Genomic DNA, 72089 nt, shown 5'->3' with positions numbered 1-72089 from the left:
GGGTCAATTGCAGTCTGTTGATACATATTAGAGCATAATATGGCCAGAAATGACAGAAAAACACCATATTTTGGGATTTCCAAAATGACCTCCCCAAAAAAAAAGTAACACCCCCCCTTGTCGATTTTGGTCAAAATTGGTGAAATCTTAAAATGCCTAAAAATGCTAAAAATGGGTCAATTGCAGTCTGTTCATACATATTAGAGCATAATATGGCCAGAAATGACAGAAAAACACCATATTTTGGGATTTCCAAAATGACCTCCCCAAAAAAAAAGTAACACCCCCCCCTTGTCGATTTTGGTCAAAATTGGTGAAATCTTAAGATGCCTAAAAATGCTAAAAATGGGTCAATTGCAGTCTGTTGATACATATTAGAGCATAATATGGCCAGAAATGACAGAAAAACACCATATTTTGGGATTTCCAAAATGACCTCCCCCCAAAAAAAGTCACACCCCCCCCTTGTCGATTTTGGTCAAAATTGGTGAAATCTTAAAATGCCTAAAAATGCTAAAAATGGGTCAATTGCAGTCTGTTGATACATATTAGAGCATAATATGGCCAGAAATGACAGAAAAACACCATATTTTGGGATTTCCAAAATGACCTCCCCAAAAAAAAAGTAACACCCCCCCCCTTGTCGATTTTGGTCAAAATTGGTGAAATCTTAAAATGCCTAAAAATGCTAAAAATGGGTCAATTGCAGTCTGTTCATACATATTAGAGCATAATATGGCCAGAAATGACAGAAAAACACCATATTTTGGGATTTCCAAAATGACCTCCCCAAAAAAAAAGTCCCTTGTCGATTTTGGTCAAAATTGGTGAAATCTTAAAATGCCTAAAAATGCTAAAAATGGGTCAATTGCAGTCTGTTGATACATATTAGAGCATAATATGGCCAGAAATGACAGAAAAACACCATATTTTGGGATTTCCAAAATGACCTCCCCAAAAAAAAAGTAACACCCCCCCCTTGTCGATTTTGGTCAAAATTGGTGAAATCTGAAAATGCCTAAAAATGCTAAAAATGGGTCAATTGCAGTCTGTTGATACATATTGGAGCATAATATGGCCAGAAATGACAGAAAAACACCATATTTTGGGATTTCCAAAATGACCTCCCCAAAAAAAAAGTAACACCCCCCCCTTGTCGATTTTGGTCAAAATTGGTGAAATCTTAAAATGCCTAAAAATGCTAAAAATGGGTCAATTGCAGTCTGTTGATACATATTAGAGCATAATATGGCCAGAAATGACAGAAAAACACCATATTTTGGGATTTCCAAAATGACCTCCCCAAAAAAAAAGTAACACCCCCCCCTTGTCGATTTTGGTCAAAATTGGTGAAATCTTAAAATGCCTAAAAATGCTAAAAATGGGTCAATTGCAGTCTGTTCATACATATTAGAGCATAATATGGCCAGAAATGACAGAAAAACACCATATTTTGGGATTTCCAAAATGACCTCCCCAAAAAAAAAGTCCCTTGTCGATTTTGGTCAAAATTGGTGAAATCTTAAAATGCCTAAAAATGCTAAAAATGGGTCAATTGCAGTCTGTTGATACATATTAGAGCATAATATGGCCAGAAATGACAGAAAAACACCATATTTTGGGATTTCCAAAATGACCTCCCCAAAAAAAAAGTAACACCCCCCCCTTGTCAATTTTGGTCAAAATTGGTGAAATCTTAAAATGCCTAAAAATGCTAAAAATGGGTCAATTGCAGTCTGTTGATACATATTAGAGCATAATATGGCCAGAAATGACAGAAAAACACCATATTTTGGGATTTCCAAAATGACCTCCCCAAAAAAAAAGTAACACCCCCCCCTTGTCGATTTTGGTCAAAATTGGTGAAATCTTAAAATGCCTAAAAATGCTAAAAATGGGTCAATTGCAGTCTGTTGATACATATTAGAGCATAATATGGCCAGAAATGACAGAAAAACACCATATTTTGGGATTTCCAAAATGACCTCCCCAAAAAAAAAGTAACACCCCCCCCTTGTCGATTTTGGTCAAAATTGGTGAAATCTGAAAATGCCTAAAAATGCTAAAAATGGGTCAACTGCAGTCTGTTGATACATATTAGAGCATAATATGGCCAGAAATGACAGAAAAACACCATATTTTGGGATTTCCAAAATGACCTCCCCAAAAAAAAAGTAACACCCCCCCCTTGTCGATTTTGGTCAAAATTGGTGAAATCTTAAAATGCCTAGAAATGCTAAAAATGGGTCAATTACAGTCTGTTGATACATATAGAAAACTAACATTGCACATGGTAATAAAGGTAATACTGCACGTTATTCATATTTTTGTGCTCAGTGTTTGATGTTTGAGCTGTTCTGAAACTTTACTGTTGCTGCTCTATAAATAAAATACCTTTATCTCTAAAATATGAATAAGTTCTAATGTCTTAATATATTGTGTTTTTCATAAAACATATTTGCAATAATATAGACCCCAACAATAGCCCCAGACCTTTTTCAGCAAATTACAATGAGAATTACGGGAAATTATCATTTTAATTTATAATTTAATTTAAACATAGGTGGCCCAATGCAAAGTAGAATTTTTCTCATTTTCTTTCCAATGTGTTTGTGATTTTAAGTTCCTTTAACCCCTGGAATAGCTTGAAAGCGACAGCAGGTCCAAACTTTCTACATCTCAAAAACCGGTGCAAAACTAGTGCAACTTCTTATAAAAATCATGTTGTCACTCACTTTAAGCTTCACTTCAACTGGAAGGGGAAAATAGTTTTCATAAAAGGTTCTTACCTTCATGTCTGAGTCCCACAGCCGGAGGAAGGTCAGGCAGCTTTGTGCACCCACTGATGAGGAGAAATTGTGTGAAAAACTCTTTGTTGGCTCTCTTCCTTCAGCAAGGTCACGCTGTTGCATGCTCATTTTATGTCACCCATTTGTTTCCTTTTAGCTTCATGGTGTGGACATAGAAATGGCGCTCAGAAATACACATCATAATAAGGCCTTGCATTTCTTTCAATAGGTCCTGCCATAAATGCTTCATAAAGACAGCCGGTCATAAGCGTACTTACTTTTAGTCCTTTTTTACCGCGACCCTCTTTCACTTTGCTTTTATGTGTGTGAAGCTGAAGGTGAAGGCGCTCCGCTGCGCTTTAGAGACATCATGAACTGCACACACCTCGCAATCTGGCTGCAATCGCTTCAACAGCTGCAGGAAGGTCTCCTCTGTTGTTCTGCAGGTCAGGCCGAGGCTGCAGCTTCAGTTTGGGCCGCCGTGTGACAATGACGAGGTGAAGAGCACAAAAGTTCCACCTCAAACAGTTCAAATACTGTGTCAACAGATCAGTCTGGTGGAGCCTCAGCTTCTCCATCGATCGTCCATTTTCATTTGCAGGAGATTATTCTCTCTCAGAGCTGACAGGAGAGCAGTGAATTATACTGAACCTTCAAGAAAGCTCTTTTCATTTGGCATGTCAGTCATTTTTTTTTTTTTTTTTGTGCATTTTGAAGTATTGCATTATAGAAGCTGAATGCAAACAGCAAAATTCTGTGAAATTTCCCAGTTTTTGCAAAAAAAAAAAAAAAAAAACACATTTGTGGTGTTTTTTCTCACATTTCTGCACTAAATTGGATCGCAAAATTTGTTCTAATGTAACAAATATTTTTAAATTATTAAATATAATCCTTATTTTTTATAAACTTAAATGATCAGTTGTTTCTACTGTCAGCATTTTCCTGGATAGTACATTAGTTTTTCCAGTTGTTTTATATACTTTATTTTTCATTTTTCATGTACATAAAAGGAGAAAACACAGTACAAAATACAAATTACGAAATGCATGTCAACATAACCGCCTACTGACCCATCCCAGCCCAAGGCGAGAAGAATAAAAAATAAGAAAAAATCAAAACACGGTGAACCAGACAGAGACATCTCATTCATTCATTCATTTATTATCCTTAACCGGTTATCTTGAGCTGATCCCAACTGACACTGGGTGAGAGGCAGAGTGTAGCGCCCTCTAGACGTTAGGTCTATTTAATGAGGTGCGCTCCCCAAGTTCTTTTACGTTCAAGAAATCGCTTTCTTTTTTAGGTTAATTAACTATAATAGGTCAGTAAGCTGTAATACCTTATTTATGAACTGTTCTATTTATTCTCTACTAACCCTTTAAGTTGTTTAAAATGTCCTAACAAAAACACTCACAAATTCTCCTAAACCCAGACACAGTAGTCAATATGCAAATAAACAAATGAATACCAACTGGTAAGTATTAATTATTTACTTTAGCAAATATTAATCACCTTTTGATAATGAAAATAAAAAATACAAAAAATAATTACATTCAATTCTTCCTTTTATATTTACTTTCAGTCAATAAATTCAACAAATAAATGGTTTCTGTGACATTCAAAACGTCTTTTCAATGTTCAAAAATCAACAGACATCAAACAGTCACTTATTAAACACTACTGACCTAAAGCCGGCACTCTTTTCTAATGAATAAAAATAAAATGGGTACCCTTTAATCAGTAAATCGTTGCAGGCCTGAGACGTGGCTTGTGTACGTGGGAGCCTCAAACCCACATGGCTACTCCGCGCCTGGCGCCGAAATAAACAAACACCGATGATATTGAACTCACTGCACTGGAATCCTCCCGGTCCGTCCGGTTCAACAGCGGTCTGCTCGAACGTGGGCCTCCGACGACGAGTCACTCCAGCTCCAGGTGTCCTGCTCCAAGTGTTGTCTGTGCTAGACTCACACACACCTGCACGGCATCTCCTGCAGCTCCATTTGCGGCAAAAGTCGTCTTCACCGATGGGATTGCTGTGTTAGCTTCTCAGTGGTGATGGGCTTCAGGCTAGTTAGCATGAGCTAGGCTAACTTTAGCTGTGCTGTGCTACTCGGCAACACTTCCCTCCGGAATCCGTCTCATGTCGATTCTCGACAACAGGTTAAGTTCACTGCGCACTTACTCCGAGATGCTCTGTCCGATGTCTCTGTTATGCACCTTCTTTAACCCTTTTTCTTTTAAATGTCTTTTCTGGCCGTCGCCTTGTCCCGCCATGCAGCTTCCCCTTTTCTCTGCTCTTCCCTCGCTCCTCCTCCTCCTCCGGTCGACCTGTAACCTCCGGCACTGATTGGATTTTTCCCCACGGTACATAAACTCAACAAAACATATATTTTTACTTTGAGATATTATTTTTTACATTCTTTCCTACAAAAAAAATTATTTCTTACTTGAAATAAGAAATAAATAAAATAAATAAATAAAATGAGTGCTTTATTTATTTCAACTTATTTATTTCTCTCTATTTTTCTTTTTTTTTTTTTTAACAGGGTTACAAGAGTACACTCTGAACAGGTCGCCAGATTATCACAGGGCACATAGTGACAGACAATCACGCTCTCATTCACTCCTAAGGGCAATTTAGAGTCACCAATTAAACGTAAGTGCATGTTTTTGGACTGTGGGAGAAAGCCGGAGTACCCGGAGAGAACCCACGCTGACACAGGGAGAACATGCAAACTCCACACAGAAGAGCCGCAGCCAGGTAAACCGTACCATCAACAAAAACTCTTGAACAAAATCTATGAAAGGTTTAAACCAAATATTAGTTTGTATTTGTCTCTGGACAAACCAGTACCAGCTGACATGAAAGAACAATTTCAACTTGACTTCTCTCCATTTTGTGATGCATGGTCAAGGCGATTAGCTTTGTTAGCAACCTCTAGTTCTTCTACTCTCTTTACATGTGGATTACAATAAGATCTCCAACCTAAAGGACAGCATAGACCATTTGTCAGCACCACCCATAAAGAGTCATCGTTAGCGTTTGGCGGCTCATGGTCCAGAGCGGAGCGTTCTTAAAATAGCACACACGTCATTATACATACAGGTACGGTTCATGGTTGTAAAAAAAAAGCTGCAGTTTCTGTTAATTTAGGGCTACAAAACCACTGACCCACGTTCCCACAAAAACCTTCCTGGTTAGATGTTATAAAGGACAGCTTAAACAGTAAATAAATTATGTAAATGCTGGAAGGGAAGTAGTTACGAGGGTGACGTGAGCCATGGAAGGTATGTAAAAAGTAATTTTTTTTCACATGGGAAACAAACCCTGTTCTCCTGTTGAATGTCGTACTTTGAAACTCAGTATTATCGTCAAGCATACCAGCATATCAGCAAACTGAGAACAGTAATTTCAAATGCTGAACTTGAGATGCTTCTACATGTCTTCATCTCATCCCGTATCGACTACTGTAACTCACTTTTCTCCTCACTCAGTATGTCTGTTTTAAACTGTCTACAGTCAATTCAAAATGCTGCAGCAAGGCTCCTCACTAGGACAAACAGACGATCTCACATCACCCCGTACTCAGATCTCGTTGCATACAGGATCCAGTTTAAGATTCTCACTCTGACCTACAGAGCACTGCACAATCTGGCCGCGGCATATGTAACTGAGCTACTTCACCCATATCCTTCTGCTCGCTCCCTCCAATCAAACACCTTTAATTTACTGTCTGTCCCACGGACCTTAAGACTCGGGGTGATGGAGTCTTTGAATCGATACCTCCCAAACTCTGCGGACCGTAAGGGTGCAGGCAGAGCGTTCCAGTATCTGTGGATTCTTTTTCAATGTCAACTTAATACATATCTGTTTAGACTGGCGTTTAGTTTACTACATGTACCTGGTCAACTAGACGTCCAGGCTTTAATTATGTGTGCAATACATCATATTCTTGATGTATTGTGTTTTTCTGTGTTTGCCTGTATGTTGTTTTATACCCTTGTAAGGCACTTTGTGCTTTTTTTCCACCTGTGAAAAGCGCTTTATAAATAAAATTGACTTACTTACTTACTTAAAACTTTCGCAAGATGGCGGCGGAGGACACAGGGTTCATACGGGTGCTTGAAATCCTTGAAAATGCTTGAATTTAAATGTTGTATTTTCAAGGTTTAAAAAGTGCTTGGATTTAGGATAAAGTGCTTGTAAATGCTTGAAATTCTTACTGCATTCTTCTTGCAATCTGACTATATCCATCTATAGACTATAGATAATCACATGTTCAATGCAAAAAATAATGAGTAGCCTATCTGAAATGAAGACGGTTCCTCCTAAAAGTGTAGCACCATCGCTGTTGGTATGGTTAAGTGAAATCTCCCCCTTTTAGTATGTAAGTACTCATCTAAAACATGCAATTTACAACAGGTGTAATATACTGGAAAAGCTTGAAAATTTACCCTGAAAGTCCTTGAAAAATGCTTAAATTTGAGTGTTTTTTTGCTGCCTGTACAGACGTCTTATATTGACATTTTTGAAGGGAGACCAGTCTCCAAGTAAACTACACTGTAGTCTAGTTTATTTACTCCAAACCAGTTCACAGAAACATATTCATCACTTAAAATTCACTTGACAAGTAAATGAAGCACGGCTGACTACTCTGCTGCTTTAACAAACTGTTGTGAAGATTTCAAACCAGGACTAACCTCATGAAGAAACCGGGGAAAAAAAGAATCTGTGTAGTGCATATTCTATAGGAAATGGTCTGAATAAACTCATTAATTCAAATTATGATTCTTTTCTCTCTTCTGAGGATCCTGAACTTCTTCTTCACCTTCTCAGAGAAAGGTAGATTTGTGGTTGATCATGTGTTTGTTTTGTGTTGGGTAGGTGGATGGGTTGGGGACAAGGGTGAGTGTTTTTGTCTCGGTACACTTTTTTCAAATTAATTTTAATTAATAAAAAGACCTTAGAGAGTGAGAGAAAATAATTACTGTTGGCCTTGGTCCACTTGTTAAAGGTGCTACCAGACGTACTGGATCAAAATCAACACAAAATGTTTTGATCTCAAGGTCTCAAAGATGCAGTTATGTAGAATATTTGTATTCACAATTTGTGCAATTTGCAAGCATATTTCCAGCTCAAGATGACAGTTTATATTTGTATTGACAAAGCATTTAAAAACTGCAGTTAATCAGAATAATGCTGCCCACATAAAGGACGAAGATATAAAAGTTATGGTTAAGGTGCCTAAAAAGAAGGAAATGTGTGACAAAAAGACACATTTATATCTTTAAATTAATATTTAAGTGATAGAAAATGTGGCTAAACAAGCAATAAACTGCAGAATTCCCCTTTAATGTAAGGCTCAATGGAGAGAGCAGAAGCAACAACAGCAGGACGCTCTCATAAAAACATGTGTCTGCTCCAAGAAACACACTCAGCATCTTCGGATTAAACCAAAGTGATTGCAGACCCACCGAGGTTATTTGAACCTTTATTACTTTTTCCCGTGTGAGTCTCTTGTCAGAGCTGGTTAGCTTCCACTCCCACCTACATCGTTGCTGGAGGATTTGAATAATTCATGCTATCTGCGTTATTTATGTATTCGCTTATTCATGAAGGCACAAATCTGTATGTGCCGTGTCGCCTGCCGGAGAGGTAAATGAAGGCATCCGCTGAGTCCGCGGCGGCCGAGGAGAAGCTCGGATTTATTTATTTATTTTTATTGTAATGGTGTCATGAAATTGGATTTTGTTCAAGTCGTCGTTTCACAAAGAGAGCATGACCGATGTGTGTTGTATGGCGGCCGGGCGGACAGAGGGAGGCTTGTTCTGCCTTTTGTGTTTCCTCCCTGACTGACTAAATGTCACTCTCACTCCGTCACTTCACCCGAAAAACAAAAAAAAACGTCTGGAAAGCCCGCAGAGCCTCAGGCCAGGGGCTTCCCTCAGCCACCATCACTAATCTCATTTACTGCCTGGTCCTCTGACAGCAGGCAGAAACAGACGGAGAGTTATCTGGAAAAAATGAGGGAAGTGGAAGAGTCACGGCAAAAAGACGAGGATAGAGTCAGGAGATAAAGGGGGCAAAGTCAGGAAGCCGGCAGCAGATAACAGCTACATCACAGAGCTGATCAGCAGCTGCACTGTTAGCACTGATGTAGTGATCTGAGAGCGTTAACGTGACAGAGAAAATCCCCGAGTACAGCTGCTCAAATCCAGTTTAGCGCCATAATCCTCACATACAAACTGTTGCTGCAACAATGCAACCCGACCACAATGCTGAGAAATTCAATGCATCATCAAAAATCTCACTCTGCACACAGTGTCGTTCCATTTAATTTGAGCAATTTTCTTTCCAAAAACCTCCGAGAAGTACAAACGCTCAGCAGAAATGTCTCAATTTTAACAATCGACAAAACAAGATCTGAAGAGCTCAGAAGCAGCGTGTCCTCCCAGACACACGGTCCCAATTCTCAGCAAGATCCACGGACTTAACTGCCAACAGTTTCCATTTGTACTCTCTATCAAAGGAAGGACTCTGCCCCCTCACTGTGTGTGTAGGTGCACAGATATGCAACAGGCTAAACGCTGAATGAAGACTCAAGGCAGGAGTCGCTCTTTAAAGATCTTAATAGAAGTCCCCATAGGAAGCAGAAGAACACAGCTAATGGAGTACACAAGAGTAAAAGCAGCCCATTATTTCATGGTAAACATTGAATAATACCTGCATTTCAACTGCTAATGAACCATCATGCAGCGTTTTCAGTTCATTTAACGGTGCAGTCTAACCTCTTACCTTTCTTACATAAAAAATGTGAAGTCACTGTCGCTGAATAACACAGTGGTGGTTAAACCTATGGCCCACTGTTGCATTTGCAGTATTATAAACTGGGTGTCTGTGGTGACATTCCTGCAAAAAAAATAACAAGTGGTGCACGGTTAGTAACTGTTTTCCATCATCCAGACTCGGCCTTAAACTCACTTGTGTGTGAGCTGGTGTACTATTTTTCCCCGTCTTGGCTTTAGTTGCGAGTACTTGGTGACCACGGCTGACCCCTGGATTCCATATAATCTAATATAATTCCATATAATTCCTATAATCAATGTGTGAGATTCCACCGACTGCAGATCCGCTGCGTAATGAGTCCGACGACGCATGGCCATCCGACAGCCCTCGCAACACTTGCGCAGAGCTTCTATTTTTGTCGGACGACGGAGCACGACGCATAAATTCAGCACAGAACAGATCGTTCGGGACAGGAAGTCGTGCACAGACACAAAATAAAACATCCGGTATATTTTCAAAATAAAGTACCTCGGGTTCACGGCGGATCGTATTTCATAACTTGAAGACCTGAAATCAACAGGTTAGAGGTTTACACTCGTCTTTTCACCCCACTGACACCGCTCACTCCGGTGCTTGCTGTAAACAAACAGAGATCACTAAGGCTTGTTAACAAGAGGCTCTTGTTAACAAGCCGGCCGACCTCGTTAGCGCTCGTTAAGACGGAGTCGCTGGATTTGTCTCCAGTCATTAACGAGGAGATGTTGATTATCTTCCAGTTATATCAATTGATTAGGCGTGAATTCGCGAGATCTCGTGCGTCCTCGGGACTCTGCTGTCCGCAACAGCTCCGACACAGAGGGATCCAGTGGGTGTTGACGGACTGCGGAGATACGCAGCCGTTGCGGACGGACCCTTTCGGAGTCGTTACGCATCCAGTGGAATCCCGGCATGAGAAACAGATAAAAGACTAATAACTACAGACAATGAAACTTAAAAAAACAAGTGAAATGTGAAGTGAGATCCAAAAACACAACTGCAGGTACTGCTGATAGCCATGGGTGCCACAAAGGCAACGAAACAGATCTTCAAGATTGTGACTACAACTTAAGATAGAAAATAAGGACCCAACCTGTCCTTCCATTGTTAAAAATAGTAAAAAACCAGCAGGATCTCCAACATAAAAGACAGAATAGGTCATGTGTCAGTACCATTCATTACGACAAGTATGTATAGCACACGTCAAAAATAGCACACACGTCATTGTACTGTTCATCAGGGATGGGCAACTTAAATGCTGGAGGGGGCCACAATTTCTCATCGCCACTACCACAGGGCCACATATAGGACCGTACACTTAACCAGATATGATGAAACTGCAATTTTAAATGTGTTTACAGTGCAGTAACTTAACATATTTCATGCTCAAATGCATGTTTAACAGTATTATATGTGGCCCTGTGGTAGTGTCCATGAAAAATTGTGGCCCCCTCCAGCATTTAAGCATTTAAGTTGCCCATTCCTGATCTAGTGCTTGTTTTTAATCTGGATGATTTGTTGTTGATCACTTGTGGGAGTGAGGAATAAGCAGTTAATGATGGTATAAAACAGAGCAGTCAAAAATAATAAGTTCAGTTATGAAGAGCAGAAGTCACAAAGTGCTTCACAACGTAAATAATAACAGCAATTTAAAAAAAAAAAAAACAAGCATCCAGTTATAAACTAATAATCAGCAAAGCTTTTTAAGAAAATGTGAATCATTGCAACCATGAGAGGTCTTTAAACACAGTCAGAAATGTACTCAAAAAATATGAGGTTGCATGCACACACACATGAGCAAACACATGAGGCCCTGCAGGCTCACACCTGCCAGAGATAATTTCTCAGAAAACATGTTTTGTGACGTGATTATGTGCTGTTTACTTTAACTGTAATACACTTTTGAAGTCTATAGTTGATAAAATCACTTTGTTTGACACTAAATCTAACACAAAGAGACATGAACGGCTTGAAAAATGTAATTTTTTTGTCTTGATTCAGGACCTCTGGTGGAAGAGAACATCTGTGCAGCCAGATGTGTTTTAAGAAGTCTTGTCAGGTGAAATTTACTTACTGAGCTGGAAGGCAAACGAGTACAACGTGCCTCATAATGTGGACGGAGCTTTGGTCTGAGTGTTGGTCGTTCCTCTTTAGCAATGATTGGTTTGGTTTCTGCACAAAGAGGGACTGACTCTGCTGTTTGCACTTAATTATCCTGTAAGTGACTCAGGATGAAGCTGTTAGCTAAATACCAATGAAATGTGAAGGCTGAGGCTGAGAAACGAAGGGAAGTGGTTCCATTTGGGCTAAAATATTCCAATATTCAGTTTGTGGTTTTAAGGTTTAGCGGTCACAGCAGAGTGCCGGAGTCGTTTCCCCGGAGAAGGAATCTGATTCGCTGCTACCTTCTTAATATTTCGGCTCCTCCAAAGCGAGGAGAGGCTGCGGGGAAATCTAACGGTGTGACTGATGGAATTAACCGCAGGGAATCTCCCCGGAAAACACTCGGCTAAATGACGCCTCAGTCATCAGTGACAGACGATGATTATACGGAGGACCGAGGGGAGTCCGACAGCTGAGAGAGAAGGGAGGGAGGAAGAAAGAGAGAAGATGATCCAACAACAAACGCACACTGCAGGAAACGTTCTTCTTTACAAGTTGTTTAGTCTCACAGACGAGAGAATCGTCCCTTAAAAGTAGAAAACAATTGAGTCGACGGGGGGCAGATCAGGTACAGTCGTGGTCTCGCTTCACATCAGACGAGCTCGTGTCAGTCGGAACAGAAGTGATATTACAAGAGGAGAGATGCACACTCACGATGCTGCTGTATGTAAAGGAATAGTTCAACATTTTTAGAAGATACACCAATAGTTACTGTGTCTTTACGACATTTGCAGCGTAAATGTACTCTGATTATATCTGCATTTAAATGGCCAGTGATGCAAATAGATGCAAAATTTGTGCCAGGTGACACAAATTATGCAATAGTCACAACTTAAAGCAGAACTATGCAACATTTTCAACTTAATAAAACAGTTTAGAAATCGTTGTGATGGTAAAATGACCTGTTTGGCTGCAAATTTAGGCCTTCCCCTTATAGTAATGTTTGTAAATGTGTTCAATCCTTTTGTTTTCAGTAGCAGCTGGATTGCTGTCGACTGTTGCATTGGGTTGATATCAGGCGGCAATGGAGGGAGGCAAACCAGGAAGTGCCTTAAGCTGCATTTTACCGAAAATTCTAGCAGGGGGCACTAAGTTTGGCTGCAAAAACATTTCTGTTCATTCATTTCAGTGCAAAATGAGAAAACTTCTCACTTGATTTATTACCTCAGAATTTTTTTTTAGGACAACACTCACTAGTAAAAATATTCTTCAAGACAATTTGATGTTAATAGTTCTAATGATGGCCCCATTTAGAAGAAAATAGAAGATAAAGAATCGTATGATTTGGGGCGGGGCTACCTTTGATTGACAGGTCACTAACAAGGTGAGCCGTCATCAGGAGAGAAGCAGAGCAATGCGTATCCACGGCAACGTGTCAATAAAGTTATATATAACGTTATATAGACATAAAAAAGGACGTTTACCGATTTGGTCTCATAACTTTGACCCTTTCACTGTATTTTCACTTAATGACAGTTTATTTGAACGTTTTGTTCAGTAAAAATGTCTTGTTCAGCGTTTGGTTGGACTAACAGACACTCCAAGGAGTCGCTGCTCATTTTTCTTTGGTAAGTAACATACATTTTGTTTTTGTTTTTGCTAGCCAAATTGAACATCCCAGTTAATGCTCCAGTTGATGCTAACATGAATTAGCAGCAGCTTCTCTCAGTCAGGTTGAGGTGTAGAGAGGCTGTAGTCAGTGATCAGATCCCTCTCCTCCTCCACAGTCCAAATATGGTCTGCTTCCCGTATCAGAAACAAGATGGCGACGAGTGTAACGCTGAACTTGATGCTTCCAACAGGCAGTCCACAAACCAATGGGTGACGTCACGGTGACTCCGTCCATTATTTATACAGTCTATGGTTGATATGTGTTCAGCAGTATAAAGAGGGAGGGTTGCCATATGTTTTTTTATGACTGTGTTGTGAAATATACCCCCCAAACCTGGAGGGGGAGCTCCGGAAGCTCCAAACTACCAAGTAGACCTTTAAGAATTGAAAATTTAAACTTGAGTGAGAAATTTACATGACTCTGTGTTGCTAAGGCAACTCAATTACCCTGTTGAGCCCGAGCCTCTAATTTTGGGTCCCTGCTCGAAAATTACATGTCCATAATTAATTGAGTATATCTCTGCTACTGCAAGGTCTATTTGAATAATCAAGGTATAATAATAAAGGGGACACTTGTGAGATTTGTTCAGAGGTGTAAGTATAGGTAAATATGTCACAGAGTCAGAGGAAAGTTGGATCACAGCACAACAAATTTAAGTTCCACCTTAAAAAATAAATCATATATATAATGATTATCCCTTATAGGAAATATGCAGTTACTTTCTCGAATCTCTAGAAAACCATAACAAAACATCTGAACATTACAAATGCCACCTTTTATGCTAATAAAGTGAAGCAGAGATGAATTAGAGAGATTTTAGTACAGTAGTATTCAGACGGAAACTCAAAATTCACCTTTTTGGGCACATTTTGACATCATCTGACCTCCATTGCATCTAAATAAAACAACAGTTTTGGCTGTTGTTGTTGTTGTTGTTGTTGTTGTTGTTTTTTTAAATAGAACATAATTCTCTCCATTCTGTGCATTCTGTGTGTATTAGAGTTGAGTTGCATGTCCCATCCTTATGGAGAAGTGGTGGGAATTAATATGTTTGTACTTTTTTCTAACAGGTAAACCAAGGCATGGTTGACAATTTCTTTTGCTTTATGCTTTTCACTTTCTGTACATATTATTTCTTTGTATGATCATTTCTATTTTTTCGCTCTTATGTTCAATCTCAACAATCTCCTGCACAGCACAGATCTGATCAATCCAAGCTCCATTCAGAAATCAATCATTTTCACAGTTGTTTCCTTGTCGTCCTGCAGTCAGACCTGACAAAGCATAGATTGAGACTTTTTTTACACATCAACATTATGTTTTAGTTATTTCAGAATACTTGTTATTTATTTATTTATTCCTGCTCAATTACAGATAAATCTGTGTGCGTTCATATTGAAGCAGCAGTCTGCACAGCCGTAATCGATCCAAACTCAAAAGAAAAAAAAAACATTTTAAAAATTGTTTACTTGTCGTCCTGCAGACAGACCTGACAATTCATGAATTCAAACTTTTGACTCATCAACTTCATGTTGTAGTTGATTCTGCATACTTATTATCCATTTATTACTATTCAATTACAGCTGAATCTGTTTATTTTTATACATAGGGAAGCAGCAGCCAGCACAACCATTTGAAAGGTTTTAGCTATTACAGCATATTTTTTATCAATGTATTGCAATTAAATAACAGCTAAATCTATTTATTTTGCTTTCATAGTGCTGTAGAATGACAGAATACAGTAATTTGGACACAGTTCCTGTAGTATTTGGTTAAAATTCATCGTGCTGCGTGCATCTCTGAATTATATGTTATTTTTAGGGGGAAATATGTATAAAATTTGAGACATAGGATACAAAATGTGTATGTGATGGGAGGCTTGCGTGGGTTTGATTATTTCACTCAAAATAAACGTTAAAATAATGTCACAAGAGATGTAACAAGCAGGTACAGAGTACTGTACATGATGCAGTTGTAGGGGTATCTGGTTCAGATACACATTGCCTCCATTAGGGGTACCAAAATATTTAGAGGTAAAGCTAATTTAGGTCAATTTTGCTATCGGAAATTGACTAAATTAATATTTAATACTTTAAATGAATTAAAGTTACTCGATGGGGCACCACCTATTCACTTAGGAATAGGAAAAGATAGCAAATCATAGTTAATCAGTCTCATAAAGTTAACAAATTATCAATTTGGAACATTGATTATTAATTATGAATATAATTATAATCGAATTACCTTATTAATATTTAGTAACGGTTGAAGGAATTTTGAGTTCTTTCCATAGCAGAGGTTAGCAAATCACTCATTCATGTGCAACATTAAAGGGAGAAGCATATTAATCCAAAAACATATTTATTCTAAATAAAGCAAAGCAAACAGAACACACAATAACTAATCTAAAAGACTATTTACAGTGGAAATGTGGATGAGAAAGATTGTGTAACAAAATGGCTGCCGAAAGGCGGTCATTTAAATGAATCAAAATGGCGGAAGCCCTTTTGTTCTTGAAGAACAATAGACCATGCGGTCTTGAAGGTCTATGTGTTGTGGGAAGCCAAATTAAAGTATATTTCATGTGGATTAGTGTGTTAGCAAATCAAAGGAGTTATAGTTAATTTACATGTACAACTTGAGATATGTAGAGCAATATTAATCATACAACTTCAAGTGATCTAGCTACACAAAATATCCCAACAAATATACTTAAACACACAACAGATCAACACCATTGATTAAAGCTTAACAAACTTGTTCTTGCTTACTAACTGCCCAGTACTATACCACAGAGTCCAGAGTTGAAAGGGAAAGCAGCACTCCTTTTGAGGAAGAATCTGGTTCCTGGTTGGGTTTTGGTGGTTGTAGCGTTGTTTGCTGTTGGCTCCAGAAGCTGGGTGAGGGTCTCTGGGATTATGTCCAGTATAGATCACAGGCAGGAAACTTAGAAGCATCGGGGGGGGCCCACTTGGTTTGGGTCCTCACCGGCCTTCCCTTAGAGCTGGAGACAGAGGGGAAAGTGTCTGATCTTCCTCCTGGAAGATCAGACCAGGACAGCAGGCATGCTGTTCCTCAGGGAGTCGAGAAGAGAAGGGCAGAGAAGGGGTGGCTGCAGGACACTTTTGTGTCTCAACCTGGAAGTTGTATTTCCTGTTGGTATCAGCCAATGAGACGCCTTTAGGTATCTCCAGATACCTGTGGGGGTGGGGGTCGTTTGTCTTTGTTTGGAGGGGGACAAAGAACGACCTCCATCTTGAAGCATGGAGAGAATTTGTTGATAATTCTCACTGCATTCAGTCTTTAATCCAAATGAAACTTGTGGAATAGCTGTGAGCCCTACACAGTTCAGCCCATTCTCTTGAATCTGCATACAAAAAAACAATTTAATTTAATAATTTTGCATGGATATGATAGTCCGTCCTTATGTTATTACACTTGAGTGTGAGTGATGTCCTCTATCGGCTGTAGTTAGTCTCAGGGGTTTGAAGCACAAAAGTTCCATGTAGGGAAGGCTTGGTCAAACAAATCCAGGACTTTCATCCAGGAGATGTGAAAACAGTATGTAAAATGACCATAAAGAAGACATAAAATGACAAAAAATACATAAAATGACCAAAGAAGACAAAAATAAAACTTTAAATGACACAAAATATACTTAAAATGAACAAAAAAGTCCAAGAAAGACACAAAATGGCCAAAAAAAGACACAAAAAAGACAAAATGATGAAAACTAAGACATAAAAGACCAACAAATGGCACAAACTGAGAACAGCAGAACAGTGTTGGTGTCCCATGTGAAAACAAAAGTAAAGCATATGATTCAAACATCTCTTAACATAAACTTAAAGTGTAAAGTTGTGTTACTTGCAAGCAGATTTGTGAGAGCAGGTTGTTCAGTGACACAAATTTAGTCTCACCCATACATTCATAAAGAACATTTCAAAGGGAAATAAAAGGTCCGATATGTCTTCTCTAGGTCCAAGTATACCGCCAACAAACTGGTTTGTATAATGTGTTGTTTGATAAAGTTATGTGAGTAGTAATATAGAGTTATATGTGTTTTGTTTGTTTGTTCTAAATGACCCCGTTTGGCTGCATGCCTCATCTTCCTCCAAGAAATCTTCTGGGATCCAAAGTTTTCATGAGACTGAGCACAAACACAAGAAAGCAGAAGAACTGAAAGTATAAAAACCTGACACAAATGAACTTAAGTCTTTATTTCCTCAAACTACTTCAGTTAAATGATTTTACCCCTTTAAGATCATCACTTCTTTGACAATTTGCCACATTCATAGGCATCAGATAAGAACCCAGCAAAGAAGAGCTAGAGGGAGATTGTTTAGTTATCAGTTTAGTTTATCAGTGTTTTATTGTTGACACTAATATTGGTAACACTTTACTCTAAGGTGTCTACATAAGAGTGACATGAGCGTGTCATAAACATGACATGGGATGTGTCATGAACATTAATGACACTTTGAAGTAACATTAATGCTCATGATACTTGTCATGTCATGTTTCTGACAGGCTTGTGTCACTCTTATGTAGACACCTTCAAAATAAAGTGTTACCATATCTTGTTTAAGTCACAAAGGCATGTTCAAAAAAATGCCTAAGTCATTTATTCCTCTTAAGTTACATAATTTACACACAGTGTTATTACTATGCCAATAGCCATCCTTTGTTACATCCTTTTTGAGTGAAATTATCAATAAATGTCATATGTTACACTTTTGGTGAAGTTTTTTGTGTTTATGCAAAACTTGAAAAAAAAAAAAAGAGTTAGGCGATTATTTTAACAGGGTGACGACATGTGTCAGTGAGTGTGTTTACAGTATCTCTCCCTCATCACACAACCCATGAATAAATTAATGTTCTGAATAGGGAGCTCCTGTTCAGGGACTTCCTGCTCGAGGCAGGAAGGGAGTCTCAGTTTTGTTTTTTCCAGTCCTAATGTCTCGACTTCTTGGTCGGCGAGCAGTTGACCCGGCGGCGTCTTCATCTCTGCGGTGACTGATGGGAGAAGCTGCCCACGGCTGACCTGAATCTTTGATGGGACCCCGAGGCCCCGTAAGCAGAGCCAATAACCGAGAGACGACCGTTCGCTGCTGCCGTCCATGAAAAAAACATTCGGCTCAAACAGCCGTTGCGGGCGATTCGTCCATATGTATGAATGTGTTTATGACACTGCTGAATTATTGGCTCGGTTGGTTTCTTTCCTTGAAAAGTGAATTTATACGTGTGGACTGTTGGTCCGCTTCACTGCCTCTGCTTGTGATATGAAATCTGAGCAGCCTGAAGGCAGCACGGCGGTGCGTTCACAGACACCAGAGTTCACGACTTTTTTCAGACCAAATATGAAGAAATTTAAGAGCATTTGTAGGAGAAATCATGCGGGAAGATCTCAGCCGACAGGAGGCGAAAACACAAGCAGCTGGAGGAGAATCTGTGTACAACTATGTGTAGTTTTTACAGCCATGATCACACACAAATAAGCCTTATTGTATTAGAAAACAAAGCACGTTTTATTAAAAACAGGTTGTTTAACAAACCTTAAAACATTGAACACTGAGAATGAATGATTCAGTAAGAAATATGAATTAGACATCAAAAACAATGTTTTTTATTATAATTATTATTTTAACTTTTCCTTGGTTTATTCATATTTTATTAATTAAGTAAGCAGTTTAATTATATTTTCTTTTATTTTTTTTATGCAGCAGCTCTTTCAGGCAAATTACCATGAAATAACCAAATTAAATTCACTTAATTCCAAACTAAAATTATATAATTATCTCACAAAATATTATAAAGATGCATTTCAATCCTGTTTACAAGGCTTCTAGGGATTTAACTCTTTAGGAAATATACAAAATGCTTTGTTTTTCTTATTTTGAAGACATAAAATGATTCTAAAAACATTGTAGTTTACTGTAGACTGCTGGCATGTTTTAACATTTCCAGCTCACCTTTCAAAGTTTTACTTTTATGTCCTCACTATAACCTTTTATTTTCCTGCTGCTGTTCTGATTATTCTTGTCTGAGCTGAAGGAGCTGCAGGTTCAGGTGATTCTTCACAACCAGGGAGACCCAACATATTGTTCTTTGATGCATTATTATCATAAAAATTGAAATTATAGCCACTTTAAGTAACCGCAGCGAGTGATTTACGGAGTCTCCTACCTCAGAAGTTCTCCCACCTCAGCACTCCCACGTCCTCTGCATGATTTTTCTTGAGAGATAACATTTGATCTGTGCTTTTATTTACCGTTAATATTATTCCTCTAAGACGCTTGACGTGAAAATCAATCAAAGTGCAGGGAAAAGGACGGAGCTGTTTGTAGTAAAGATGCAAAAACTTTCAGGTCTCAAGTATCAAGTAAACCAAAAGTGATTTAAATACATGAATAATGCAGCTTTCTACAGCATCTCCATTTCTCATCATAAGACCCTGATCTGAGTGGTTTTCAGCAGCCTGCAATGGCTTTTTGTAATTCTTTCCAATGAGAGTAAAACATTTGCTCACTGCGGTTACTACATTGCTTAGTGTTAGCTTAGCAGTTTAGCAAGCGTACCCAGAACGCCTTGAGAGCCGGACATAATTTTGTTTCCTTTTCCTTCTGTAGTGGTGACTAGACAAATTCATGATTGACAAACCATGAAGATATTTTCTATCAAGGTAAAGTAACTCGTAGGCCAGTTATTAAAGTCAACCACACTGCCAACGATCAGGACTAAAACAATGAGCACCACACACTGTCCATGGCATTATTGGAAAAGAGTTAGGCTAAATAAGGATAGATAGATATACAGTATACTTTATCAGAATCAGAATTACCTTTATTGTCATTGTTCAGAGTAACAAGTACCGTTACAACGAAATTAGCCACCATCCCGTCCAAAGGTATACAACACACACAAACAATATGACAGAGGTGAACAGGACAGGAAGACAGGGAGAGAAGAGAAAGAAATACAGCACATGTAAGGAGAGGAAAGGAGGAAAAAAAACTCAGCAACATGAGCATAATACTTTCATAACATGATTATTGTCCTTTTCAGTTAAATTGTTTGTTAAAGAGACCAAAAGTTCACACAAACTGTGTTTCTCTGCATCCATCACATGTAAACGGTGTATAGTGTATTTTTGGTGATCATTTAAAGAAAACTTAGGCTATGTTTCTATACCCTGGTGGGATGGTGAGGTTCAAAAACTCACTTTCTTTCCTGTTTACTTATTTTCTTTCATGACATAGTGGCCCTATGTGAAAGGCTATTATGTTTTAGTTTTTGTCTGCACTGTGTAGAAAAGAATGGAGTCCACCGTTTCAGGATTTTACCTTTTCCGAGCACTTTGAGGACACCAGCTGAGCTGGAGGCACGGTCACTGGATGCGTAACATGGATGGTGGGCTACTGTGTGCATTGTTAGAAATAACTTGTTTTGAAAGCTGAAGAGCAGTTCTTTACCACTTTTTTTTTGTGCCCCACCAAAACCTGCGACCGTTTCCTGGCAAACTTGCCTGACCAGTCGTCGGTACATCCCTGATGGGTAGCAATTTATGAGCTAACTCACAATTTAAAAAGATAAAAGTCACAGATTTGTGTTTACTTCACAGCAATAACCTGATCTGGTGGTTGCCCTCCAACAATTAAGACAAATTTAAAATATCCGGCTTGGACTGAAAAGGCAGTGCAGTGCACCTCACGATTTTCAGCATACAAAAAGAGTTCAGGGCCTAATGTGTTATTTCCTAAATTAAAATAAATAAACAAATAAAACTGTGTTCCTCTCAATTTTAAAACCAAACATCCACCTGTGTCAGAGTCACAGGAAATGACTTTGGTTTGGAGCTTGCAGCTACTAAGAAACAGTTTCTTGTTTTGATTTTGTTGCAAATTGCATTTCCTTCCCAGCACCATTCGTGTTTTCAGTGACATCTTTGGTGAAATGTGTCATTTTCCAGGACTTTTCCGTGACTGGAAAAGCTGCTTTGTAGAACACATAACCTCATGAGTTAATCTGCTTCAGACTGCAGAGCTTTGAGTGGTGTGTACGTGTGTGTTTGTGTCTGTGTGTGTGTGTGTGTACAGTTTGTAGGATAAAACAGACACAAACAGCCTCTCACGCTGAAGTAATTAACTTATTGTGAAACAAGAAGAAAAAAGGAGCAGATGTTTATGGTGAACTGAGACCTGACAAATAAAAATGTAAGATAATCTAATGGCTTGTAATGAGGAACTGAATGTATCTGCAGACACCCTGTGAAGCTCACACAGAGAGACGGACAGAAAGTGTGTAAAAAAAAAAAAGAGGAATATTAGGAGATGAGAGGCGGAGAGAGGAGCTTTGTTTTGTCTCATTATTCGTAGGCGTATCAGCTTCCTAACACAGCGGCTCCACGCTGCCAAGCCTTTTCTGGAGGCAGAGGCTAAGTAAGCACGCCACCGCTGCCAGCAGTTTGTTGGCAAACGCTAACCGCCACCTGCTGCTGCTGTCGAGGTGGCGTCGCCGCGACCTGGCAGAGCATCTGGCAACCAGAGAACCGGAGACGTCCCCCGAGGGCCCGGCTCACTCACCGGCAGCCAGCTCCCATCTCTGACTGTGGAGGACTTCAAGGGTGTAACGTACAATGTAAACTAGATTTTTTTTTAGTTTTTCCCCCCTCGCTGCAGAACACAAGTCACATGTTCTGAGTAGGAGAGAGTGGGAGGAAAGAGGAGCATTTACAAAAAAGAAAGGGCAATAAAAATAGAAAAATAAATCAAAGTGACAACAAAATCGTTGAATGTCTTTTACAGGTGGAGATGTTGATTTTTTAAATAACTTTTATATTTTCAGACTCAATAACAACCATTACAAGTACCACATGAAAAATATTACAATATTTATTAATTTATTTTATATCTTTAAATGCAGTTAACTTACAGATTAAAATAACATACTTTCCAGACTTTTATTTCAGGTTAACTTTCTGTTATCATACAGCAGCTTTTGAATGAATCTGTTTCTGATTGTTCTCTGCCTCTGAGTTAGAAACAAACACAACATGATGGCAATTGTTATAATGATGATCTACATGCTGAAACAAATAGAACAGAAAATCTGGCTGCAGAAAAATGCAAAAAATTGATGGTAATAGTTGCAATTACTGAAGTTCAGATAGAGAATGAAACATGCTGCCAGGAACTAAACTGCTGAGTTACCCAGTCAGACTGTTTTTTCCACCAAATTATCTCAAACTAGTCCCAAACTATGGTGTTTTCTGATGAACCAGCCCATGTTTCCGCCAGAACCCTTATAATCAAGGATGTGTCATCAATGAACAACTGAGTAAACAGTAATAAAAATGGAATGATTATCCTATCTTTATTCAAGAGCGTAGATTTTCAGTTTGAGAGCATGATTGTATTCCTTTTCAGTGACACAGCTCCTTCTCATGCTCAGATTTATTCTCCTCATGCTCACATTTTGTGCTCAGATTTCTGCTTCTTTCTTTCAAAACGTGTGCTTAAACTAAAAAATCAAATGCTTGTGCTCACATTTCTACTTCTTGGACTCAAACATTTTGCTCTCATTCAAATGTGTCCTGTGCGCGCTCAGATCTAAAGTCAACGCGCTCAAATCTAATGTGCGCGCATTCAGAACAAGCACGCCCTCTCAGGTTGAGGTATCTGCTAATAGGATGTCCCTCCCTACGCTTAAAATAATGTGTTTCACCAGCCAATAGGGAGACAGCTAGAGTGTGGACCAATCAAATGATGGATGCCGTCTTGGGTGTGTTCCTTCGAACTTTTTGAACGCTCCGTAGTCGCGGGGATATGGTCTGTTTGTAAGCGCCCAATAAACAGTTCTGGAGGATCGTAAACCACGCCTCCTCTACGGAAAAATGAATGGCTGGTTTCCAGACTAATCTCATTTGTGATTAGTCTGGCATTAGCCAGGCTAGCATGTAGCAACAATTAATAATAAAAAAGACACAGAAGACTGTTACATGCAGGACACGCCCACTTTGGTTTGCATGAAAACCTGCAAATTTATTTTGGTTACAGGTACAAACCAACTTTCCCCTACTCCATGTCATATTTTTATTTTGGTTGAAACGCTTAAAATGGTTCACAATTAGGTGCAAAAGCCTGAACAGAATCCATGTTTCCATATTGGTGGTAAAAGGGGCAAAACATATTTGCAGGAAAAAGACTTGTTTTATTTGCATTTTCAAGAGGTTAATTTCTAGTGGAAACACTAGAAGTTGATTAAAATAAAATGTGCCAAAGTTCTTGTGAAATAGACGTGTGAAGAACGTCCACAAAAACAGAGAAATAAAAAAAAAACATCTGTGTGTTCCGACGAGGCGACCGTGTCCTTCCTCGAATGAAATCATATAAACAAAGTAAAGTTATGTTTATGTTGAGGGTTTTTCACCAACAATGTGAATCCTTGAGGTCTAACAAATCTTATGAATGTGACTGCTTCCTCTGCAAACATTTTGAAAAGCTGATTTTCTTCCTAGAAAGTGAACATCATGCTGCATTAACTTTCAAGACTTACAAGTAGCAATTAAAACTCATTATGAGATTCATAAAACAACGAAGAAGTAGGCTCATTTTCTCATAGACTTCTATAGAATCTGACTTCTTTTTTGCACCCAGTGGAGTTGCCCCCTGCTGAACATTAGAAAGAATGCAACTTTAATGCACTTCACTTTTCAGTAGTTTGCTGCTTGTTAACAGGTTTATTTTTGTCCTGAACATAACCTGACTGAACTGAACTGAAGCGCATTCAAACTGCAGTTAGAGAAAACTACACAGAACGAAACTATTCATAAGCGATGTCATTTCCAGCCCTATCGGGGTCTGACATATGCACACGGTGATTTCGAAAGAGTGAAACGCAGCGCCTTCACTCTGCTTGAGACTGCAGCTCTCTGAGTAATAATGGCAGGAACACGTTCAGCTGTGTGCCACCGCCACTTATTTTTTCTCGCTCTTCTGACTGGAGGATGATGGAGGCAGCTGAGGAAATTATAAATGTGAGTCCTGAGAGCATTTTCAGCACAGGTTCAGAGGGTTCATCAAGCTTGTTCACACACAGAGAAGGAGAAAGCTCAGAGGCCGGCGAGATAACAGTACACTGTTTGTCGAAGGCTCTATATGAAGTTCTCGGCGCAAAATTTGACATTTTCTTGATTTTATCTCATCTGGAGGCGACTTTTGGAAGTGAAGTGGACTTCATGCTGTGGAAAAGAGTTTTATAAACCCTTGCATCATGTAACAATCTGGAAAAAGTTGTATAAAATGTTTTAAGTGAATTGACAGCAGTAAAATAGCTGTAGCTGGGTGACTAAGACAAACAAAACAGAGCCTCAGCTGCAAGTCATCACTAACAGTTCACCCACACTTTAACGACTCATTAATTAGTCTTATCAATTAATCAAAGCAGCGTGGGGAGAAAATACACAGCAAACAACAGCCAGTTTTATTAGTTTCATTCAGCCAGCAAAAAATCTGAAAATAACAAAAAATATAAAACTTGAGTAATATGTGGTATTAGTTCTAGTAGCAGTTAGGGTGAAACAACAGGGTTGGGCCCTGCCCTGTGCAGACTGTTATTATTTATATTACGTAATTTAATCTAAGTTTCTAGTATTAACATAAAGGGATTTACATTACATTCAACTGATTCACACAGTAATGGTTGCCCTGTACGTTGGTTAAAATGTGACAAAGTGACGGTATTTGATGAATACATTTTGTGTTTGGCTGTTGTTTATGGTTGTAATATAATTGTTGCAACTCCCACTGGGCTACAGGTGGTGTGGTGGTTAGCACTTTAATTTGGTGACTCCAAAGGTGTGAATGTGAGCGTGATCCTAGTTTGGATAAGCACTGACATCACTGGAATATAAACATCACTTTCTACATTTACTACAAACCCCAGTCATCAAAAACAATTTGAATCTTCAGAGAAAAAAAAATTTACATCATAAATACATAAATAGCAGATTGCAGAACATGTAACACAGGATAACAGGATAAAAGCTTTTTTTTTTCCAGTATAACAAAAAATTTGAGTATTTAGTTTGAAAGAAAATGTAAAAGTGTTGAGAAGCTGCACAGGTCAAAAGGTGAACACCTCCTGAAGACAGCGACAGGTTTTTCATCAGCTCCTTCTTCACCACGATGGTCCGGTACAACGCCTGCATCACTGCTGACGTCGCACCAAACTGCCTGTCCGAGATACTTGAACTCCTTTGCTTGAGGCAGTACCTCTCTCCACCCAGAGGGGGCAGTCCACCGTTTTCCGGCAGAGAACCATGGCCTCAGACTTGGAGGTGCTGACTCATCCCAACCGCTTCGCACTCGACTGCAAACCGCCCCAACGAGTGCTGGAGGTCCCGGTCTGATGAGGCCAAAAGAACCACATCATCTGCAAAAAGCAGAGATGCAATTCTAAGGTCACCAAACCAGACCCCTTCCTCCCCCCGGCTGCGTCTTGAGATCCTGTCCATGAAAACCACGAACAGAATCGGAGACAAAGGGCAACCCTGGCGGTCATAAGCCTTCTCCAAGTCCACAAAGCACATGTAGCCTGGAGGGGTCATGGGAGTTTGCTCAGAAGCCCAGAAGTTGTTCCACGGCCAGGACGGAAGCCACATTGCTCCTCCTGAATCTGAGGTTCGACAATCGGCCGGAGCCTCCTTTCCAGCACCCTGGAGGAGGCTGAGAAGTTTGATTCCACAGTAATTGGAACACAACCTCCGGTCCCTTTTTAAAAATGGGAACCACCAAACCTTCCTGCCACTCCACTGGCACTGTCCCAGACCTCCAGTTTAGGAGGAAGATGAGGCACTTTGATTTTCCAGAAACATAAAACCATAGAATGGTCACTGAAAGATTCAGGTAAAACTCTGACAGGATGGGAAACTAAAATCTAGTCAAGCAAAGAAGAAAAACTGGGACCGATTCTAGTGGGTTCAGTTATGAGTTGAGTAAAATTTATGCTGTTTAAGAGATTGCGATCTTTTTGAGAGGATCAATCCAGCCAATTAGAATTGATTTCACCTAAATTATTTTTTTCATTGATGCAGTCCAATGAATTAATGGTAGACAGAATACACTCAGTAGTTTCTGCAGGAGCAGATGGAGGTTTATGAATATTTCCAATGATTAGTCGTTTATTTTCATGAAAACTAATTTTAACGAAAAGGCCTTCAAAATGCCGGGGACTCTCATTTGGAAGAAGAAGTTCTGCAGTCAGATTTGAGGATACATATGTTAAGAGGGCACCGCCTCTATCGTTCCTAAATACAACATAAATGTCAAGTTTGACTTCATCATCTGAAATATTGCTGTTTAACCAAGTTTCAGACAAAGTAATTACATGGGGTTTATTATAGGTAAGCCAGGCTCTCAGTAAGTCAATTTTAGGTGGCAAGCTCCTTATGTTCAAATGAATAACATGCAACCCTTTAGCACAATTCATTAATCCAAAATAACTGCATAAGTATGCATATGATATGGCAGTAAAAATGTGCACAGAGCATAATCGCAGATTGTATTTTGTAGCAGGCAGGGACAGGTGGTGAGAGAGGCAGAAGGAGAGCAACAAGAGCAAGCACATGCACACACACAAACATACACACACACAGAACAGGAAAACACATACAGTATTGGGGAGAAAAACAACCCAAGCAAAAAAATAATAATTAAATAAAAAGATACACAGCTCAGTCTGCATGGCTACGCATAATGTGAGCATATCAAAAAGAAAGGCCTAAGTCAGTTAATAATATATTGGGCCTTTATGAAGTCGTCAGAAAACAGGCAAACAAATAAAAATAATAGTAACATGCTTCGACAGGTTCATAGTTTATTAGTTTCAACTTCCAAAGGACTCAGTAATTACACTAAACTAGCCTCATTATAGGTGTCCATCATTCCCAGTTTAAATAACTTAGATCAACCCATTTAGTGTTACGCCATTTTACGATACTTGTAACATGCTTTACGGCAAACAATAGTAAAGCAGCTGCCGCTATAACAGTGGAAGCGAAAGTAAAGCAGCAGTCGCTAACGCAGCATTTATATCAGCAACAGTGTTGCACATATGAAGAAAAAAAAAAAAAAACTCAATGCTAGTCCAGTGAGGAAATAAGTTCACAAAGATGAATAACAGAAGAGTTCATCAGCAGGCAGAGTATTGTGCTAGCGTTAGCACTAGCCACAGGTCACCAGCCATCAGTCAGCTGTCATATCAGAGTCAATGGAGGAGTTAATGGAAGAAAGTTCACAGAGGAATCTCTCAGCTTTACAAGGAGTATGAAAGAAGTTTGTCTTACCAGCGTGGGCAACTCTCAGCATGCAGGGAAAGATCAAGTTATATTTGATGTCCCAGTCACGGAACTTTTTCTTCGCTGCATCAAACTCTCAGTGTCTCTGGACCAGACCAGCGGAGAAGTCCGGGTAAATGTACACAGTTTATCGCGGGATCTCGCAGTCTCGCATACGTTCAGGATTATCTCTTGATCTTGTGTATACGGCTGGCTCGCTACGCTGCCGTTCCGTGGCCGTAACGCGCCCGGTGGAAATCCCCAGTTAGCTTTTAGGTTGACTTCGATTTTTCGGCGTCTTCAGTCCAAGATTTAAGGTCGGTGTTTTCCTTTTCAAGAACCTTAACACTTTTGATCAGTTCTGTTATATAATCTTCGTTTTAACTAACTCTCTGCTGAATCTCATTGACCTGATCTCCAAGCATATGAAGTGAGTCATATTTTTCTTCACACTGGGTCCAAGTGAATCTATTTTAGAGTCAATATGTGAAATCATGTCGAGCTTCATTTGCTGTATCAAATCAAAAATACTTTGGAGAGTAATTGGTTTACCCATTGTGAGGCCAGCCGTGTTTCCACTCGCACAAAGAGAAGGGTGAAGTCCCAGAACTCGTGGGTTTGGTGCTAGGGACGGCTTTAGTTTTTCTTTCTTGTTTCACCACAGGTAGATCATTAGCACCATAACACTTTTAGAGTGGAAATATACATCACAACATCCTTAGTAGACAAATAGTTTAACCAGCAGACTAGAGCTTGCAGCACACACTTACTCCACGGCAGCCATCTTTTTTTTGTTGTTGTTGCTTCTGCAGCTGTCAAACCCTTTTTCACCTTTATATCTCTCATGTTCTGAATATGAATATTTTATGATTTTGTGTCCTGGCCTGTTTGCAGACTGGTTTCACCTCTAGGGATGAGTGAAGTTTTCTGAATTCAGTTGAAAAGTTTTAACAATAGTTAAAACAAGAAAAACAACCTGGGTTTCTGTATAAATTCCTTCTCTTATTGATTTGTGGCTCATTTTATCTTTTCTTTACTTCTTAAGTGCACGGCGTGTTTTGAGAACAAGCTCCATATTAAAGATTTTCATTATTACAGGATGAAGAGGAGGCGGACGAGACGTATCGAGCTGCAGTCGTTGGTGTTTTTTACTCCTTTGTTTCGCTGTTGTTGGATTCTCACATTAAACCGCAGCTGTTTACAGGACGGCAGCTAAAACTGCAGGAAAATAACTGATAAATGTGTGTATGAGGACAATTTGCTGCACCAGTTTCCTCTAATATTCCTCGCAGCCTCGGAGTTCACACTCACACACAACATTACCTCGCAGCATCCAGCGCTTGTTTCTGTCAGGATAACGTGTGAGTGGTGTGATGTGTTGACCCCTGACCTTCCCTTAGTGTTTTTACTCCTACAGCATCTCTCCCTCCGTCCTCCCACTCATCACTCTTCCTTCCATCATCCAGCCCGTTATCAGCTGGATGCTGTTTAATTTCACGGAGCGCTTCGATCGTCAGCCAGCGTCACTCTGGACTCGCTCAGTGTTTGCTGAACAGAGAAAGGAAGAAAGTAAAAAAAAAATTAATACAGTTGCTGTTGACGAGTAATACAATAACAGAAAATATATTAATAAATGTGGATTAGGGGTCAGCAGAGAGAATCAGCCGGACCTCCAGATGGATGTTGACTCAGTAAATATGAGCTGGTGATTGTTTAAGAACGAGAAATACTGTTTTTTGACAGTTCTTGGCAGAAAAATGCTACTTATTTGTCCATTTACTGCGTCAATTCAACTTCTTCTGCAGTGGAGTCAAACAAACACATCAATTAATCATGACTGTGGAAATCTGCCTTCGGTTTTACAGGTAAGTATCACACAAAAAGCACAATAATTTGCACAAGATGCTCAGTAAAGATAGTAAATTAGAGTACATACAATAAAAACACTATTTAGCACAACATATGAAATACAAACAGATCTTTGATCTTGTTCCAGTGGTAATGGTGTCCCTTAATTTAAAGTTATTGCATTTTGTTTGAAGGACTTTTTGTAAATGCTCACAGCAGCTCTGTGACGTCTACATAAGGGCAGTCGCTGGTTCGATTCCCCATCTCCCCAGGTCTAGAACTGAAGTGCCCTTGAGCAAGGCACCTAACCTCCCCCTCCCTGGGCGCAGTAATGTGCTGCCCACTGCTCCTTGCATGGTGTGTTCACTTGTGTGTAAAAAAGGATGGGTTAAATGCAGAGGTTGAATTTCCCCATTGTGGGATTAATAAAGTAATCTTCTTCTAACCCAATCATGTTACTGGTCATGTTTATAATTATGGAAAATCTATTTTTGTTCTTGGCCCTCAGGTGCTCATACCATGTGGGGCTAAGAATGAATCACTACAATTAATGAAATGATCCATAAAAAAATGTAATTCTGAAAAGCACAGTTTAAATAATTAGAAGCCCTGTTTATATAAAGATGTTTTGATATGCATTTTGAAGTATGAAAAGCTGAATCAAAACAACATAACTAGCTATAACAAAAAAAAATGATTCTCCTGAGAAGTGTTTTTTTTTCCTTCATCAAAAACAGTTAATAGGTTATTGAAACACCTTTTCTGAGTAAGTTCTTAGTTAAAACATTTAACACTGTTTCCGCTCTTTGCATTTTTTCCGGATATTATGTAAATGTGTCCTTGTCTCCAGACAGCATGAAACATGAACAATAATTGCTGATAAAAAAGAACAAATAAAACCAAATTCTTAAAGGCCACTCTCAATTTTTCGCTTGTAAGTTAGATGGCCAACCCCCTTGTTTTGTTTCCAATTTCTTCTTCTTCTATTGTATTTACTGGCAGGTTAAAGCCATGCATAAAGCACAGCTTGAAACAGCTAGATTTCATTTTCGGCTGCTAAAAACAGCCTAATTTACATTCTTGCAACATTTCAAATGGTTGCTTTAAATGCTTAAATTTTGCACAGTTGAGTTAAGAGATTTATATATAATATATTTATTTATTTAGTGTGCGTGGCCTTTTTTGGCCACAAGGGACACCAGAGGGAGTATCTGGCACGACATAAAAAATACTAATGCAATCAAATCAATTTTGTTGCTAATCTTTGACATATCCAAGACTCTAATCCCAGCTCCCTACTATTTATTTTATGGGGGAAAAAATATTTTTGTGGGTTTTTTTGGAAGAAATTATGGAAAACTTTGTATTCATAAACTGGTATATAAAGGGTTAAAATTTTGAAGATGATTTAATGTTTGGTAGTTTTCAACAAGTCTGAAGTTGCTCAAGAGATTTATGCAAAAAAAATCTGAAAAAAATATTGATGTATGGTGATTTTATAGCAGTTTTAGTGTGTATGGCCTTTTTTGGCCACAAGGGACACCAGAGGGAGTATCTGGCACTACATAAAAATACTAATGCAATCAAATCAATTTTGTTGCTAATCTTTGACATATCCAGGACTAATCACCACCAAAATCCCAGCTACCTGCTATTCATTTTATGGGGGGGAAAAAATCGTTTTTTGTGTTTCTTTGGAAGAAATTATGGAAAACTTTGTATTCATAAACTGGCATATAAAGGGTTAACATTTTGAAAATGATTTAATGGTTGGTAGTTTTCAACAAGTCTGAAGTTGTTCAAGAGATTTATGAAAAAAAAATCTGAAAAAAATGTTGTATGGTGATTTTATAGCAGTTTTAGTGTGTGTGGCCTTCTTTGGCCACAAGGGTGGCGAGAGGGTAATAAATTTGAGGGAGGCACAAGGGTTAAAACACAACCAATAACAATCAAACAAACATCAGGGATTTACAACTGCAGACACGTGAGTGGCAGGTCACACCTGAACGCAGCTGGAGTCACTTATCACAATCAGGAGGGTTGTGTGCTGAAGTCCACACAGCGTGAAGCTTCTCCTCTGTCCACTCCACAAAACATTACTGTGAAGCTTTATAATGCAAACAAACATGTTTTAATGGCATGAAGACCTTAAAAACACATGCAGTCCTCAGACATTTTTCTGCAGGTGTGGAGAGTCAAAGGCTCAACATGTAATACCTATATAAAAGATATGACAATAATGAATTAAGATACATACAGGATTACTGCAGCCAGGGTGCATAATTGTGTCCAAAAATATCTGAAAATCTGGCACTGTGAACAATAATTAACATACATGAACTTCAGAAATAACTGCATATCTTTATCACTTTCATGAAAATTAATTAGCTTTACCTTGACAGGAATTTAGGTTTCACTGCTTTTAGTCTCTGCAATATCTTTTATAAATAGTATTGTTAGTACTATGGTTTTAATTTAGTTTTTTTTAACTTTATTTAATTGCAACATCTGTTTTATCATTGTGCTTGAGCCTTAACAAACAATAACAAACAAAAGTGAGTTTTATCTGTTTACCATAAGTGAGGGCTTCCCAATTAACAAGTTTTAACAATTTTATAATGCAACCAAAAACTGGAGATTTTCCCCAGCGATTACCTCAGGACACATTTTCTTACCACGCAAACAAAAAACATCTTTCACTGTGGCAGTAATGTTTTGTAATATAGCAAGTAACATATTAAATACATGTTGATAAAATGAGATTCTTTGATAAATGCAGATTAGTAGCTTTGTTAGTGTGTTTGTCCTCTACCTCCGGCTGTTTGCTCTCAGAACTGTATAATAAAACGGATCATTCCCACATTTTACTCTCTGTTGTTACTTCATGAATCAAGGTGTTGCTGAACTGCAGCTGGAAATTTAAAAATGTAAAAAATATTAAGTCTCAGCTCTCAGCCTGCAGACTCAGCACTAAATGAATTATTGATTACAGCGTATCAATAATGCATCATCAATAGAAACCAGGAATTCTTCCTGAGGCCACACACACACACACACACACACACACACAGCTTTGTTTTCACACAGTATTTCAGGAACATAAATAGTAGGCAAAGCAATAATCACAGTATTAAACACTACATGTTACTGTTTACATACAACTACACACACATCCTTGTACTTCTATCTTTGTGAGGACCCATTCATTGACATAATGCATTCTCTATAGTTCCAAACGCCAACCCTTAACAATTAATATGAACCTTATTGTAACCTGAAATTTAAAGTCTGTATCCTCAAACAAGCATTTGAAGAAGTGGAAACAGGCTAAAATGTCCTCACTTTCCAAAATGTCCTCACTCTGTTGGTTAAGAAGTTGTTCCGGTCCACTATGTAGGAAGTACAAGAATACACACACACAGCTTTGTTTTCAAACAGTATTTCAGAAACAAATCATGGGCAAAGCGAAGATCACATTAGAAAACACTACATATTACCATTTACAGACAACTACACACACGTCCTGGTACTTCTACGTTTGTGAGGACCCTTCATTGGCATAATGCATTCCCTAGACCCTTGCTCTAACCTTTACCATCATAACCTGAACCTTAAAACCAAGTCTTCACCCTTATATAGGCCTTTGGAGAAGTGAGGACCAGCTGAAATGTACCCACTTTCAAAAAATGTCCTCACTTCTTAATAAGTCCTCATAAGGTTAGGAACGTTCAACGGTCCTCATTATGTTGGAGATTAAGGAAAACATAAACACACACAGTATTGTTTTTTACACAGTATTTTAGAAACATAAATACTAGGCAAAGCAATAAACACAGTATTAAACACTGCATGTTACTGTTTACAGACAACTACACACACATCCTTGTACTTTTACCTTTGTGAGGACCCTTCATTACATAATGCATTACCAAGCCCCTTACTCTAAGCTTTACCTTTACAACTAAATCCCCAACCATAACCTTTACCCTAAAACTGCCATTAAAACCAAGTCTGAACCCTCAAACAGGCCTCTACAGAAGTGGGGGCCAGCTGAAAAGTCCCCACTTTCCAAATTGTCCTCACTCTGTTTGTTAAAAACTTTGTCTGGTCCTCGATATGTTGGAAGTATAAGAACACACACACACACACAAATAACTGTCAGTCATGTTTACAGTGTGAAATTCACCCTGATAGTCAGCTGAAATATCTCACTGGTCTGTAGTTTGTCACACAGAGAAAAAACACACAGTTGTCATGTGATCCGGACCTTTAGAAGTGATCCGGCTAAAGGTTAGCCACAAGCTAACAGAAGCTAATCTGGGCTGCTGAATTGAGATCCTTCCAAAAAATATGTTCTCAAACTGAACATCTATGTCAAAGTGTGAACTGTGTTTTTAAGAAATACGAATTTGTGAAAAAATGTTTTGATTTATATATATGTACACTGAACAAAAATATAAACGCAACACTTTTGTTTTTGCTCCAATTTTTCATGAGCTGAACTCAAAGATCTAAAACTTTTTCTATATACTCAAAATAACCATTTCTTGGGGCGCCCCGGTAGCACACCTGGTAGAGCGCGTACCATAGAGGCTTTGACCTCGCAAGCGGGCGGCCCGGGTTCGAGTACGACTCGGAGCCCTTTCCCGCATGTCTGCCCCTCTGTCTCCCCCTTTCACTCTCTCTCATACTATCAAATAAAGCCTTGAAAAATGCCCAAAAAATATAAAAAATAAATAAAAAATAAATAACCATTTCTCTCAAATATTGTTCCACAGGCCACAATCAACAACCTGATCAACTCTTTGCGAAGGAGTTGTGTTGCACTGCGTGAGACAAATGGTGGTCACATCAGATACTGACATATGCATAAGCATAAAGCAAAAATGCACATTTAATAGTGGCCTTTTATTGTAGACAGTCTAAGGCACACCTGTGCAATAATCTTGCTGTCTAATCAGCATCTTGATATTCCACACCTGTGAGGTGGGATGGATTATCTTGGCAAATGAGAAGTGCTCACTATCACAGATTTAGACAGATTTGTGAACAATATTTGAGAAAAATGGTTATTTTGAGTATATAGAAAAATTGGGAGCAAAAACAAAAGTGTATTTTTGTTCAGTGTATATCTCTTGTAGATATGAATTTTAAAAAATGTGAAATCCTGCATAAATTGTCATAAAATCACAGTGAAAAACACTAAAAAATCTTTGTCATCTTGGTCCATGTTCACTATTTTTTTATATATACAAGACACAAACACAGAGAAACTAAATGTGCTTACACCAGCTGAAGTCCTCCACATCAGGCTTCTTCACCTGCAGCGTCACCTGAGACCATCGACTCAACAGTTGATGCAACAGTTGGTCTTCACAAACAAAGAATTTCTGCTCAAACTGCTCATCGTCCTCTGCAGGGCTTTGACTTGACTTGAAATTTTAAAAAGAATCCTGTGTAACAAAAATAAATGTGTATGTGTGGCCCTGAAATAAGCCATGAAATCAATGTTTTTTTTTAATTATTGTGAGCAGACTGAGGCACTTTTGGGTCATAATCATGCAAGATTAGTATCTCGATCTACCTGTCAGTTAGAGGGATTAAAGTTTACGATTGAATACTTTTGCAAGCCACTGTATCTTGGTATTGCATTTTTTTTAAATTAAATAATGAAAAAGGTTTATATGAGATAACCACACAGCAAAGCTTATTTTACTTAACTCATGTGTGAATAAAATACTTGGAAAAGAATGTATACTTTGTCCAAATGATGTAAATGTTTCTTTCCAACACAGCAGTAGACAATAAAAAATAAAAACAATATAGAAACTAAATACAATTGACATTATTATATTTTTTGGCAATATAACCTGTCTTATTGTACACAATATTTATAGAGAAATCCACCTTTGGTTTGCATAAAATACGTTTAAGATACTTTATTTCGAATTATGAAAAAGTTAAAAAGGATTTACTTTCATATCAGAAAATAGAAAATTATATGAGTTTCTAGTAACTTTTAAGTGCTCTGTAATGAAAAAATTTATTCACTTGGTCACAGCATTGGACAATCTTTTCTACTTTATAATCGTTCTTGGATTTTCATTATTTTATTCAATTTAAAATAGTGAAGTGTTTGGGTTTTTTTAATAGACCAAGGTTCAGTGTGCTGTGGCATATTATAAAGAATACTCTGTGCTTAGACAATGTTTTTTTACCACTCTGAAGTTTGTTAGTTCCGTGTGTAGAGAAACATCTTTTTAAATTTTCAAAAAGCTCATTTATGAAATAATGTTTGTATATAAACCTCACCCTTTTAAACTTTTGTTTTTTTAGACCTCAGGGACAAGTCCAGCATTCAAAAAAGCTTTTAGTGTTTTGAAAAGAAATAAAACCTGCAGCGTTTCCTATATTATATAAATGTTTAAGGTCAAACTAAAAATGAAATAAAATGATATGATTTAAAAAGGCAGGAATTATACTGAACATTTTAAGAACATTGGTTCTTTACATTTGCGGGGGGGAAAAGAAAAATGAAAGTAGTTGAATTGTTTTCCTTCATATGAAAAAGACGTGCAGAATATGACATTAATGTGGACTCGAGGCTGAGACAAACAGTTTCAGGGTCTCAGTGTTTATAGAAAGGAGTGGGGACGTCATTGTCTTTTTTAATATTTTTTGTCTTATTGTCATTTTGTGTCTTTTTTGTCATTTTGTGGATTTTTTTTGTCATTTTGTGTCTTTTTTTGTCATTTTTGTCTTTTTTTCTGTCTTTTTTTGTCATTTTTTGTCGTTTTGTGTCTTTTTTTCTGTCATTTTGTGTCTTTTTTTTTGTAATTTTGTGTCTTTTTTTGGTCATTTTGATACTGCCTCCAGTGGCCCCCAGGTAATTTGAGTTTGAGACCCCTGCTCAAGAGGGAACCGCCAAGAACACACATTAATATATCAGCCCATCTTAAAGTCTGGCTCAGACATTTTTTTTTTACCACACTGAAGTTTGTTTGTTCCATGTGTCGAGAAACATCTTTTTAAATTTTCAAAAAGCTCAGTTATTAAGTAATGTTTGTATTTAAACTGTTGTTTTTTAGACCTCAGGGACAAGTCCAGCATTCAAAAAAGCTTTTAGTGTTTTGAAAAGAAATAAAATCTGCAGCGTTTCCTATATTATATAAATGTTTAAGGTCAAACTAAAAATGAAATAAAATGATATGATTTAAAAAGGCAGGAATTATACTGAACATTTTAAGAACATTGGTTCTTTACATTCGCAGGGGAAAAAAGAAAAATGAGAGTAGTTGAATTGTTTTCCTTCATATGAAAAACACGTGCAGAATATGACATTAATGTGGACTCGAGGCTGAGACAAACAGTTTCAGGGTCTCAGTGTTTATAGAGGAGTGGGGACTTCATTTGTTGATGTAAATGTGCAGATCCAGGTTCACATGAGAAGCCTGAGGCTGCTGAAGACTCTGATGATCCCAAAGGTTTTGAATAACGCAACACAGAGAGACGACTCCTGTCAGGAGGACTGCTGGGACAGACGCACAACAAGGCACTGCTGCAGGGAAGGAAAGCTTTTTTTATTTATTTTTTGTAAACGCAGTCCTGACGACTTTCTTTCATCCAAAAAAAAAAAAATAGAAGAAGAGATGTTTGGTTTAAACTGAAAAGAAATAAACAAGAGGTTTGTTGAAGCAGTGAGGTTAAGATGGAAGCCGTGATGAAATGAAGCTGCAGCAGTTTGTTGTTCTGACAGTATGAGGATAAAGACAACGGACACTTTGTGACACGCGCTTATGAAATTAAATTCAAATTTACTCACGTAGGCGTCAAATGTTTGTATTGCTGTGAAATATTCACACAGTGTTAGTGTTGGTAAAAGGAGAGGGAAGAGAGTACTTGTTAACCTTTTACATTTGTGTTTTTGTCTCTATTTACAAAGTAAAGAGCAGCAATAAGGTGAAAGAAGCAATCAGAACTGACTTGTTTCTACTCTAATTATCACAAGAAGCAAATGTCGACACGAGGTGAAAAGAAGTCATCACACTATTGAATGAGCGTTTATATTTCCATAATTATGGGCAGTTAGAGGCCTACTCTACCCTCTAGTAGGTTGTTATCAGCTCATTCAATGGCCGAACGCTGGTTTGTTACATTTCACTTTCAGTTTTATTCGGTTAAAGCATGGGTCTCAAACCCGTGGCCCGCGGGCCAATTGCAGCCCTCGTGACGATATTTTGTGGCCCTCATCTTGATATGAAAGTTTAATGTGAGTTTTATATGAATGGCACTTTACTGTGTTGTGTGTAGAAGGTCCCTTTATTGGAAGCTGGAGCTTTGTTTCACTTGTTTCTATAAACAAAAAGAAAGGCAGCTGCTACCAGACCGTTTATTATCTGCCGTGTTGTTGTTAACGGAAGAAGTGGAAATGTTATGTAATGTAATTCTGTGTCTTTTTTTTGTAATTTTGTGTCTTTTTTTTTGGTAATTTTGTGTCTTTTTCTAATAATTTTCTGACTTTTTTTGTAATTTTGTGTCTTTTTGGTAATTTTGTGTCTTTTAAGTAATTTAGTTTTTTTCTGTTATTTTGTCTTTTTTTAATTTTCTGTCTTTTTTTTTTAGTAATTTTCTGTCTTTTTTTGGTCATTTTGATACTGCCCCCAGTGGCCCCCAGGTAATTTGAGACCCCTGGGTTAAAGCATTCAGCGTTCAGTCTAGAAAACCACTTTTCTAAGGTTAGGGCAAAAAAGTTCTTGTTTTGGCGTTTAAAAAGACCATTTAAAAATAAAATAAATGCACTTAAATGCCAAAAGTGAAGTAGTTAGATGTTTCAGCTTTGTTGACCTGTTGACCATAAGATGACCGCATCAGAGTAATATATTACGAAAGTTGACAACTTTACCATGTAAGCACAATGTGAAGGAACTCTCAATGTACCCAAAATATCTGGCACTGTGCCATGACTGTATAAATTGCCTCAACGTCCTTATATTTGTATTCATTCTGCTGCATGAAATCCATGAATCCAACATTGTGTGCATTAAATCACTAATGCATTACATTGCGTGCATTGCACTCCACTTCTGGGACCACCTCCTCCTTTTAATCACATCTAGAAAATCATACTGTTAGTCACATAATTATTTCTCCTCTTTAATAATACCAATTGATGTTGTATTTTATATTGTTGGAAAACCTGATTAGTCACCTTTACAACAAGGTACACCTTGTAAAGATTGTGCTTCTGTGGAATGAGCAACACAGCTAAATGTGTGGGTAGTGCCCCAAAAAATGTGCAAAAATCCCTGCAGTATTCTCCTATTGGTATTCACTCTTGTTTTGAGTTTAGCTACATTAGTAACTCGTCCTGCCACTTCTGCGTCATTCTATAGAGCATGGGTCTCAAACTCGCGGCCCGCGGGCCGATTGCGGCCTTCACCTTGATATGTGTTGTAGAAAATCTTTAAAGAAAACACTTGACGAACAGATAGATTCGAATCACAGCCTTGTGCGGGATTTATTTAGCAGACATTAAAAACAGATGATACAACGCATCCAACGGTCAGAACAACACTGAGAGACAACACCCAGTTTCTCTCTTTTTACTTTGCAGGTTGGTGTGTCATTGTTTCTGTGTTACTAAGGGTCAACGTCCTGTAATTTCCTGTTATGAAGAACACTTGATATCAGAGCACACTTGGGATTTCCCAAATCCGAGCTGTTCATATCTCAATCAAGCAGAAGTTTCCTGTAAAGAGACTGTGACTGTTGGTCAGATTTCTGTGTGTTTATCAAAACATATTTGATGCATATTTAAACTGCTATATGTCAGATATTTTAATACATCTTCAAATTAATTCTACGACATATCCCCCCTTTAATGGAGATATCCATTAGCAACATCTACAGAAGTTAATTTGAAAGATGTGTGTTTCTATATAAACATGGGACATGGGATGTCAGATATTTTAATACATCTTCAAATTAATTCTACGACATATGAAAGTTTAATGTGAGTTTTATATGAATGGCACTTTACCATGTTGTGTGTGGAAGGTCCCTTTATTGCGCAAGCTGGAGCTTTGTCTCATTTGTTTCTATGACGACGTTGACAAAAAGAAAGGCAGCTGCTACGGACCGTTTATTATCTGCCGTGTTGTTGTTACCGGAAGAAATGGAAATGTTATGTAATGTAATTTTGTCTTTTTTGGGTCATTTTGTATCTTTTTTTAAAATAATTTTGTGTCTTTTTTTAAAATAATTTTGTGTCTTTTTTTTTTGTCATTTTGTGTCTTTTTTGTAATTTTGTGTCTTTTTTTGTAATTTTGTGTCTTTTTTTCTGTCTTTTTTGGGGGGGGTTTAAGTAATTTTGCGTCTTTTTTTGGTCATTTTGATACTGCCTCCACTGGCCCCAGGTAATTTGAGTTTGAGACAGCCAAGAACACACATTAATATGGCAGCCCATCTTAAAGTCTGGCTCAAATGGCGAGGTCACTGAAATTTTTAACCTATTAACCTTTACTGGACTTCATGTTTACCAACAAGAGTTGTTGCTAACACTGCCAGGCTGAGCAGCACCTGTGCATCGCTGAGCCTTTTTATGTCGGTGCCCATGAAGCCACACAGCCCAGCTGAGCAGCTCAGCACAGGCACATCTCATCAACCTGTCAGCTTCTGCACACCTACAGATTCCAGTCTTGTGACGCACACGTTTCTCAGCAACAATAGACAGTGAAAGGATGTTTTGACAGTAATGTTAGCATGTCTTTATCTGAAGAATGTGTCACAGTCGTTAAGGAACATATGTTTTTTATTCAAAGTTCCAGTTTCCATTCAAGTTTCAAGCCCTGTAACATTCCCATAGCCATAATCACTTCATTTGTTACCATGAGGTAATATTATGAGATATTTGTAGGACCATAATGTGGACAATGAATTAGTTGTTAATAAATTAGTACCGGCTTTTTAATTGTGGAAATGATATGGTAGAAATGAAAGGACAAGTTATATTATTTATATAGGGAAGCTCAAAAAAAACCCAGGACTTTCACCCGGACTGGAGTTTGTGTCATGTATCACAGCAAAGATCAATGATTTTATTTAAAGTAACATCAGTTTACGTCACTGCATTGAGTCACTTCCAGTGCTCATGACGTCTTTGTAACATCTTAACTTCCAGATGACTAACCAGAAGCTTTTTATCTCTAAGCTTAGAAAGGTAATTATGTAGTTTAATCATAAAGAAACTGCAGCGTTTTAACTAGAGGTCGACTGATATATCGGGCCGATATTTGTGTTTTTTTACTTGTATTGGCATCGTCCAATACGTGCATGCATTTGATCAATTAGCCCATTTCACTGAGCCAACACCAGTCAAGGCTCAGTGCAACATCTTCCATTCTCTGGTGAGCCGCTGCTGATACCAGAAAAAAGAAAAACACATCAAATATGTGGGTAATCTGAGGCGCATTGTTTGCTATCCAACTGTTAATATGTTTTGTATGTCTTTTTTTATGTCTTTTTTGTTTAAATGGATAACATTTGTTATCATTGTGTCATTTTTATCATGTAAATGGAGGGAGAAAAGGAAATATCGGCTTCAAGAATCGGCCCAAAAAAATCGTCAGCACATATCAGGGATCGGTTAAGACTGATGCCAAAATAATCAGTATCGGCCTTAAAAAACCCATATCGGTCGACCACTACTTTTAACTAAACGTAATTGCTTTGTTTCCAGTGAGTGCCCACTGAATGTGCTGATAACAACCTTCTCAACCTGCCAGCAGGTGGAGCAGCTGATAACGCCTGTTCAATCGTTGAAACGGGTGCTTCTGTTGCCTTCATCGTTCTCACCACTGCAGTAATCATCTTCCCTCACCTTAACCCTCTCCGGTCGGATGAAGCTTCATTTTCCAGCTAACAAAGTGTCTCTAAGAAACTCCAACACGTGACCTGTGAACCGCTGCGGCCCACGCCAACCACAAGGTTACACACTCCAACCGCAAGACGCTTTGTGCTCCTAGGCTGCTCTGATTGGTCGAGAGAGGCAGGGCCACGTGACTCCCACACAGAGGTCACATGCTTCTCTGTAATGTGACTATAACTGATAAAAATATGACTAATTAGAGAAGTTTCCTCTGTATGAGACGATATTCTCCCGGTGCTGAACTTTGGCTTCCTGCCTGAAGGAGGAACAGAAGCTTCAGGAGGGAATAAAAGTTTTAGTTTTTAATAATACACTAATTTATTCAGTTTATCAAGAAGCAGCTTGCACTTTAGGAGAAACACTGACTGCAGAATTTGGTGCATTTAACCTTTTTGACCTGTGATCCAGCAGGTTCGCGTAGTTTAGCTGAAGACTCTGCTCTGCTGATCCAGAATTAAACAAAAAGGAGCAAAAATGTGCAAAAAAATGAACAATAAAATGAACTCTCGTTTAAGAGATAAAAAGGGAGGAAATGTATATGAAGCATAAATACTTTGGTGATTATATTTGTGCACTTAAGGAAGGTAAAAACACACAATAAGTGAGGAAGAATTGGAAGCAGAGGTCAAGAAGCTGTTGGCTCATGAAGCTGAACTCCTCCCAAAAGAATATATGTAAAAACATGAATTGTTAAAATAAATATAAAGACAAAAATACAGGAAAAATAAGAGACGGAGAAAGCAGAGCAAGGCACCACCAGCCATATGGAAATATGCATTTAAAAAAGGAAAAAGATTAATTCCAATGTCATTACATTACTTAGACATCATGGATTAAATGTGTAGTTAACAAAAGTTATTTTAAAAGTAAAGACATTATATTATTATATCAAAACATACACAATAATGTGAGAAAGGAAAATGTGTTAAATCAAAATATAAAAAAAATTAAAGATCCTCAAATTGAAATTTGGAAAATCCCAAAAGACAAACCCAAGAAACCAAAGAAAATATAAATGATTAAGTAAATAAATAAATAAAAGAGAGGCAAGGAGAAGTAGGCTGAGAAAAGAGAGAGAAAGAAATTGCGCCTGAATCAAGTTTAATCAGAAGTGGCAGTTCCTAACGAGATGTTTTCGTGTCCTCATTACGTCGGGGCCACTTCCTCCGTTTGGGCGAAAGCAAATCCGACCGCAGAGAAACCAACTTCCTGTTCGCTGCTTTCTTTTTCTCCCAGAGCTCCGCCCACTGCGCCTCTGACTGACAGCTGGTTGGTCCAACTGTCAGGGGAGCCCTTTCAGGTTAGAAACACACACAGAAACACACACACACACACACACACAATATAAAAAAATATATATTTAAAATCTTAAATAGAGCAGAGTCTTCATTAATATTATGAGTAACACGTGTGAGTTTTCCCTCTGTGACAAAATATCTGCTGTGAAGAAGGAGAAGTAGTTTGGACTTTAAATATAGTATAACACTTTATTCATCTCCAGGGACATTAATGTGCAACACAAAGCGGAAACAGTGGAAATATAAAAATTTAAAATAACTTTGTGGTGCAAATCCAAAATACAGTATGTAAGAGTGTACTAGAAATGTTCAGCAGAAAGTTTAATAATGTGTGAGTTTTACAATGCAGCCACTTCCTTAAATTCCTATTAAGATATAGATAGATATAGAGATAGAAAAAGCTTTATCCTGGGTTTCCAGTTACCTCTCAGGCTTTTATTCTACTAAACTAAGCAAAAAAACGTAAACAGTTTCATAAAAATTTTGCTAGCAATCAAAGTACCCATTTGACCGTATAAAAGTACCAAGTCTTGCACTTTTAATCATTTTTCTACATTGAAATATAGCAAATTGGTACAGCCCACAAAGCAAGTACTTCATTGAAAAGTGCAGTAATAAGAAGATAAGTATGGTGAATATTATACAGAGTATGCCACAGCATAATATTGCCCTTAATGTCCTGTTGTTGCACATTATGTCTCATTATGTCCTGTAACGGTGCATTCAGACCGGACGCGTAGCGAATATTTCGCGCGACAAGACTTAATACAAAGTCAATGCAAACACGCGAATAGACGCAAATTTTTGCCGGCGGCGCGAATCGCGGGTTTCGCGCGACGCGAATGCCGCGATTGATGCGAATGTCGCGGCGCGAATGAAACAACGCAAATTCGCGTGAGTTCAATAAATTCAACTTTGGCGAAATATTCGCGTGACGCTGTGTCGGGACAGCCTATCAGCGTTGAGATTCTGGACGACAGTGTCCGAGATACATACATGAGAGAGAGGAGAAAAGAGGCAGGAAGGAGGAGTGGGTCGGCAGGAGGGACAGGAAAAAGGTGGAAGTACTCTGCGGTCCTCTCTCCGTGTTGAGTGCGCCTCCGGATGATGTCACTCACCCAGACACGACGGCGTGTTTTCCGACGTATCTCGGACTTCCAGAGCAGGTACAGGGACGCTATGCTTGTCATGGTTGATGACAGAATGAAATGGAGGGAATTATTTGGCGCTAAATAGTCTCTTGGGCGAAAATTCGCGAGTTATTTACTCGCGCAAGTGACGCGAGTAAATTCAACTACTCGCGCGAGTAACGCGACGCGAAAATTCGCTACGCGTCCGGTCTGAACACACGGTTAGTCATAATGTTCCCGTACTTTACTTCCAGCACAACAACTGAGTTAATATTTATTAAAGAAGACTTGAAACTAGAGATTCAGACCATGAACACGTTAGGAAAAATGCTCACTAAGGAAATAATTAAGTGAAAAGTAGGCAGATTTTTTCATATACAGTCTGACTTTTTTTGCAGCCAGTAGAGTCGCCCCCTGCTGGATATTAAAGAGAATGCAGGTTGGATCCACTTCTTTTATACAGTCTGTCCTGGTATAACGGTATGTCCCATGTGAAAACAAAGGTAAACTTAACTTCCTGTGTCACATTTTTTCTGAACTACGTCACTTCCAGTAGTCACATTGTCCTCGTAACTATTTCACTTCCAGCATTTACATCATTTATTGACTGTTTAAACTGTCTTTTATATTGCCTAATCAGGAACTTTTTTGTATTATTCAAATAAATATTATATAAATACTTTTCTTTTGAAATGGTGCAATTGTTCAGCTGTCTATATTGTTCCTTATTTTACATCACTTGTCTAAAATGTTAAAACTTTTATATTTCTTGTTGACATTGCTTATTTCTATTTATTGTTATTTTATTGATACTGCTGTTACACTGAAAAATTCCTTGTTGCGGGACAAATAAATGATTATCTTATCTTGTCTAATTTGTATGCAGATTGTTGAACCCGGATTGTAACATACAGTCTGCGGACTTGTTAAGTGGTTTGGAGTCTTTCAGTTGTTGGTTGTCAGTAGAAAAAAAAGAGTTGATTCATTCCTATGAAATGCTGGCCTTTATGAAAGCATCATAAACGTGACATCAGACTAAGCAAAGAGTCAGCAAATGACTGTTATATTAAAAAACATAAAATACTGATAATATTAGTGTTTCCTGTAGAGCAGTTTAGTGTGTGTGTGTGTTTGTCTGTGATGCTTAACTCAAAACTGAGAAAAGCTGCCATTTGTTTCTTTTTCATTTTGCCAAATTTGTGATATTTTCATGGTTATGGTTGAGTTTATGTCTTTTAAAGTAGTTCCACAAACGAAGCAATATTGAAAAGCTGTAATGAGCGTCTTGCACTAACAGACAGGCCTGAAGCGTGTTGTGCAGCATTCAGTAATGTCGAGTATTTTCTGTCTTAAAGAGCCAGAGAAGCAGAAATACAAAGAGTGAGAAAATACCAATTAAATATTTTGGAGGAGGTGTTGCGACCTCTCTGGTTCCCTCCTCCTGCAGCATTTCATCACTCTGGCAGCTCTCTGCGTCTGAAACTGTTTTAATAAGACCACAACTTCCCCCTTATCGCTAATAAAGCCTCTCAGTCTGGAGCTGTCGGATCTGCTGAGAGGCTCCTTTTCTCACCAGAGACGTTAAAACGTGACGATAAACTTGTGAAAACGGCTGTTTACACCTTCAACATCTGGACACACTGTTGTTCACTCAGAGAGCACCAAAGACTGTTTCCACATAGAGATTGCACTCGATGACAATTAAACCACATTTACACTCAAAACCAGGGGTCTCAAACTAGCGGCCCGCGGGCCAATTGCGGCCCTCGTGATGATATTTTGTGGCCCCCACCTTGATATGAAAGTTTAATGAGTTTTATATTAATGGCACTAGCAAGATGGAGCTTTGTTTCACTTGTTTCTATGACGACGTTAACAAAAAGAAAGGCAGCTGCTACCGGAGCGTTTATTATCTGCCGTGTTGTTGTTACCGGAAGAAGTGGAAATGTTATGTAATCTAATTTTACTTTTTTTGGTAATTGTGTGTCTTTTTTTATATAATTTTGTGTCTTTTTTCGTAATTTTGTGTCTTTTTTTAGTAATTTGGTGTCTTTTTTGTAATTTGGTGTCTTTTCTTGGTAATTTTGTGTCTTTTCCTAAAAAAAAATGTCTTTTTTTCAGTTTTGTGTCTTTTTTAAGTAATTTTGTGTCTGTGTGTGCATCAGCGCTAGGAATGGTGATAAAGTGCAATATAAATAAATTTGTACCTATTTGGTTTAGTGTAATTATCATTTCTTTTTTTTTTTCTAATAAATCATATCTTTTTGCTAAAACTATGTTAACCTGTTGTTTCCTCTTTCCCTTGTTTTCTAACATCAATGGTTACCTCCTCATCCCTAGACCAAATCAGGGACGTAACAAGTCTGTCAACTTATTAGCATGCAAAATACAAAAACATGTCATTGAGAATTAAAGTTTGTGAGTATTACTGGTGTAAAGACAATCATAATTTCAAGACTAAACTGACAGAAAGATGGAACTGAGAGAAAAAGCTGCAGTTACAAATCCTTCTGTTACTTCAGCACCATGGACAGCAACTTGGAGAGTTTTCAGTCAGATAAAGTATGAATGAGTCACTTAATGTAATGCTGGTTATTTTGCTAACGCTAATGACAACACTTTCTTATCACCTGCTGGTTGCCTCAGGTTGTTGACTTATTATTTCTACATGTAACCCCAAATATTAAATCCATATTCATACTGTCACTAGCTTTACTTGTTGTTCACAATTATTGATCATTCATATTAAATAATAAAAGAAAAGTGAGGTGACAATCTCCTTTGTGCCTGATGATGAGATGATATCTGAATCTAATTAGTTTGTCAGCATCTCTCTCATTCTTCAATAATCTGCAGGATCCCACTCAGTGTGCTTTCCTTTCATGGTCCTCCTCCACACACACACACACACAAACACACATCCACCCACAAACACACACACCAACACAGACAGCAGAGAAAGGAAATCAGTGCGGGGCCTTGAAGCTTTTCTCTCGCCACACCTGTCCCTCTTCCCGTCACTTTATCAGATCGCTTATTGAAGAAAAGGACCAATCAGATGTCAACACAACACTTTTAACCTTCATCCTCAACAAGTGCATTCAGATGGAGATTAAGGAATTGGTGTGTGTGTGTGTTTGTGTGTGTGTGTTTGTGTGTGTGTGTTCTATCTCCTTCAGGTTATTTTTCTGGAAGTTTTCCCCACTCTCTCTCTCTCTCTCTCTCTCCCTCTCTCTTTTTTCTCTCTGGTGGCGACTGATGAGTGCTTCTCCCGCCTGGTCACGGAGCGGCGGTCAGCTTTCTGTCTGACTGGAGTCAGCAGGGTTTGATGGAGGTCATAGTGCCCCGACCCCTGACCCCTCCTCGTGACCACTGACCCGCAGCCTTGTTGTGCTCCTGCGTGATGTCGACAAGGCCTCCCGCTGCCTGTTGTTTCTCCTCTGCTCCTCCTGATTGTGGTGTTGGAGTTTGTGGGCAGCAGCCTGCAGACGCGCCACAGGAAATGGAATATTCAGCGTTTTTTTGGCTCCTGCGAGCTTCTGCGGGACTGCCAATGTGCGGTGGTGAGATCTTCAGATTCAGCCAAAATGTGTTTGTGAAATGTTTTCCAGGAAGCACGGAGCTGAAAATCTATTTAACCTCCTCGTGCCTGCTGAACCCACCAGAGGATCATTACAGTCTTATGTTGTTTGGCCAAACACTTGTTCAAACCTTCAGAGATGTATTTATTTATTTAAAGTCTTGTAGAGATCCCAAAGTTTCCAGACACCAAATATATCTGGCTTAATGTCGAGGGAATCATGTACAGGTGCTGTAATATTTCCATTTTATGAAATGGAGCTGAAACAAATAATCACAGTGTAAATTAGTTAACCTAATTAGTTGTCTAATGCTACTACAGTTGATTTTGATTAATTTTAATTACTTTTCCAGCCTTTTTTTGCCACAGTCACAATTTTTTAGATGTATTGCTGCCATCAAATTCAAAATGAGTTAATATATTCCATGAAATGGTAAAATGTCTCAGTTTCAACATCTGACATTTTGTTTATTTTCTATGGGGAATAAAATATGGGTTTATGAGATTTGCAAATCATTGCAATGTGTTTTTATTTACAGTTTACACAGAGTCCCAACTTTTTTGGAATGGGTGTTTTAATCTTGAATTTTTAAAGTGCTGGTTCCCTTTCTCCTGCAGTGATCACAGCAGGGATTATTTGGGAAAATAGTTGTAGATTTATAAGAAAAAATACTATATTTCTCTTCCAAAAATTAAATTATTTATTTATTATTTCCATCAGACTGTTTTTATGTACAGAAAAAAAAAATCTGAGTGGAAAGGTCCATTAAACTAACATTGGCTTTTTACTTCTGGTGATTGCATGTATGCTTTAAAAATCATAAAAGTGGTGTTAATTTGTAAGGATTGTCTTGGTGAACAAAACGTGAGTATCATAAATCTTTGTTTGTCACAGAGCTTTTTATTTTTTTAGCCTGGAAAAGAGATGAACCTGCTGAGCTCATGTTTTATTTGCTCTGGCAGATGAGTCTGGTCTTCTCCTGTTCAGACTGATATTCACCCATCGGGCCAATAAATGGGTTTGACAGGATGAAACCACAACATACTCACGAAACTCAAATTGTCAAACTAGGCAGCATTGATCAAATATAAGGGTCAGTGACGAATAAGGGTTGGCAAGATGTCAAATTGTGGAACCACAAAAAAATTATAAATAATAAATACTTCACCCACCTACATTTTATTTAAGTGGACTTATGTATGTAATTACTTAATGTTAAAAAACATCAAATTAATTGTTTTTTTTTTTTGTATTTCTACATTTACACATTTCGTCAATATTGAGCATAACATATTCTAAATACAGCCATTTTTTTTAAAAGTTTTGACAAATTATGTAAAAATATTGTTATATACCATAATGTTGCAATGTAAACGTAGATTATATTTTTTCTCATTTTTGTTCACATTTATTTCCCTGTATATAATCAGATTTTTATGGGGGAAAAAATGACTTGTTACACCAACTGACACTGGGTTCGATCACGTTATTGACCCATAAATAGATTCTGTTACTGCGTTGTTAATTTCCCACTTCAAATGTTTTCAGAAACACATTTTAGTGACTGTTTACCTGTGATTTGAGGCACCTTGTGTCACTACCACCATGTTTGTTTGCTGTAAAAACAGACCAGACAGCACTAAGTCACATGCTTTATTGCTCCAATCAGAGTTATGTTCCGTTGCAGAGGCATTTTGTCTGCACACATTTATAACATACCTTGAAAATGAAACATAAAGTGAAAGGTTCCAGAATGATTCATATTCACCAGTTAGACTGTCAATACCAGGCTGCTTATTTCAACAGTAATCCAAAATCACATGGATGAGTACTATTGTTATTTGTCGGGGGAACCAGGGTGATGCCAACAAAAATATGTCATGGATGCAGCTCTCAAGGACCAGCAACATGTGAGTGAGCAGCTTAAGGTTGAGGCTTTCTTATTGTGGGTCCAGGGACGAACTTTCATAGAAATTAATTGGTAGAACTCCAGCAACTGTTCGTCTTGATGGCCCAAACTCCTCATGAAATACAGCAGATCGAGTATTTTATACAAATATTTCATCAGAAGTACGCATGATGTCTGGATGATCTCTCCTCCTTAGACACCATCTTTTTTTATCTAGTGAAAATAATAGCATGTTAGACTGTTACGATCAATTACATCATGAGTCCCGGCGCCGTCTCAGGCAGCTAGAGTTACTCTCCGCCTTTTGTCTACAATCTACAATCTACACTCTGATTTTCTATTTTAGTTTACTTGTTTTATTAAATATTTCTCACTCTTATTGATAATCTATTAAGCACTGGTGTTAGCATCAGTCATTATATACTAAATGTATTATTTCTCTTATCTCTTTTTGTCTTTTTTAATCTTTTAATATTATTTTGAAACTGTGGAGCACTCTTGCTGTCATAGGACAGTTTTATCTGTGGAAAATCACTCAAAACCTGCAGGAAAGAGAAACCTGACTGTACAATCTGCCCACTTATTATAAGAAGGAATATGATGCTGCCGCCGCCTCTTTTCCCTTTCACTGCCGTTCCCAGCAGCCTCCACTGTACTTTGTGTTTAGTGCTAAGTAGCAAATGTTAGCATGCTAAGACGGTGAACAAGGTGAAAATTACAGCCTGTATCTGGCTCAAAGCACCACTTTGTGTAAGTATAGACTTGCTGAGTCCCTAGCATGGCTGCACTCTCTCATGTCAGGTGTTGTATCACAATGTCAAGGAAGGAGTCTCAGACGGCTGAATTTGAAGGATACTACGTCATCGACATCTGACCGTCCCAATGTCCAGGATCCTCAGAGGACAGAGTCCTTCTTCTGCCCAAATTCAAAGGATGCATGTGTGTATCCTCCGTGCGCCCCCAGCATGCCCATAATGCAACCTGGTCTCACAGGAATCAGTGAAATAGCCACGGATTCGCTTAACTCAAAATCCGTGGAATAGCCACGGAATAACTCAAATTTCCGTGAAACTGACACGGATTTCGCTACAATGCATGTTAATGACAGTCATATCCCGTGGCTATTCCAACATACAAAGTGATTATGTACATTCACTGAGTGAATATTTAGAAAATAAAACATATATTTCTCGCTAGAAATGTGATCAAAATCCATTTTTATGCAGAAACTAAGTCAAAATATTGATTTTTTTTCACTAAAAATGAGAGAACTGTCCGCCATGTTTTTTGTTCTGATTGCCGGGATCTTGAAAGTCACGTGACTTGGAACAAACCAATAGGAAAAAATATCCATGGAACAGCCACGGGATATGGCTGTCATTAACTTGCATTGTAGCGAAATCCGTGTCAGTTTCACGGAATTTGAATTAAGAGAATCCGTGGCTATTTCACGGATTCCTGTGAGATCAGGTTCCGATAATGCCTTGCACACACCAGTCTACCGGGAGATTTAAAAATGGCGAGCGAAAAAACAGCGACGCCGGCGGTGCAATATGAATTTAATTATATAAGTATTTCAGTTTACACTGAATGTTATCACATAACTTAGAAAACTTGTGTTCAAAGTGAAAGAAGGAACTCTGGCCTCGTCTCTGGAGGACAGACTCTGAAGGAAGGATCCCACCAAGGAAGGACACACATGCATCCTTGGAATTTGGGCAGAAGAAAGACTCTGTCCTCTGGAGGATCCTGGACATTGGGACAGTCCTTCGGCTGATATCGATGACGTAGATCCTTCAAATTCAGCCGTTTGAGCACTGCAAAAAAAGAAAAGTTGGGTGAACTCAAAATTTCGAGGCAACAAAATTCGATAAAATGTTAAGATGGACAATGAAACTAAATATTTTAAGTTTTGTTTTTGAGTTTGCTCAACTCTGAATTCTGATTTTTGTCAACTCATCTGTAAATTGTAGCCTACTAACTTATAATTTTACATTGTAATAACTTTTACTCCTTACTTCTGCAATGTGCTGAATTGGCACGATTGTAACGCCGCTATGAAATGTCAGCTAATGTTGCAACCACAATTTTGAGTTAGCATTGATACGCTAATGGCTACTCTTGTAGCTGTAACAAGCAGCGCGGCTATAGCATCAGTTAGCCGCTAGCATCAGTTAGACGCTAGCTTTCGCTAATGAATTTCACCGTTTTCCCGTATTTCACAAAAAAGAAATAAGAGTTAGAAGAACTATTGTCCCTTGTTTTGAACCCCAACTTAAAGATATAAGTAACAAAAACTCACAAACTTGTTTTTGAGCATACAACTTGCTTCCTTTGTTGTGCTAACTTACATTATTGCCCTAAATGTCAATAATTTATATTTCCAATTTTTACCAACTTAAATCACTGTTTTAGGCCAAAAAATACAAGTTGGCTTTTTTGCAGTGAGGATCCTTCCTTGACATTGGGATACAGCTTCTCTGCCCTGGTAAACCTGCCTGCCTTGTGTCCCTGATCTGATTCCAGCCTGTGTGTTACCTGGTTGGATTTCCGCCGTTTCTGTGTTGGTGTCTGCTGCTCCGGCTTCTGTGAAGAGGATTACTCGCCGGTCGCCTTCCCTGCTTCAGAGCTGTGCTCGGGACTCTGGTATTTCTGTATCATTCAGAGACTCTAGTTACAAGACTGTGTTCGTGTTTCCTGTTGTGTGTGTTAGGACCTCACTCTCAATCTTGGTTGTACTGCATTTGGACCCTGCCTGATTCATGACATTCCTAGCATGGCTGCACACTCTCATTCTCACTGTGAAGCTTCTAGAGAGACCGTTTCACCTCTCAGACACAAACTACAGCAGCAGAAATATTAATGATTATTTACTCTCTCACTCTCTCATACACACACACACAGTGGGGCATGCTTGCTCGGCCTTTGAGCCCTCACTGTGGAGGAAACAGAGGCCGAGGAATGAGTGAAGTTGTGGGAAGGAGGTAAAACGCAGCTCTTCATGTCGCTGCTGTGTGGAAAGGTAATTAGGAATCGGCTGGGGAGGCTGAGGATTCGCTCACCGCCGGGCTTTGAAACCCTGGAGGACGACAGAACGTGTTCTCCTCCCACACACGCCACATTCCTCTGTCTCTGTTTCTCAACAAGTAGATCTGCTCGGACTCAGACTGCACGTTTAATTATTCATTCTGTGCCCGAGCAGGCTCTCTGCAGCCACGCTACCTGTTAGACAAACACGCTGCCTTTGGTGAAATCGATCCTACAAAAGCAGCAAAAATACTTCCATTTCCAGCAAAAAGAGAATAAAACACACGCCGCGTCTCGCATTGTTCAGCCGGCAGCTTCCTGCAGGAGTTTCATCCAGTTTGCATCAGAAAAGTGGATTTGAAAATGAGCCGTGTGACAGAGGGTCAGAGGATCCACCTGTGAAACCAGATTAGGATTAGGATTACAGCCGCTTTGAAGTCAACTCACTCATTAGAGAGAATGTGAGACTGATTCTGTTGTTACATCATGAGATCACACACTGAAATCATGTGATTTCAACCTGAACCACAATTCAATTAATTCTTCAAAATTGATTTTCTTTTTACTACAACACATTTATTTAACAGCTTTAGTAATTGGCAGATTCAGATTACCACAAAAAATTGAACACATTATACTACCCAATTGTGTTTAAAGTAGTAATTATTATACAATATTATAATACATTATAATCCACAAGAGGACATTCTGCATCTCACTCAGTACTTTTTAAAAAAAATTTTACTTTAATTATTTTTGATGCTGATACTTTTGGGCTTGTACTTGAATACAATTGAGACAACTTAGTACTTGAACAACTTTTGACTTAATAAAATAATTAATATATAGACATGCATCGATGCATCAGCCAACATTCACCTTGTTGACTGTCTACAAATAAAATGACATATTTCAGTGGTATGTTATGTTATTTGTGCTAAATGTTGTGCTGGAATAAAACAGTACAGTTATTTGTTTAACAATTATTATTTCTTTGTTTCCCTGGAACAAAAGCGGTAATAAATAGTAACAAAAATAAAATAAACAACAAAAACATCAGTATCAGCACCAAATAGTTATTGTAAACATCAGTATTGACTGAATTTCACACTTAGTTCAACCGTAGTAAATGTTTTTATGTTTTATTTAAAAAAAAATTGATTAGATTATTATTAGGAATTTAAAAGCACAGCAACTCCAAAAACCTCAGAGGGTAGCACTTTAAATCTTCCTATAAACATTTATTTTCTTGAAACATATACTGTATACCACGTTACAACCATTTGCACTATTCAGCCTGTATATTTTGCCTTTTATATGTTTAGTCTGTATATTTTTAGCTTATAATATTTCTATTCTGTATGTAGCTTGTGTATGTGTGTGTGTGTATTTGTTTTAAACGAGGGTTCTGAGAGAAAAGTAATTTCAGTTCTCTGTATGTGTACAGTACACGTGTAGCAGAACTGACAATAAAGTGACTTTTGTTTTGTAAAGAACAAACAATGTATACCATGGGTCCATATACAAATGTATGCTGACAAACAGTATTTCTGACAGGGGATGTGTTGTAATTCTACCTGCACAGGTCAGTGAGTTTGATCTGGTCCTGAATAAGTATTTGTGTCATTTTCACCTCCACCACAGTTAAAAATCACTTTACACTGCTCATAAAGTTGGAATTTTTTTTTCACAGCCATTTATTGACAGATAAAGTGTATTTTTTCTCAAAAGTTTATGGTAGCACTTTACAATAACATCTAAGTTATGTTTATAGATGGTTAATAAACCAAATATTAACCATTTACAAAGTACTGCAGTTAGGTCTACATATTCAATCTTTATAGATGTTTTACAACCATTTTCTTAAAGCTATATAAATAATTTGGAAATCATTAACAAATGCTTAAAATAGTGTTTAAAATGTTATGAGTGCAACTATAAACCATAAATAAAAAGTCCATTGATAAAAAATATTAATAATTAATTATTTTTATCTATAGTTTAGAATTGAATTGTTTGTTAATGGTAAAGTAACTATTAACTTCCATCTGCCATTTATAAATGATGATTTAACATTAATAAACTATCTATTTACCTTTATAAATGATGGTGATTGTAAAGTGTAACCAAGTTTATTAATCAGTCTCTTCCAAAGTGATTACTGATGCATTTTAATAGTAATAAATAGAGAATTGTGTCTGAAAACACAATTATTCAAACTTTTTGGGCAACAGTGTATGTTCTCATATTTCAAAGTTGTCCTTTTACTTCATTTATACTTTAATCAGCTCAGTGTAAAAATGTTACGTTATGTATTAATGGACTTATAAGTCAGAGATGTTTTACTAATCTGACACATCCTAACACAAACATGCAGGCCTGTTTGGATGCTGATAAAATGACAGAAACAGAAAGAGATCCATCAGCTGCAGATGGGTGCTGGAGTTCTCTTCTGGTTTTGTTTTGTGGAATATTCATGTCTATTACAGACCACAGCCTGTAATTTCAGGATGATTAAAATGGAGCAGAGTGAATATTTTATTCCCCAGCTCCCCCCCTGTGGTTTTAATCCGGTCTGAGTGAGGTTTTTACTCGCTGTGAGGTTCCACACGTTGCATGTCTAAACATGATAACAGGCCACACACAGACACACGCTTCAAGCTTTTAGGGACACTCAAATATATTTCTAAAACTCAAAAACACCACCATTTGTTCAAAAATACTTTTCTGACATGTATAGACTCTATGTACTTTGCGTGAACCATAGAACCTTGAATTATTAGCATCGTTTTAGATGTTTGTTGTCAGTTTAGGTTCAGATAATCTGTTTAATTTATTTTCAGTATTCTCTGATTCTGACTGCTCGTGTTTCCTGGATTTATTTCAACTATCCTCGTAAAACAAAACAGACTAAAAATAAAAGACTGCTCCCTTGTCCCACTGAAAAAGTCAAATATTTCTCTTCATTGAGGTCCTTTTACTTGCTGGTTTGGCAGTGCACAGTCTGCACGGACAAAAAAACCTCCGGAGATGCTCTGGTGATGGTTACATTCCTCGTCCTTCACATGCACTGTGATTTATCTCATATATACTATATAAAGCTGCATGGTGCGGCTGCTGGGTGAAATGAGAATCACAGATGAGATTCACAGACTCTTCCATTTGTTTTGTTCTTTTTGAAAGCATTAAACTTATATTATACATGTACATATATATATACATATTTGGTAAAAAACAAACAAATTAAACATCCATATGCATTTTTACCTTTATGTTAGTGTTAAAGTTTGCTTACAGTTTGTACACTGTAAACCCCAATATTGCTTGTTTGTTATCATAATTATTTTTTCCTTTTCAATACAACAAAGATTTGTGCAAAAAGTCATTTTAACCTAAAATATTGAGTCAAATGCCAACATTTATTTGAGTAAGCTCTATTTTCTTTGTTGACTTGACATAAAATTATTTCGCAGCATGGATACTCAAATATTTAAGTTGAAACAACAAATTTGGTTTTACAGTGTAAGGGGTCCTTGTATTTACGTAGTTTTTTAGATATATATTCTGTATTATTATTATTAGATATGTGTCATGCAGTTCAGATTGTTAATAATCTTATAGCATTTCAGTGTATTTTGCAACTTATATTCACGTCTGTGCAGCTAACTGATGAAAAGTGCTGCAGAAACAATGCATCATAGCATCACAGCTGCAACAAAAAGACAAGAAGGGACGAAGATGAAGCAACAAACTCGGTTTTTGATGCAGAAAACTTCACCTTGGACTCATGACGCTGATGTTCAAAGTGAAGTTAAATCTCCTCTGTGGACTAACAAACTTCGTCCCTCGCGTCTCTGCAACTTCTCGGAACATCAGAAGGCATCTGAAGACATTGTGAGGACGTCTCCGGACATCTTTGGAGACGTCTGGTGACAGTTTGGGCCGGAGCAGGATGTGTTGGTATGAAGATAAAGGAGCGCGTCCTGAGGGATCAGGCTGCTCTGTCTGGACTTCAGCTGGGGCTCATGGCAGCAGAACACAGGCTAAGCTTGGCATTAATATGGATGTCCACCAGGCGCCTTGTCCTCTGCCTCCCTGCCTCTCTTTGTGCGCTGCCACGGTTCACTGTGTGCCAGTGAATAGCATTAACAGCATGGCAGCCACCTCCAGCCATGCCAAGGTCATTAATAAACATCCTCAGATGGCTGATAATGATTCCCTACAGTGAGACGCGGCGGTATGGAGAGTGTCGAGATGAGTTGTTGCTGCTCACAGCTCTGTTTGCCTCACAGTTTACAGTGCACACGCACACAGACTTCACCAACAACAGCCAACAAACTTCTGCTGCTCATAACTTTCAGGAACCTCTACGGAAACTTCTCCCCCGTCTCAGCCCGACTCGTCTGGTTCTGGTGCTGAAGGCTGTTGGTCAGTGATGAGATCGCTGAATAAAACTAACGCTGCAGATTGTTCTGGTGGTCAGACCACAGAGGAGGAACAAAAAATGATTTCATTTTTTCAGTGCTTTCAGTGCTTATTTTCAGTGCTTGTATACATACATATATGGAAAGATATATATACAGTATATCTATCTATCTATCTATCTATCCATCTATCTATCTATCTATCTATCTATCTATCTATCTATCTATATATATATATATATAGATAGATAGATATCGAATACATGTGTAAGATGTGTAGATGTGTAGGTTTGTATGTATGTACACTATGTCATTCTTTCTTTCTTTCAACCTTTCTTTCTTTCTTTCAACCTTTCTTTCAACCTTTTTTCTTTCTTTCTTTCTTTCTTTCTTTCTTTCTTTCTTTCTTTCAATCTTTCTTTCTTTCAACCTTTCTTTCTTTCAACCTCTTTCTTTCTTTCTTTCAACCATTCTTTCTTTCTTTCTTTCTTTCTTTCTTTCTTTCTTTCTTTCTTTCTTTCTTTCTTTCTTTCTTTCAATCTTTCTTTCTTTCAACCTTTCTTTCTTTCTTTCTTTCTTTCTTTCTTTCTTTCTTTCTTTCTTTCTTTCTTTCAATCTTTCAACCTTTCTTTCTTTCTTTCTTTCTTTCTTTCTTTTAACCTTTCTATAATTCATTCATCTACTTTTCAATGTAACTTATTGTTGCTTTTAGTTCTCCTCGGTTCTTGTTTTTACTGTTTTTAATTATTAATTAATTCTGTTCTTATTTTGTCTATTAATTATAAAGTATTTTATTGCTTGCCCTGTGGGCTCATTGTGTGAAAAGTGCTGTATGTATAAATATATATGTATATATATATATATATATATATATATATATATATATATATATATATATATATAGATTCACTATAAAATATATAAACTTGCAGGAATGCTGCATATTAAGATAATGATATGTAAGCAAATGTAATTATTTATTAACTCCTGCACTTAACTATAGAAATATGAATTAAATTATAATAATAATAATATTAAGAAAATTAAAATTGTATATGCAGAAACTAGTACTCATTGGTGCATGCACATTTAGACAATAAAACTTTAAATATTTAAACATGTGCTTAATTCAAGAGATGTAAAAAGAACAGTTTTGTTGAACAAGAAGGGACTGAAGATACAGGTATATACAGGTTTCTGTTCAAAATCTGCCTTAAAAAATAACATAAAACCACCTGATCACCTGCAAATACAGCAGCATCAAAACTGCACAAACAGAGGGTGAAGGGTCAAAGAAGAATATTTTTGTAAACACTTTCAAAAGAGCTGCAAGCTGATTGCTAATGCTCCCTAACTAAAGGTGAGTTTATTTATACCGCACATTTCAGCAACTGCTACACAATTCAGTGCTTCATTAAAAACATAAAAGCATAAAGAGAAAATGCAAAAGAAACATTTCATAAAAGGGAATTTAGATACAATTAAAAAGTATTAAAGAGTATTAATAAAGAATGCATCTGACCTCTTAATTTCACGTTGATTGGGAAGTGTCAAGGACAGTGGTGCAGAACCTGGCCATCCCTCTGTATGAAAGTCTTTGATACTTCAGGCCTCAGATTTTTTTCATGGATTTTCTTTTGATGCACTCAACTCCTAATATTTGCATAACAATAGTGAATAGAAAAGTGCATTAATCTGTATTTTTCTTTTGCAGAGAAGAGCCCTGACTGTGTGTGAAGGTTGAGGGTTTCCTGTATTGAAATTTGCTTCCATTTGTTTCCACTAATCGACAGCTGATATTTAAAAATGTGCGGAAACTGTAAACTAATGACAGCAGACGGAGCGAGCCGCTGACGTCCGCAGACAGCCGATCGATCAGAGAGCCGGGGAGTCTCACTTCCATTCGCCCCGCCCACCTTAACCTTTACCGCCACTGGCCGACAGGTCCATCAATCAACGTGAGCGACAGCTACAGCGGCCCCTCATTCTGCAGGTCGATAGCATGGATTTTCTCCTCTCAGACACAGATATTATGACATCTGATGGTGAGGTGGTTAAATATTCTCCTATCTGAGATAAACACACACAGAGTGAAGAAAGTGGAGGTGGAGATCAATCTGTGTGTCTGTTGTCTTATCGCCGCCGCTCAATAACACTTTGAATGGAGGATGAATACAGCAGGGAGGAGGACCATTGATTGTTTCTGCAGAGAGCACACACAGAAAAAATACAGTAATATGTCTGATTTCAATTCTAAAATTTCGAAACTGGCATCAAGTCTACAATGACTACTTCATAGTTCTATTGTTGAACCAGACAGGAGAGGTAAACCAGTGTGCAGGTTTTTACGTTTACAACAAAAGAACAGAACATTTATTAAAGTATACATTTAAGGGCACAAAGTATTTTCTTCCAATGCAACTTTATATTTTTGCCCCACAACCTTTCAAATGGAAACATTTATGTGGGAAAGAAACAAATCAGGCAAAAACATGCTTTATCACATGGGTCTCAAACTCGCGGCCCGCGGGCCAATTGCGGCCCTCGTGACAATATTTTGTGGCCCCCACCTTGATATGAAACTTTAATGTGAGTTTTATATGAATGGCACTTTACCGTGTTGTGTGTGGAAGGTCCCTTTAATTACTTTTTTGGTCATTTTGTGTCTTTTTTAGTAATTTTGTCTTTTTTTGGTCATTTTGTGTCTTTTTTGTCATTTTGTGTCTTTTTGTGGTCATTTTGTGTTTTTTTTTAGTAATTTCGTCTTTTTTTTGGGTCATTTTGTGTCTTTTTTTGTCATTTTGTCTTTTTTTTGTCATTTTGTGTCTTTTTTGTAATTTTGTGTCTTTTTGTGGTCATGTTGTGTCTTTTTTTAGTAATTTCGTCTTTTTTTGGTCATTTTGTCTTTTTTAAGTAATTTAGTTTTTTATGTCATTTTGTGTCTTTTTTTTAGTAATTTTGTGTCATTTTTTGGTAATTTTGTGTCTCTTTTTTAGTAATTTTGTGTCTTTTTTTGGTCATTTTGATACTGCCTCCAGCGGCCCCCAGGTAATTTGAGATAATTTTAATTTCGGAGATAATAAATTACCTGTTACAGTCTAAAAAGTTAGTGACTTGAACCCATAAGCTGGTGGACAATGCTGACTTTTTTCTGTAACAGATTAAATCTCAACACTAAAGAAGATGTTGATATCACAAGAAACAAAAAGATTTAAGGAATCCACTGGTACCAACCATGTCCTGACTGTTTGTCTGGAAGGGGGTGAAATCATGCTAAATATTTTTCAACAGTAACCCATGATCTCATCTTTACAGACATACCCATGTTATGCAATCCCCATGTAGATTTCTTATGCAATACAAACATTTGTGCACACTGGGGTCCCTAAACAGTCGTGAGTTGCATAAATCTGGTATGAATGGGAAACTGAGTCTCTTGTGGATTCAATGAGCCCATTTTTCTTCATGTGTGATGATGTTAGTCAGTGAAACTTGAGCTCAGTGTATAAAATGAGCTGCTGTGATATGTATCCTATATTCCTATGTATTTTAACAGCAAGGTGGTTTCTCAGCAGTTGACAGACTAGAAGTATTTGCCGTCAAATGGCTAAAAAGTTTTAAACATAATCACAGCATAGATATATCTCCAGTGTTCCTCGAGGTCTTTGTGTCTTAATGTGATATTCTGGAGGGATTTAGCTGAACAAAAAATGTTATCTTGTCTTTTTTCTCTTTTCAAGGCTGCTTTAATTTTTACTTTTGTGACTATGTATTTAGTGCACTGTGGTGTTTTTATGGGGGCTGGAAAATTAGAGCTGGATAAATAAAGTTAATGTTTCTGATTCTGTTAGTTTCTCTGAGTTGTCTCTGAGTAAACTGTTGGTTCAGACTGACATGTAGCAGCTGTGATGCCAAAAAATAAACACCAGTCACTGTACCTGACAGCTGCTGCTCAGTATATTCTCAAAATCAGCACATGAATCCCATTCATCCCATTCTCATTTAAATATTTGATGCATCTTGTGTGTGAGGTGGCTACAACTGTTGCACTGTCCAACCCTGTGTTCTATCTTAACAATAAATCTGAATGTTTAGATCTCAATTTACCATTTAACATCTTCAGATTTGTACTAAGTTCAATAATAATTAGGCTGCATGTAGTTGTTCCTTTATTAAAGGTGTGATATGTTTCATCTGGCGGTGATTAATTTTGGAAATCATCCCTGTGAATGTTGATATCGTGATAATTTCTCAGTGCTCCACAGAAGCTGATAGCTGGAGCTCCAGATGGCTCCTCTCGCTCTCTCTGTAAACGTGAAGGCTGCAATTACAGAACAAACCGAATGTGATTCATCTACTTTCTATTTCCAGCTGCTGCTCGCGCTCTCACACCTTCAACACGGCCACATTTCCAGTTTCCTGTTTGCTCCTCTGGCGGAGGAACCACCACTGTGGCAAGTTTTTCTTTGCTGAACTGAACATCAGTTTTCCGGGGTTGAAAAAACACAACTTTCTTCTCATAGAAAAACTGACAAATTAGACCAAAATGAGCTGTAAAAAATACTTATGTTTAATAAAAGGAGTTGGCGCCCTGAGATTTGTCCCTCTTGTGCTGTATGCGGTGTAAAAACAGCACTTTTAGCCAATATTAACTGATAGTTCACGGCTGAAGAGCGATGCTAATAGAGAGGAGGCTGATTGTAGTTGCCCGGTCACGGCTGTGAGGAATGTCTCTGGAAGGAAAATGAACTTTATTCTTAAATTACAGGCCCCTCTGTGGCAGACGCGCCTGTCCTATTATGTGCTAATTAGCAGACGCTTGGGACGCTTTAGCTAACGAGCCCGGGATAATTTTAACCCTCCGCATCGCTGCGAAGAGACATGCAGCACAATGCATGACCACATACAGTCAGAATATGAACATATGGCTCAGCTTACATAAAACAGGTGCACACACACACACACACACACACACACACATACATACTCATACATACGCAGGCTCCCAGCATGCACCAGCTTAGCTGCTGCTGTGCTAATTGGCTTGATGTGGTTCTGAAAATAGTGTCTGTACAATCCCCTGTCTGCCTTCAGAAAAGATCATGCCCTTTCAATTCAGAGTCCCAGCAGGCTGTCAATAGGAAATGGCTCAGAATAAAAGGGGGCGGTTTAAAGGTGCATTTCTACTCGCCTTATTTCTCCCTCTTGGCTGCGCGGATCTGATTTTCTCTTTTCTTAATGCCAAAACACTTTGAGGAGACAACACTGTCATCATCATTATCGTCCTCAGATCACAGCTATATTCATATTCCATAACATTACACAGAGAGAGGCAGAGCAGATTAACATCAACACAGAGATGCTGCAGAATCATGGATGCATTATTATATATATTTACAGTAAAACTGGCAAAATGTAGTTCTAATTAATGGCAGAAAAGATGTCACATGAAATATCTATGAAATCCATTGGTACTTCCCATGTCATGATTTCTTGTGAAGTGGGTGAAATAACCCTCTAAAACTACATATTTAAGGGGTCCCTTGACCTCCGACCTCAAGACACATGCCCAATTTATGCAAATCCCATGCAGTTTGGGGCAGAAACGATACATTTTTTTCTCATGCAGTAAAATATGTTATTTCGGTCTCCTGTATCCTAAACAGTCTGTGAGTTGCATAAATCAGGTATAAGTGGAAAGCTGAGACTCTTGTGGATTAAATGAGCCTAATTGTATTCATGTGTGTTGATGTTGGTCCCATAGAGACTTATTATATTTATTCACAGTACAATTAGCAAAATATGCTCCTATATAATTAGAGAAAATGTCACTATAACTGAGAATATCGAACAAATCCATTGGTACCAATGATCATGATATCTTGTATTGAAAGGATTGAAATGATGGTCAATTTTGGGCAAAAAGGACCAACTGGCAAACACATTTGCAAAGGGATCCCTTGACCTCTGACCTCAAGATATCTGCCCATTTCATGCTAGTAGTTTTGGGCAGAAACCTGCAGTTTTTCTCATGCAGGAAAATGTGTTATTTTAGCCAACTGTATATTAATAATTCTGCATACTGGGGTCCTGAAACAGTCTGTGTGTTACATAAATCGAGTATTACTGGAAAGCTGAGACTCTTGTGGATTCAATGAGCCCAATTTAATTGTCATTATTGTTATCATTATGATTGATGTATTTTTAGATTTAATACAATACAATATACATGTTTAATTAATATTCAAGAATGTGTCACATTTAACTTAAAAAAAATCCATTGGTTCCAAACATGTCATGAAATCTCATCAGGATGAAATAACGCTCCAAAGTTAGGCAACATTTTTAATGAGGAGAAAAAAACTGACATGGTTATTTTCAAACGGGTCTGTTGATCTCTGACCTTAAGATATGTGGCAAATAATGTATTCTATTGGTACCCACAAGTCTCCTCTTTACAGGGATGCCCAATTTATACTAATGCTAACTTGTGTAGTTCAAGGCAAAAACCACACAGCCATCCTGACAAATGCAATTTTTGCAGAAATCTCCAAAATGTCATAAGTATTTTAAATTTTTTAATCAATTATTAAGAAAAAAAGGTCAAATTTAGCAACAGTAAATGTTGCTTCTCAAAACAGATGAATTGCAGAATCATGGACTTATTTTATTTTTTGACAATACAATTGACAAAATATGTTTCTGAAGAAACTGATGCAGATTTTTACACCTGAACTACCTCCAACTTGTGCTTCTCATCGCTGTAAATATTCATGTTTTTCATTGATGGTGATGGTGATTGTTCAACACGTCGGCTCTCCACGTTTAGTTATTATCAGCCCTCGCTGCGTTTCAATGACGGCAACAACCTGACAGCAGGTAACGGTCGCTGTGAGTCATCCGGACACGTTGAGCCGGGTTAACTGTGAGTCAGGATGACATCAGTAATTACTCACCACCACGAGGTGCTTCACTGATAAAGTGTCGGCTTTTTTTTTTAAATGGAAGGGAATTATCCTGAATGTCAGTGTGACTCTGCTCGCAGAGATCAGAATGTCACGGTGTTTGATCAAAGCAAAGGCCAACGTGTCGGCCGCTGTGCTGAACCTACAACCTGCTGCTGGGCTCTCCCTCTGACCTTTGACCCTGCTGCTGGGTGAATCCACTCTGCAAACAATCAAGAACTCTACATGTTGTGTGGAGAGACATGTCTAGTTTATGAACCAAACCAGAGCTTAGATATAATTCAGAGATTACCAAAGTTTTAAAGAGGAAATATTTTCTAAACCTGTGCAAAAAACTGTTTTCAGTTTTAACAAGAAAGGCCCTAGACATTACATAAAATAAAATGCATTTCATAGTGAATCCAGATGTCAATTTTGTGGGTGGCTGTGACCTAGTTGGTAGAGTGGTCGCATACTGATCGGATGGTTGGTGGTTCGATCCCTGACCATGGCAGCCTACATGTCGAAGTATCCTTGAGCAAGATACTGAACCCCAAATTGCTCCCGATGCTGCGTTCATCTGTGTGGAAATGAATTCCCAATGGTGGCAGGTGGCACCGTTTAGGGTAGCTTCTGCCACCAGTATGAATGTGTGTGTGAACGGGTGAATAAATGCAGTCTGTAGCGTAAAGCGAAGTGACGAGAAAAGCGCTATATAAGTGCAGGTACATTTTAGACATCCAACAAAGTGAAGCCCAATTTGTGCATCATCCGCTCCAAAAGGTAACAATGGAAAAGTATCAGCATTAAAATGTAATTTTTACATCAGCTAAACGTGCAATAATATTACCAACTCTAAGCTGTTATGGTCCAGCCCAAGACTTTCCCCTTTCTGGCCATTGTTTCCTGACACCAAGAACGATGGCTGCAATGTTATATTCCCAATCTGGGTGATTTGCATCTTCCTGCTTACTTACAAAAAGTCATTGATTTTTCTAAATTTTTTCCTAGACAGGGAAGTATTTAACCCTGGAGAAAATCAGATTTTACAAAACCTGCGACCCTTTCATGAACTATGTGAACAATAGGAACTCATACCTCTGTAGCGGATCCGTCCTTTCTATGCGTAAAATACACTATTTATTATTATTATTTTTATTATTTATTTATTTATTTTTATTTTTGTTGTTGTTGTCTGTTTTCAGTTTGATGTGTCTGATCTATCCGTGTCAGTAGTTGTTGTTTGAGCTTATGTTTCTTCATATAAATTCATATTGGGTTCTTCTGTAAATAACATAAATACATAAAGTGTTAAAAAATAAAGTACTTTTTCATGTTTAATCTTGACCTGAAAAGAAACTAGTAGCAAGTTAGAAGTAGTGGAGTATAAAGTACAGTATTACCTTTAAAATGTCGTGGAATAAAGGTATAAAGCTGCAAAAATGGCAATTCTCAAGTACAATTTTAAACTTGAACTTGTAGTTTACTTAAGTACAGTAAATGTAAATGTATGTAGTTACACTGAAAAAAAATGGAGTGACATTTACTTTAAAAAAGCTAGGCAAGTTTTTCCACACAGAAAGTGTTTGTAATCTCTACTCGGGCCGTTTCTAAGTAAAATTTATTTAACAGAACCACTTATTTTTTATGAAAATACACAAGTAAATTGCAAATTAACTGATGTCCCTCAATTACATTTTACTTGGAAATATCAATTAAGCCAATGAACTGGTTTAGTGAATATAACTTGGAACAAATGATTCAATTTTCATACAAAACTGAGGACACAAAACAATCACTAAGTAATGCACTACATGAAAAACTGCTATTTTAAAGTAAAAACACTGAATTTGTATTTCTTTGTAGATTTATATAGATGATTGAAATAATAATTACAGGGCCAAAAAAATATTTTTTTTCCAGTGTACTTAGTTCAGGAAAGAACCAAGGTTTTATGAAAATCAGTTTAATCCACAAACAAACAACCAGAAGAGAAACGTGACCTCCTCATGGAGGTAACTGTGCGTCACTGAGAGACTGATTACACTCAATGATCCAAAACACACAAGTTTTATCTCATACCAAGCCTTAATTTCTCTATTAAAGCAACAGTGTTCATTAAATGTCGCAGTGAGGGTCAGTGTCGTCGGTTCATGGCGGCACACATTAATTATAAGGTTTTTATTACCTTTGCGCATGGCTTACATGGTTATTAATGGGTTATTAATGTTAAATGACCCATTAAATTTGTACAAAATCCTTTGAATGACCGTTGACGGATTACCTTAATTTTCTTTCAGCCTGACAGAGGGACTCATTATGTTTCTTCTGCTCTCAGTAAACCTTCAGTCAGTCAATCAGTTAGAAATGTTCATGTTTGCATTGTGTTAAAGCGTCTTTGGCTTTACAGCAAGGTTAGAAACAAAAAGGGACAACTAATGTGGACAAACAAACAAATTAATACATGTTACATAAGTGAAAAATAGAAGCTGAGATCTGAGGAGTTTTGAGATTAACAGATTAGTCTGGTGTCGATCTATTTATTTTTTATTGTTTTTATTGAAAGTCAACAGAATTTATCTACAAATAATAATAAAAAAAAATCTATGTTAAAACAAACAAAACCAGATTTACGTCTTCAGAAGGTCTAATGGGCTTGGAGCTGAGAGCCACAGACAGGAAGTCAGAAAGTACAGAAATACTGAACAACACAATGTTATTCTTGGACATTTCATTGGACATTTTTAACTCCAAGAAAAATATAGAATAACATCATGTATTTTTCTGAATACAAATGGGAGGTGTTGTGATTTTAACTGTTACTTTGTGACTGTTTTACTGGTCATCATAAATGTTTTTATGATGCTTGTAATCATTATTATCCTGGTTTCTTGTTTAGTTGTGATGTTCCTGTTTTGATTGTGTTCTTATTTGTTGTTGTCTGGTATCTAGTGGGGAAAAAAAGATCTTGGTCTCAATGAGACGACCTGATTAAATAAATATTAAAATATTTAAAGACTATGAAGAAAGTAGAATCTGGTGTTATGAATTCAAAGAATCACTTTCATTAGTAAAACAAAAATGTTTTTAACGACTGATTGTTGGGCAACAGTCGCTCAGTCAGTGTGTGTGTGTGTGTGTGTGTGTGTGTGTTTGGTAATTAAGAAAAATAATGACAGAATGGAGAAATGACTTTCCCCAAGGGGGACAGATAAAGTACATTATTGTTAATGACAGTCTGTGTGCAGCAGCCTGTCCTTAAAGCTCCTGTAATTAATGGAAACATCAAGTGTTTTTGAGCACTGTGTGTGTGTGTGTGTATGTGTGTGTGTGTGTATGTGTGTGTGTGTGTTTGTGTGTTTGTGTGTGTGTCTTTGTTCTCCAGACTCGTCTCTTCCTGTTGGACTTCCAGTCTGCTGAGCTGCTTTTCTGATCTGCAGCAAGCGGCTTGACAACCTTTTGCTCATCCGAGGAAAATTCCATTACAGGCTGTTAGGACATGAGTAATGGCAGCTCTCCGGTTAACCGGCTCGGATGGAAGCAGACTAATGCTCGGCCATCAGTTTGCCTTTCACACAGACAGATATTTGGCTTGTGTTTGCAGCTCATCTGCTCCTCTTTCTCTTTGCTTCATGCCTGAAGGGGAAGCCGCTGCATCACATCCAGCCGTCTGCAGAAGAAACATCATCTGTTCAGACTGCCCGCCATGTGTTTCTGAAATGCTCCTTAACCCCCTGCAGGTTCAGGTCATCTTGTGAGTTTGGCTTTTTTTGATTCCCACATTTAAAAAAAATATTCTTAATGCACGACATATTTCTTCCATGCATGACGTACATAAGAAGCTGTAGGTTGGATGGCTGTTTCCATTGATTTTCTATGAAATTGCACTTCTTGAAATAACTTCCTGTTCATTTTGAAGAGAATAGCTTATTAACACCCCTTGGCTTGTTTTATACAAACAACTATATTAACATAAATGTATAAATCATTGCATGCAATTTACAAGAGCAATTAAATCATACATTTAATGTGTTGAAAGGTTGTAAGTCGTGATTTATGCAGTGACAGTTATTTCCACTTTAGTATAGAAACATGTGCAGGAAATGTATGTGTTTATATGAAATAAAATGCATTTCATAGTGAATACAGATGTCAATTTTTGCAAAAAAAACTTGAGTATGTCCATTTAATACTATATACAGTACATTGGAAGCCAATATTGATTGAGAGCATATATACATATAGTCATGTAAAAATTATTTGACCATTGTTTTATTCAATGTCTTGTTCATGTTTCTTGATGATAACCAAAATCATTATCAGGAAAACCATGGGAAATGTATAGATATCAGCTCTTAAATTAAACTCTTACAAGCTATTTTTGTTGTTATCATTATATTTATCCAAGCAAATGTACCTTTAGTTGGACCAGGCATTAAAATTATCAAGAAATGAGAGAAAACAAGGGTCGGTTTTCCATGACTATATATTATATATATATAGGAGGTTGCAAAATTTCATTTATATTTTTGAATTTCAATTTTAAGTTCATTTGAGTGAGATTTACTGTTTCAGAAACCATGTGTTGTCTTCTAGTGGCAAGAAATCAAATGTGAACCTTTATTTGGTCATAAACTGTGATCTAATCTGCATCTGGAGGTCCTAAGTATACACAATCACAGTGTGCTTAACCTAAAACCACACAAACTATTACAATATGTCATGTCTTTAACAAAGCTTTTGCTAAATTACAAAGAAAACACTCACGTATAGTGGACATGTGGGTCTCATAAGTCTTTAATCGCTCTGTAACTTGTAACAATGCTTCTTCTGCTTCACACACTGGACGACGTTACTGTAAATATGTGTTCAAAGCAAATTCAATGCAAATTTAACCGCCACCTTCATCGCCCATAAAAAGACAACAGGCGGGGAGATCAGAGGATGTAAGAGGCACTAATTGAGGTGAAGACGTGAGCGTCCCGGGACCGCTTGAGTCCCATTTATGAACGAGCCAAAGTGTCTGAGTCAAACACAAAGTGGTCAAGAGTTAAATAACAGAAACAACAGGGGGTTTGTGTTGGTCCTGCAGCAGAGTCTGAGCTGTCACTCAAACGCAGCACAGGAACACTTTGCACAAACACTTTGCATTCAGTGTGAACGACAGCAAAGAGCCTTACCTTCACTGCAGCATTACATATATAACACACTTAGTTCTTCCTTTTTGTTTTTGTGATTATATCCCATAAGAACCCATGGTGACACCCGTGTAACAAACACGTTAAATCTTCTATTTATTGTTTCTAGGCTAAGTTTAAACCCATTTAACAATTCTAATCCGTTAATAGGGTGTCCTGTATTGCATTTAACTTGTTTTGAGCATATTTCCTGAACAAATTAAAGTCACAATTTTGATAAACAAAAAGACACATGGTTATTTGTATTTATTTATTAACGATTTATTATTATTATTATGCTATTTAAAAACAGATCTAAAAAATAATTTGTTGTTAAACAGAACTAAAAATGTGACAATTTTGATAGATGTTGTGGAGATGCAGAGAAAAGGGCAAATTTGTGTCTAGTTTTTTTAAATTTTAAAATACGAAATATTATAAACATAAATATTATAATCATAAATACTATAATCGCCCAATGTAATGTTTATGTCACATCACAGATCTTTGACATTTAGGGATAGTGTTTTTGAAAACACATCAGAAATGGTGGTATATCCCCCATAACTTTCCTTTAAGGATAACTGGGTCTGGGTTCTTATGGGATATATTTATTGTTTCATCATCAAGGAGGACAACCTCAGCCTGGTGCAACTCATCACTAATTGTAACAGCACTAGTGCACATACAGACTTTGAATTTTTATTTAGAACAGATGAGTTTGGAATATATATTTCCTCCTTTTTCCCCAGAGCCGCGTGCAAGTTTGAACTTTAAATAAAAAAGAAAGTCCAGCAAAAATATCCACCACGAGCAATCAGTTCTGCAGCGCAAATTGCTGTGAGATCACAAAGGGAATTGCATACAGCTGAATCCAAATATCTGAACTTTAACAGAGAATTATGTGTAATTCATACAAGCATGCTTGATGTGATGAAGGTGAGGAGACATCGGTCCAGAGAGAGCGTCCGGTCCATGTTGCATCACGACAACATGCAGAATCAGTAAGAAAAGTGCATAATTGAGCACGATCTCTGCTTCCTTCTGTCTAATTTGTATTTGTGTTGTTTGTGTTAAAGTGGGATTGACAGGCCCCGAGGTCAACAGAAAGAGTCAAAACACAAAAATCACCATAAATGGGAGGAAGTGGTTGTCAGAGTGTTGCAGTGAGCTGTTAGAGGAAGAGCTGAAAATCAATCTCTCTCTCTCCTCTCTGGTTCTGTGTTTGTAGTTTGATTCCTCTGAAACAATTTGATTAAAGTGGCTGGTTGACTTAATTCAGAACGAAAGCTCGGCTACATTTGCTTATCATTCCCTTTGAAGTCCTTTTCCCACCCAGCAACGCTCCTTCCTGAAGTCACGGCTGTTTTCATCATCTTTTCATTATTTGAAAGGAGAGAGAGAAAGTAAGGGGGGAAAACTGCCACTATCTCATTACTTTCACAATTATTTTAGTGGCTGTCAGAAAATAAGGCCTAATCACAATCAAAAAAGGGAAAAATGTTATTGTTTGAACGGATTTTGATCTGGCAGCGCCTCGTCGACGTTCAAACGCCGGCTGAAAGACTTGATTTCTTTTACTGCTGCTTTCAAAGGAGTCTTTCATCTGCAGGATTTTTTGACATAATTCACAAGTCAATCTGACTGGTTGCATGGTGCAATGTCAAGGAAGGTAAAGCACATTAGAGGCAGAGAAAAGTCGACATTTACTACAAAAAATATCCATCATGAGGGAGTCGTTTAATCCTGCAGTGAGTCATAAAAGCTTCTTTATCCTGAGAAAACCAGCAAAGAGTCGGAAAAGAAACTGTACTTGTTCAGACGCTTCAAACGCTGATTGATTAACGTGATTCAAGGATTTTGTTTAATTGACATAAACATGAAAGTGGGAGAGTGAATCTGCTGAAGAGATCTGAACAAACCGACACGGGGACTCAAACAAAGTGCAAAGAATACATTAACTTTGGAAAGCCATATATTAAAGGACAAATGTAATTTTTTCTTATTACAATAAATGCTCATATTTGTATTCATGATTGAAATCTTAGTGAGTGGTTTATCTTCCTCTCCTCATCCTCCTCTTTCCTCTTACATAAAGGCTCCTTTACACAAAATATGACAATCAGAAGAGGAAAAAGAGGAAGTGAAATCTTTGGATATAAATCCAAAATATCGATTTTTGACCAAACGTTGATCTACATATAGATGGAAGAAATGTCTCCACTTTCTCCCACAAAAAATAAAGAAATCAGGAAGTCATTTGGAGCCAGAGTGCGGTACTGTTTAGCTGGTGGAGCTGCAGTATCCAGGTCCAGCTGTGACACCAATCCAGCCAATCAGCAGTCAATAAAAGATATCAATCATGACATCACACCACCTTTTAATCACATCCAATAGCTAATTAAAAAACAAACCTATCAGAAGAGTAAACACTTGAAAAACATCAACATCATAACAACCTAAAATGACAGAAACAATCTTCGGGAAACATTTATTTGACCTCAATTTAGAGTTTTTAGATTGGCTCATGTCCCATCCACTAACATGGAGGGGGCGGGGCTTATAACCCGTACTGCAGCCCTCCACCAGGGGGCGTCCAGCTGTTTTGGACTCACTTTTGAGTAGCCGTCATGCTGTCCATCTTCATTCCTGTAGTTCGCATCAAAATAACCGTGAAAGTTATAACAACTGGGGCTGTTGGAGGCACGTTACTTCAGATACAAGTGAGCTGATGCCATTTTTTTTTTTAAATCAGGCAAAATTTCTGCCATTTCAGTTGTGGCTTGATGTTCAGTTTGTGGTCACAACTGATTAAACATCCAAACAATCAATGATCTGCCTTTCAGGTGAAATTCTGGTCAGTTGTCTGCAGTCTGACCAGTTTAAAAGTTTGATTTGAGTAGTATTTTTATTTACATGTTGTGGCTAACACAGTATCTGCTGCTCCATATTTTATTTTTTCTTCTTACTTTACATTCATAGAAGAATTGCACAAAGTAACGCTGCCTTTCTCTCTATCTGTCCATCAACATTATTGAGGGCGGTAAAATCTTCTTGAAATAAACTTGTTTTTTTGTTGTTTTTACTGTGGCATTCTTTT

Source organism: Centropristis striata, chromosome 12 (genome assembly GCF_030273125.1).
Source record: "Centropristis striata isolate RG_2023a ecotype Rhode Island chromosome 12, C.striata_1.0, whole genome shotgun sequence".
Classification (NCBI taxonomy): domain Eukaryota; kingdom Metazoa; phylum Chordata; class Actinopteri; order Perciformes; family Serranidae; genus Centropristis; species Centropristis striata.
Note: the sequence above shows the minus strand (reverse complement) of the source record.